The sequence below is a fragment of the Haematobia irritans genome, chromosome 2 (genome assembly GCF_050003625.1).
Source record: "Haematobia irritans isolate KBUSLIRL chromosome 2, ASM5000362v1, whole genome shotgun sequence".
Classification (NCBI taxonomy): Eukaryota; Metazoa; Arthropoda; class Insecta; order Diptera; family Muscidae; genus Haematobia; species Haematobia irritans.
Window position 1 is genome coordinate 43,165,326 of NC_134398.1, and position 72,089 is coordinate 43,237,414.

At 31.0% G+C, this 72,089-nt stretch overlaps 2 protein-coding genes across 2 annotated transcripts; both read left to right on the forward strand.

Annotated features, from left to right (window-relative positions):
* Window positions 1–13,153: 13,153 nt before the first annotated feature.
* Window positions 13,154–25,464, forward strand: LOC142227507 (protein takeout-like). Its single transcript, XM_075298054.1, has 5 exons — window positions 13,154–13,251; window positions 19,180–19,272; window positions 19,385–19,538; window positions 19,600–19,733; window positions 25,049–25,464. The coding sequence occupies exons 1-5, from the start codon at window positions 13,170–13,172 to the stop codon at window positions 25,378–25,380; spliced, it is 795 nt and encodes a 264-aa protein (XP_075154169.1). The 5' UTR covers window positions 13,154–13,169; the 3' UTR covers window positions 25,381–25,464.
* A 10,966-nt stretch (window positions 25,465–36,430) lies between these two features.
* LOC142227508 (uncharacterized) lies at window positions 36,431–58,893 on the forward strand. The gene is made up of 5 exons (XM_075298056.1): window positions 36,431–36,625; window positions 51,528–51,620; window positions 51,687–51,840; window positions 51,938–52,071; window positions 58,451–58,893. The coding sequence occupies exons 1-5, from the start codon at window positions 36,544–36,546 to the stop codon at window positions 58,741–58,743; spliced, it is 756 nt and encodes a 251-aa protein (XP_075154171.1). The 5' UTR covers window positions 36,431–36,543; the 3' UTR covers window positions 58,744–58,893.
* Window positions 58,894–72,089: the final 13,196 nt, after the last annotated feature.

Here is a 72,089-nt window from a genome sequence, read left to right on the forward strand (position 1 = left end):
AAATTTTCTGTAGCTAAGAAATTTTGACAAAATATACTATTGAAATGAAATTTAAAAATTCTTCTATCTAAGAAATTTTGATAAAAAATCCTATAGCCCAAAAATTCTGACAAAATTCACTATAGCTAAGAAATTTTGATAAAATTTTCTATACCTAAGAAATTTGTAATAAAATTGTGACAATATTTATGACAGTTAAGAAACTTACACAGAATTTCTTATTGAAATGAAATTTTGATAAAATTTCCAATGTAAATGAAATTTCGACAAAATTTCTTATAGCCAAGAAATTTTGACAAAATTTCTTATGGAAGTGATAAAATTTCTTGTACCAAAGAAATTTTGATAAAATTTCCTATAAGCCAAAAAGTTTGAGAAAATTCCCCATAGCTACGAAATTTTAATAAAATTTCCTACGGCTAAGAAATGGTGACAAAATTTCCTAAAGCTAAGAAATTTTGATAAAATATACTATTGAAATGAAATTGGGATAAAATTTCGTATATCTAAGAAATTTTGATAAAATTTCCTATGGACCAAAAATTTTGAGAAAATTCCCTATAGCTAAGAAATTTTGATAAATTTTCCTACGGCTAAGAAATTTTGACAAAATTTCCTACCGCTAAGAAATTTTGACAAAATATACTATTGAAATGAAATTTTAATAAAATTTCCTATACCTAAGAAATTTTGATAAAATTTCCTCTATCTAAGAAATTTTGATAAAATTTCCTATAGCCCAAAAATTCGGACAAAATTGCCTATAGCTAAGAAATTTGGATAAAATATATTATTGAAATGAAATTTGACAAAATTTCCAATGGAAATGAAATTTTGATACAATTTTCTATACCTAAGAAATTTGTAATAAAATTGTGTCAATGTTTATGACAGTTAAGAAAGTTGGACAGAATTTCCTATTGAAATGAAATTTTGTTAAAATTTCCAAAGTAAATGAAATTTCGACAAAATTTCTTATGGAAGTGAAGTATTGATAAAATATCTTGTACCAAAAAAATTTTGATAAAATTTCCTATAAGCCAAAAAGTTTGAGAAAATTCCCCATAGCTACGAAATTTTAATAAAATTTCCTACGACGAAGAAATTGTGACAAAATTTCCTAAAGCTAAGAAATTTTGATAAAATATACTATTGAAATGAAATTTTAACAAAATTTCCAATGGAAATTAAATTTTGATAAAATTTTCAATACCCACGAAATTTGTATAAAAATTGTGACAAAACAATTTTATTACAAATTTCAATTATTACAAATTACAGCTAAGAAACGTAGATAGAATTTCCTATTGAAATGAAAGTTTGACAAAATTTCTTATGGAAATTAAATTTTGACGACATCTCCTATTGGTAAACATTTTGGCAAAATTCCTATATCAAAGAAATTTTGTTATAATTTTCTATAGTTTATTTGTAAAAATTTCCTATAGAAATGAAATTTTGACAAAATTACCTATAGAAATGAAATTCCGAAAAATTTTCTATAGAGAAGAAATTTTATTTAAAACGCCACAAGCGACTGATTTCGACTGCCAAACCCTTCACATTCCTATCACATTAGTGGCTTAATTTAGCTTTTATTTTAACAAATATATTTTGTATATAACTGTTTAAATAAACATGTTTCTATATGTTTTTTGTTTTTTTTTAAATGGTGTGAAGATTCTCTGGTTCATATGCCATAATTAATCAACGGCGGTGGGCAAAACCGGGACAAGTTTATCACAGCGTGATATTTGCTATAGGATGTCCAATAATCTACGCTATTCAAGGTGGCGTTTTGGCTATCAATATGCATTAAAAAATTAGAACACAACAAATGCATATTAGAAGAGCTACCCTATGTCAATGAAAGGTATTTTAGATACGTCGAATTGTTTGTTAGGAATTACTTCAAAATTCTGCCAAAATTTTAAAGGAAATTTTTGTCAAAATTTCTTTGCTATAGGAAATTTTGTTAAAATTTCTCAGCTATGGGCAAGGAAAATTTCTGATCTATAAAAAATTCCTTAGGGTAAGAAATATTAAAAATTCTTAGCTATAGATATAAAAATGTTTTAGCTATAGGAAACTTTGAGAAAATTTCGGAACTATAGGAATTTCTTATATCTATAGCTATAAGAAATTCTATCAAATATTTTCGATATAGGAAATTATGTAAAAAAAATTCTTAGCTGTAGGAAATTTTGTTCAAAATTTCTTATTTATAGGAATAATTGCGAAAATTTCTGAGCTATATGTAGCTCAGAAATAGGAATAGGAAATAAAAAATTTTGTTAAAATTTCTTAGTTATAGGTAAATTTGCGAAAATTTCTGAAGTTTCGAATTTTTTTTTCAGAATTCTTATCGATAGGAAATGTTCATTGAAAATTCTTAGGAAATTTCATCAAATATAGGATTTTTTTCCAAATTTCTTAGCTATAAGAAATTTTGTTAAAAATTCTTAGCTGCTTGTCAAAATTTCTTTGCTATAGGAAAATTTGCGAAAATTTCTGATCTGTTAGAAATTTTGTCAAAATTTCTTAGCTATATGAAATTTTATCAAAATTTTGTCAAAATTTTATTTCTATAGAAAAATTTGTCAACATTTTATTTCTATAGAAAATTTTGTCAAAATTTTATTTCTATAGAAAAATTTGTCAAAATTTTATTTCTATAGAAAATCTTGTCAAAATTTTATTTATATAAAAATTTTTATCAAAATTTTATTTCTATAGAAAATTTTATCAAAATTTTATTTCTATAGAAAATTTCGTCAAAATTTTATTTCTATAGAAAATTTTGTCAAATTTTTATTTCTATAGAAAATTTTGTTAAAATTTTATTTCTATAGAAAATTTTGTCAAAATTTTATTTCTATAGAAAATTTGGTCAAAATTTTATTTCTATAAAAATTTTTATCAAAATTTTATTTCTATAGAAAATTTTGTCAAAATTTTATTTCTATAGAAAATTTTGTCAAAATTTTATTTCTATAGAAAATTTTGTCAAAATTTTATTTCTATAGAAAATTTTGTCAAAATTTTATTTCTATAGAAAATTTTGTCAAAATTTTATTTCTATAGAAAATTTTGTCAAAATTTTATTTCTATAGAAAATTTTGTCAAAATTTTATTTCTATAGAAAATTTTGTCAAAATTTTATTTCTATAGAAAATGTTGTCAAAATTTTATTTCTACAGAAAATTTTGTCAAAATTTTATTTCTACAGAAAATTTTGTCAAAATTTTATTTCTATAGAAAAATTTGTCAAAATTTTATTTCTATAGAAAATTTTGTCAAAATTTTATTTCTATAGAAAAATATGTCAAAATTTTATTTTTATAGAAAATTTTTATCAAAATTTTATTTCTATAGAAAATCTTGTCAAAATTTTATTTCTATAGAAAATCTTGTCAAAATTTTATTTCTATAGAAAATTTTCTCAAAATTTTATTTCTATAGAAAATTTTGTCAAAATTTTATTTCTATAGAAAATTTTGTCAAAATTTTATTTCTATAGAAAAATTTGTCAAAATTTTATTTTTATAGAAAATTTTTATCAAAATTTTATTTCTATAGAAAATCTTGTCAAAATTTTATTTCTATAGAAAATCTTGTCAAAATTTTATTTCTATAAAAATTTTTATCAAAATTTTATTTCTATAGAAAATTTTGTCAAAATTTTATTTCTATAGAAAATTTTGTCAACATTTTATTTCTATAGAAAAATTTGTCAAAATTTTATTTCTATAGAAAATTTTGTCAAAATTTTATTTCTATAGAAAATTTTGTCAAAATTTTATTTCTATAGAAAATTTTGTCAAAATTTTATTTCTATAGAAAATTTTGTCAAAATTTTATTTCTATAGAAAATTTTGTCAAAATTTTATTTCTATAGAAAATTTTGTCAAATTTTATTTCTATAGAAAATTTTGTCAAAATTTTATTTCTATAGAAAAATTTGTCAAAATTTTGTCAAAATTTTATTTCTATAGAAAAATTTGTCAAAATTTTATTTCTATAGAAAATTTTGTCAAAGTTTTATTTCTATAGAAAATTTTGTCAAAATTTTATTTCTATAGAAAATCTTGTCAAAATTTTATTTCTATAGAAAATCTTGTCAAAATTTTATTTCTATAGAAAATTTTGTCAAAGTTTTATTTCTATAGAAAAATTTGTCAAAATTTTATTTCTATAGAAAATCTTGTCAAAATTTTATTTCTATAAAAATTTTTATCAAAATTTTATTTCTATAGAAAATTTTGTCAAAATTTTATTTCTATAGAAAATTTTGTCAAAATTTTATTTCTATAGAAAATTTTGTCAAAATTTTATTTCTATAGAAAATTTTGTCAAACTAAATTATATACATATTTAATCGGCCTTTTTATACCCTCCACCATAGGATGGGGGTATATTAACTTTGTCATTCCGTTTGTAACACATCGAAATATTGCTCTAGGACCCCATAAAGTATATATATTCTGGGTCGTGGTGAAATTCTGAGCCGATCTGAGCATGTCCGGCTGTTGAAATCACGCTAACTTCCGAACGAAACAAGCTATCGACTTGAAACTTGGCACAAGTAGTTGTTATTGATGTAGGTCGGATTGCTTTGCAAATGGGCCATATCGGTCCACTTTTACGTATAGCCCCATATAAACAGACTCCCAAATTTGGCTTGCGATTGCTCTAAGAGAAGCAAATTTCATCCGATCCGAATGAAATTTGGTACGTGGTGTTAGTATGGTCTCTAACAACCATTCAAAAATTGGTCCATATCGGTCCACTCTTATGTATAGCCCCCATATAAACGGACCCCTAAATTTGGCTTGCGATTGCTCTAGGAGAAGCAAATTTCATCCGATCCGGCTGAAATTTGGTACACAATGTTAGTATGTGGTCTCTAACAACCATGCAAAAAATTGTCCACATCGGAGGAGCAAAATTTATCCGATCCGGCTGAAATTTGGTACACAATGTTAGTATGTGGTCTCTAACAACCATGCAAAATTTGGTCCATATTAGTCCATAATTATATATAGCCCCCATATAAACCGATAACCAGATTTGGTTTACGGAGGCTCTAAGAGGACCAAATTTCGACCTATTCGGTTGAAATTTGGTACGTGGTGTTAGTATATGGTCTCTAACAACCTTGCAGGAATTGGTCCAAATCGGTCCATAATTATATATAGCCCCATAGAAAACGTTCTCCAGATTTGAACTCCGGAGCCTCTTGGAGGAGCAAAATTCATCCGATCCGGTTCAAAATAGGAACGTGGTGTTAGAATATGGTCGCTAACAATCATACCAAAATTGGTCCAATCACACAAAAATTGGTCCATATCGGTTCATAATCATGGTTGCCACTAGAGCCAAAAATAGTCTACCAAAATTTTATTTCTATAGAAAATTTTGTCAAGATTTTATTTTTATAGAAAATCTTGTCAAAATTTTATGTCTATAGAAAATTTTGTCAAAATTTTATTTCTATAAAAAAATTTATCAAAATTGTTTTTCTATAGAAAATTTTGTCAAAATTTTATTTCTATAGAAAATTTTGTCAAAATTTTATTTCTATAGAAAATTTTGTCAAAATTTTATTTCTATAGAAAATTTTGTCAAAATTTTATTTCTATAGAAAATTTTGTCAAAATTTTATTTCTATAGAAAATTTGTAAAAATTTTATTTCTATAGAAAATTTTGTCAAAATTTTATTTCTATAGAAAATTTTGTCAAAATTTTGTTTCTATAGAAAATTTTGTCGAAATTTAATTTCTATACAAAATTTTGTCAAAATTTTATTTCTATAGAAATAAAAACTGAATTATATACGTATTTAATGGACCTTTTTTGTTTAATATAAACCCCGTATGGACTAACGTACAATTGAGAAGACGGTGTTAAGAAGTTTTAAGATACCTTACCATCGGCAAGTGTTACCGCAACCCAAGTAATTCGATTGTGGATGACAGCCTTTAATACAAGTTTCTATACAATCCATAGTGGAGGGTACATAAGATTTGGCCTGTACGAACTTACGGACGTATATACTTGTTTTTTTATTTTTATTGTATTTTAGTAACCTGCAAAAAAGCAAATTTTGTCAAAAATTTCTTAGCTATAGGAAATTTTATCAATATTTCTTATTTATAATGAATTTTGTAAAAATTCTTAGTGATAGGAAATATTATCAAAGTATTTTTGCTTCTGGAATTTCTGTCAAAATTTCTTAGCTATAGGAAGTTTTGTCAAAATTTCTTAGCTATAGGAAAATTAGAATTTTGTCAAAATTTCTTAGCTATGTAATTTTTTTCAAAAGTCCTTATATGTAGGAATTTTTGTTAAAATTTTAAATTTTATAGGAAATTTTAACAAAATTTATTAGCTACAGAACATTTTATTAAAATTTTCTAGCTATAGAAAATTTTTTGCTATGGGCAATTTTATCAAGATTTCTTTGTTATGGAATATTTCGATAGTTTTTTTTTGAAAAATTTTTCAAATTTTTATTGTCATAAGAAACTTTGTTACATTTTATTTTTTTATTTTTTTTTCATAGTGTTGGTAATCTGTACAATAAGGATTTTTTTTCAAAATTTCTTAGCTGTTGGAAATTTTGTCAAAATTTCGTAGCTATAATCGATTTTGTAAAAAAATCTTATTTAAAGAAAATGTTATCAACATTTTTTTGTTTCTGGAAATTCTGTCAACAAGACATTTTTGTCAAAATTTTTTTGGCTATAGAAAAATTTGTGAAAATTTCTTATCTACAGGGATATTTCTGAGCTATTTGGGATTTTTTAAAAATTTCGTATATGTAGGAATTGTTGTTAAAATTTGTAGATTTCGTATATTTGGGATTTTTTGTTAAAACTTTTAAATTTGGAGGCAATTTTAGCAAAATTTCTTAGATATAGTAAATTTTATCAATTTGTTTTTGCTACGGAATATTTCTATAGGAGATTTTGTCATATTATAAAGTTTGAAAATTAGGTCAAAATTTTATTCCTATCAGAAACTTTGTTCAATTTTATTTATTTTTTTTTTTCGATATATATTTTTTTTTTTGCAAATTTTGTCAACATTTTCCCATATGAAACGTGGTTAAATTTTATTTTTTTTCATTGTGTTGGTAACCTGCACAAAAAGGAAATTTCTTAGCTATAGGAAATGTTTTCAAAATTTCGTTGCTATAATGAATTTTGTAAAAAATTCTTATTCATAGAAACTGTTATCAAAATTTGTTTGCTTCGTGAAATACTGTCACAGTTTCTTAGAGACAGGAAATTTTGTCGAAATTTCTTGGCTATAGGAAAATCTGCAAACAATTTTTAGATATAATAAATTTAGTAAAAAATTCTTAGTTCTTAAGAAATGTTGTAATTTTTTTTTTTGCTTTTGGAAATTCTGTCAAAATTTCTTAAAGATAGGAAATTTTGTCAAAATATTTAGATATAGAAAATTTTATCAAAATTTTATTTCTATAGGAATTTTTGTCAAAATTATAGTTCCATACGAAAGTTTTTCAAAATAATATTTCTTTTAGAAATTTTGTCAAAACTTGCATTCCATAGGAAATTTTGTAAATTTTGTTTTTGCCCATAGGAAGTTTTGTCAATTTCTTAGCTATAGGACATTTTATCAATATTAACATACTTAGTTATTGAAAATTTTGTAAAAGCTTATACCTATAATGAATTTTGTAAAAAAATTCTTAGTTCTGAGGAAATGTTATGATTTTTTTTTTTTGCTTCTGGAAATTTTTGTTTTTCAAAATTTCTTGGAGACAGAAAATTTTGTTAACATTTTTAGCTATAGGAAATTTTTGAAAATTTCTTATCGGTAGGAAATTTTGTTAGGAAATTTTATCAAAAGTTCTTAGCTATAAGACACTTACTCAAAATTTCTTTGCTATGGAATATTTCTATAGGATTTTTTTTTTATAATATAAATATAGTTTGAAAATTTTGCTGAAATTTTATTTCCATAGGAAAATTTTTTTAAATTTGAATCTTTTTATTGCATTTTAGTAAACTGCACAAAAAGAAATTTTGTCAAAATTTCTTAGCTATAGCAAATTTTTTCAAAATTTTGTAGCTACTATGATTTTTATACCCTCCATCATAGGATGGGGGTATATTAACTTTGTCATTCCGTTTGTAACACATCGAAATATTGCTCTAAGACCCCATAAAGTATATATATTCTGGGTCGTGGTGAAATTCTGAGTCGATCTGAGCATGTCCGTCCGTCCGTCCGTCTGTTGAAATCACGCTAACTTCCGAACGAAACAAGCTATCGAATTGAAACTTGGCACAAGTAGTTGTTATCGATGTAGGTCGGATGGTATTGAAAATGGGCCATATCGGTCCACTTTTACGTATAGCCCCCATATAAAGGGACCCTCAGATTTGGCTTGTGGAGGAAATTTGGTATATGGTGTTGGTATATAGTCTCTAACAACCATGCAAAAATTGGTCCACATCGGTCCATAATTATATATAGCCCCCATATAAACCGATCCCCAGATTTGGCTTGCGGAGCCTAAAAGAGAAGCAAATTTCGACCGATCCGCCTGAAATTTGGTACATGGTGTTGGTATATAGTCTCTAACAACCGTGCAAAAATTGGTTCACATCGGTCCATAATTATATATAGCCCCCATATAAACCGATCCCCAGATTTGGCTTGCCGAGCCTCAAAGAGAAGAAAATTTCATCCGATCCGGCTGATGTTAGTATATGGTCTCTAACAACCATGCAAAAATTGTTCCATATCGGTCCTTAATTATATATAGCCCCCATATAAACCGATCCCCAGATTTGGCTTGTGGAGCCTCTAAGAGAAGCATATTTCATCCGATCCGGCTGAAATTTGGTACATGGTGTTGGTATATGGTCTCTAACAATCGTGCAAAAATTGGTCTACATCGGTCCATAATCATATATAGCCCCCATATAAACCGATCCCCAGATTTGGCTTGCGGAGCCTCAAAGAGAAGCAAATTTCATCCGATCCGGCTGAAATTTGGTATGTGATGCTGGTATATGGTCTCTAACAACCATGCAAAAATTGGTCCACATCGGTTCATAATTATATATAGCCCCCATATAAACCGATCCCCAGATTTGCGAAGTCTCCGAGAGAAGCAAACTTCATCCAATCCGGTTGTAATTTGGAACATGGTGTTAGTATATGATCTTTCCGGAGCCTCTTGGAGGAGCAAAATTCATCCGATCCGGCTCAAATTAGGAACGTGGTGTTAGTATATGGTCGCTAACAACCATACCAAAATTGGTCCAATCACACAAAAGTTGGTCCATATCGGTTCATAATTATGGTTGCCACTAGAGCCAAAAATAATCTACCAAGATTTTATTTCTATAGAAAATGTTGTCAAAAGTTTATTTCTATAGAAAATTTTGTTCAAATTTTATTCGGTTCATAATCATGGTTGCCACTCGAGCCAAAAAAAATCTACCAAGATTTTATTTCTATAGAAAATTTTGTCAAAAGTTTATTTCTATAGAAAATTTTGTTAAAATTTTATTTCTGTAGAAATATTTGTCAAAATTTTCTTTCTATAGAAAATTTTGTCAAAAATTTTATTTCTATAGAAAATCTTGTGAAAATTTTATTTCTATAGAAAATTTTGTTAAAATTTTATTTCTGCAGAAAATTTTGTAAAAATTTTATGTCTACTTTGTCAAACTGAATTATATACGTATTGGATCGATCTTTTTTATTTTAATATATACCACGTATAGACTTACATACAATTTAGAAGATGGTGTTAGGAGGTTTTAAGATTACTTAAGTTGCGGTAACGCAACTGGATGGCAGTGTTTAGAAGAAGTTTCTACGCAATCCATTATGGAGGGTACATAAGCTTCGGCCTGGCCGAACTTACGGCCGTATATACTTGTTTTTTTTTTTTAAATTCTTGGTTATAGGAAATGTTTGCTTTGGATGTTTTGCTTCTGGAAAGTCTCTCAAAATTTTGTGACGACAGGAAATTTGACAAAATTTCCTATACAAATTTTGTAGCTATGTTACAATAATTTTTGTATAAAATTCTTAATTATATGAAATGTTTACTTCTGGAAAGTCTGACAAAATTCGCAGTTATTGGAAATTTTGTTAATTTTTCTTGTTACATGAAATTTTGTCAAATTTTTTTAGCTATAGAAAATTTTATGAAAGTTTCATTTCTATAAGAATTTTCGTCAAAATTTTAGTTCCCAACGAAATTTTGTCAAAATATTATTTCTTATAGAAATTTTGTCCAAATTTTGTCCAAAAATTACATGCGAAATTTTTGATAAAATGTTATGCCCATAAGAAATTTTGTCAATATTTCCTAGATATAGTGAATTTTGTAAAACATTCGTAGTTATGAGAAATTTTGTTAAGTTTTCTTGTTACGGGAAATTTTGTCAATATTTTTAGCTATAGAAAATTTTATGAAAGTTTCATTTCTATAGGAATTTTCTTCAAAATTTTAGTTCCAAACGAAATTTTGTCAAAATATTATTTCTTTTTGAAATTTTTTTCCAAATTTTTGTTCCATAGGAAATTTTGTTAAATTTTTTGATGTCGTTAGGAAATTTTGACAATATTTCCTAGATATAGTGAATTTTGTAAAGAATTCCTAGTTATTGAAAATTTTGCCAATTTTTCTTGTTACGGGAAATTATATCAAATTTTTTTAGCTATAGAAAATTTTATGAAAGTGTCATTTCTATAGGAATTTTCGTCAAAATGTTAGTTCCAAGCGAAATTTTGTCCAAATTTTTGTTACATGCGAAATTTTTGTTAAAATTTTTTGTGTCGTTAGGAAATTTTGTCAATATTTCCTAGATATAGTGAATTTTGTAAAAAATTCCTAGTTATTGGAAATTTTGTCAATTTTTCTTGTTACGGGAAATTTTGTCAAATTTTTTTTAGCCATAGAAAATTTTATGAAAGTTTCATTTCTATAGAATTTTCGTAAAAATTTTAGTTCCGAACGAAATTTGGTCAAAATATTATTTCTTTTAGAAATTTTGTCAAAATTTTTGTTACATAGGATATTTGTGCTAAAATTTTATATTCATAGGAAATTTAGTCAATATTTCCTAGCTATAGTGAATTTTGTAAAAAATTCGTAGTTATAAGAAAATTTGTCAATTTTTCTTGTTACGGGAAATTTTGTCAATTTTTTTTTAGCTATAGAAAATTTTATGAAAGTTTCATTTCTATAGGAATTTTCGTCAAAATTTTAGTTCCCAACGAAATTTTGTCAAAATATTATTTCTGTTAGAAATTTTGTCCAAATTTTTGTTACAAATGACATTTTTGTTAAAATGTTATGCCCATAAGAAATTTTGTCAACATTTCCTAGATATAGTGAATTTTGTAAAAAATTCGTAGTTATAAGGAATTTTGTCAATTTTTCTTCTTACGGGAAATTTTGTCAAATTTTTTTAGCTATAGAAAATTTTATGAAAGTTTCATTTCTCTATGAATTTTCGTCAAAATTTTAGTTCCCAACGAAATTTTGTCAAAATATTATTTCTTATAGAAATTTTGTCAAAATTTTTGTTACATGCGAAATTTTTGTTAAAATTTTATATCCATAAGAAATTTTGTCAATATTTCCTAGATATAGTGAATTTTGTAAAAATTCGTAGTTATAAGAAATTTTATCAATTTTTCTTTTTACGGGAAATTTTGTCAATTTTTTTTATCTGTAGAAAATTTTATGAAAGGAATTCTATAGGAATTTTCGTCAAAATTTTAGTTCCCAACGAAATTTTGTCAAAATATTATTTCTTATAGAAATTTTGTCAAAATTTTTGTTACATAGGAAATTTTGTTAATTTTTTTTATGTCGTTAGGAAATTTTGACAATATTTCCTAGCTATAGTGAATTTTGTAAAAAATTCCTAGTTATTGGAAATTTTGTCAATTTTTCTGGTTACGGGAAATTTTGTCAATTTTTTTTAGCTATAGAAAATATTATGAAAGTTTCATTTCTATAGGAATTTTCGTCAAAATTTTAGTTCCAAACGAAATTTTGTCAAAATATTATTTCTTTTTGAAATTTTGTCGAAATTTTTGTTCCATAGGAAATTTTGTTAAATTTTTTTATGTCGTTAGGAAATTTTGACAATAGTTCCTAGATATAGTGAATTTTGTAAAAAATTCCTAGTTATTGGAAATTTTGTCAATTTTTCTGGTTACGGGAAATTTTGTCAAATTTTTTTAGCTATAGAAAATTTTATGAAAGTTTCATTTCTATAGGTATTTTCGTCAAAATTTTAGTTCCCAACGAAATTTTTTTAAAATATTATTACTTTTAGAAATTTTTGTCAAAATTTTGGTTACATAGGAAATTTTGTTAATATTTTTTGTGTCGTTAGGAAATTTTGTCAATATTTCCTAGCTATAGTGAATGTTGTAAAAAATTCGTAGTTATAGGAAATTTTGTCCATTTTTTATGTTACGGGAAATTTTGTCAATTTTTTTTAGCTATAGAAAATTTTATGAAAATTTCATTTCTATAGGAGTTTTCGTCAAAATTTTAGTTCCCAACGAAATTTTGTCAAAATATTATTACTTTTAGGAATTTTTGTCAAAATTTTTGTTAAAATTTTATGTTCATAGGAAATTTTGTCAATATTTCCTAGCTATAGTGAATTTTGTAAAAAAAAAATCGTAGTTATAGGAAAATTTGCCAATTTTTCTTTTTATAGGAAATTTTATCAAAATTTCTTTGCTTATGAAAAGTAATTCTTTTTTTAATAATATAATATATTTTGTCACAATTTCTCTGAGGCTTGTAGGGTACAACTAAGTCGTTTTATTTTATTGAAATAATTTTCTGGTTTCTTCTAATGGCGCTAAAAATTTATCATAATATCTTAAATAGTAGTGTGATGAGACTGGGCAAACAAGTTTTTGTTTATCATTTTGCATATTTTGACATTCTTTTGATTGAATTTGGATTATTACAAACCTATTTTAAAATTGATAGGAGATCATCATATTTTCAACAGTTTACAAAGTTTCTTTCGCGCATTCGGTTGTTCTTCGATATTCTTCGAAGTGATATTCTAGTCATATTAATTAAACATTTTTTTATTTTATTTTGCAATTTTTTTTTCGGAATTTATATAAAATGAAATCGCAAATTATTTTATTATTGGTGACCTTGTCATGGGGTATTTTTGCTGAAGCAGAAAAAATTTTAAACGAAAAGCGTAAGTAAAGTTTCGAAGTGTGATGTTGTCATAAAAAAAAAATAAAAATAAAAATTAAATAAAACCAAATGAGAGATAACAAATATATACGGCCGTAAGTTCGGCCAGGCCGAATCTTATGTACCCTCCACCATGGATTGCGTAGGAACTTCTACTAAAGGCTGTCATCCACAATCGAATTACTTGGGTTGCGATAACACTTGCCGATGGCAAGGTATCGTAAAACTTTTTAACACTGTCTTCTAAATTGTAAGTTAGTCCATAAGGGGTATATATTAAACAAAAAAAGGCCGATTAAATACGTATATAATATAGTTTGACAAAATTTTCTATAGAAATGAAAACTTGACAAAATTTTCTATAGAAATGAAAACTTGACAAAATTTTCTATAGAAATAAAATTTTGACAAAATTTTCTATAGAAATAAAAACTTGACAAAATTTTCTATAGAAATAAAATGTTGACAAAATTTTCTATGGAAGTAAAATGTTGACAAAATTTTGTATAGAAATAAAATGTTGACAAAATTTTCTACAGAAATAATTTTTTTACAAAATTTTCTATAAAAATAAAATTTTGACAAAACTTTCTATGGAAATAAAATTTTGACAAACATTTCTATAGAAATAAACGTTTGACAAAACTTTCTATAGAAATGAAATTTAGACACAACTTTCTATAGTAATAAAATTTGACAAAATTTTCTATGGAAATAAAGTTTTGGTAGATTATTTTTGGCGATATGGACCAATTTTTGTGTAATAAGTCATCGGCTATATATAACTAAAGACCGATATTGACGAATTTTTACATGGCTGTTAGAGGCCATATATTGACAAAATGTACCAAATTTCAACCGCATCGGATGACTTTTGCTATATATAATTATGGACCGATATGGACCAATTTTTGCATGGTTGTTAGATACCATATACTAACACCTTGTACCAAATTCCAAAAGGATCGGATGAATTTCGCTCCTCCAAGAGGCTCCTGAGGTCAAATCTGGGGATCGGTTTATATGGGAGCTATATATAATTATGGACCGACATGGACCAATTTTTGCATGGTTGTTAGAGACCGTATAATAACATCATGTACCACATTTCAACCGGATCGGATGAATTTTTCCCCTCCAAGAGGCTCCGGAGGTCAAATCTGGGGATCGGTTTATATGGGGGCTATATATAATTATGGACCGACATGGACCAATTTTTGCATGAATGTTAGAGACCGTATACTAAGACCACGTACTAAATTTCAACCGGATCGGATGAATTTTGCTCCTCCAAGAGGCTCCGGAGGTCAAATCTGGGGATCGGTTTATATGGGAGCTATATATAAATATGGACCGATATGGACCAATTTTTGCATGGTTGTTAGAGGCCATATACTAAGATCAGGTACCAAATTTCAACCGGATCGGATGAATTTTGCTGCTCCGGGAGGCTCCTCAAGCCAAATTTGGGGATCGGTTTATATGGGGGCTATACGTAAACGTGGTCCGATATGGCCGATTTTCAATACCATCCGACCTACATCAATAACAACTACTTGTGCCAAGTTTCAAGTCGATAGCTTGTTTCGTTCGGAAGTTAGCGTGATTTCCACAGACGGACGGACAGCCGGACAGACGGACGGACGGACGGACATGCTTAGATCGACTCAGAATTTCACCACGACCCAGAATATATATACATTATGGGGTCTTAGAGCAATATTTCGATGTGTTACAAACGGAATACCCTCCACCATCCTATGGTGGAGGGTATAAAAATAGTGTCAAATAATAAATAGTGATATAGATTGGTTTGCTCTTTAATATAAACAACTTTCCTATTGAAATGGAACATTTGACATTTTTTTTAAATTTATTTAATTTGGCGTGAAATTTATTTATTAAATTTTAACACCTCAAGTCAATTAAGAAATATTTACACTGCCAAAACACAAAATTTCAAGGTTTTTCTTTGTGATAATTAATTGAAACATGTTTCTAATGAAAGTAAAAAATAAATAGTTAAATAAAATTTTAAGGCTTAAAGATGCATTAATAATCTATCATAATCGAATAGTTCTCTTTATCCATTTTATATGAAATTTCCAATTGTATCTGGGAATTTTTCCCTGACTGCTAGTGTCATATCGTTGGCCCATGCCTTTCATATTTTTTTCTAAGGAGATTAAAAAATTATTTATAGCAACTTCCAATGTAAAAGTTTTTATTTTTTTAAATTCCGACTTTTTAAATTTTGAATAAGCCAAGTCTTCGAGTTTTTCTAAATTTGGAAAAAGTAACCTTTCGATTTTAAGATCTTTTAAAAGTCGGCTTCTCGAGACATTTTGAAGAGACGTCTGCTCGACATTTTTATACCCTCCACCATAGGATGGGGGTATATTAACTTTGTCATTCCGTTTGCAACACATCGAAATATTGCTCTAAGACCCCATAAAGTATATATATTATGGGTCGTGGTGAAATTCTGAGTCGATCTGAGCATGTCCGTCCGTCCGTCCGTCCGTCTGTTGAAATCACGCTAACTTCCGAACGAAACAAGCTATCGACTTGAAACTTGGCACAAGTAGTTGTTATTGATGTAGGTCGGATGGTATTGCAAATGGGCCATATCGGTCCACTTTTACGTATAGCCCCCATATAAACGGACCCCCAAATATGGCTTGTGATTGCTCTAAGAGAAGCACATTTCATCCGATCCGGCTGAAATTTGGTACATGGTGTTAGTATATGGTCTCTAACAACCACGCAAAAATTGGTCCATATGGGTCCACTTTTACGTATAGCCCCCATATAAACGGACCCCCAAATTTGGCTTGCGATTGCTCTAAGAGAAGCAAATTTCATCCGATCCGGCTGAAATTTGGTACATGGTGTTAATATATGGTCTCTAACAACCATGTAAAAATTGGTCCATATCGGTCTATAGTTATATATAGCCGATCCCCGATCACACAAAAATTGGTCCATATCGGTTCATAATCATGCTTGCCACTCGAGCAAAAATAATCTAGCAAAATTTGTCGCAATTTTATTCCTATAGAAAATTTTGTCAAATTTTATTTCTATAGAAAATTTTGGAAAAATTTTATTTCTGTAGAAAATGTTGTCAAAATTTTATTTTGTCAAAAATTTATTTCTATAGAAAATTTTGTCAAACTATAGAGAATGTTGTCAAAATTTTAAATCTTTTGAAAATTTAGTAAAAATTTTATTTCTATAGAAAATTTTGTCAAAATATTATTTCTATAGAAAATTGTGTTAAAATCGTATTTCTATAGAAAATTTTGTCCAAATTTTACTTCTATAGAAAATGTTGTCAAAATTTTATTTCTTTAGAAAATTTTGTCAAACTTAATTATATACGTATTTAATCGGCCATTTTAAGTTCAATATATACCACGTTTGGACTACGTGGTATATATTACGGTGTTAGGAACTTTTAAGATACCTTGTCATCGGCAAAAGTTACCGCAACCCAAGTAAATCGATTGTGGATGACAGTCTTCAGTAGAAGTTTTTACGCAATCCATCGTGGAGGGTACATAAGCTTCGGCCTGGCCGAACTTACGGCCGTATATACTTGTTTTTTTTTTTTTTTTTTTTTTTTTATTTAGATAAGTCGAGTATTTGAAAATTCGATTTTAGCACTATTGCAAAATTGCAAAATTTAATCATTCGCCTTTTTCAAAAGTTTGAAAGATGACCTGGCAAGTTGTAGATTTTTTTGTAATAAGGAAAAATTAAATTTTTATGTTTTTTTAATTTAAAAAAATGGAAAAGTCGACTTCTCGAGTAATTTGGAGTTTCTGATTTTTCCTTTTTTAAAATTTAGAAAATTAATTTTTTTCGACCCTTTTGAAATTGAAAAATTAAATCTTTGAGTTTACAACTTTTTTTTTTTTAATTTTGGAAAATTCAATTTTTGAGAAATTTTTCAAATTTGAAAAAATCGAATATTTCGGTTTTCAAATTTTTACAAATTTTGGTTAGTCACTAGACTTTTGAAAATTTAGAAAAGTTAAAATTTTTAGACTTTTTGCACATCTGAAAAATTATAATTTTCAATTTTTTTAGGAATTATGGAAAAGTCTTCTATTTTGTTAGAATTTGTAAAAATTAAATTTTAGACGTTTTGATTATGTCGAGGTTTGGAAGGCGACTTTTGGAGTATTAATTTTTCTTTTCTTTTTTTGATTTTTGTCTTTTTTAAAATTTGGAAAATTCAAGTTTTGCGAACTTCTTCTACTTTTTACATTTTTTTAAATTTGGGAAATTCTATTTTTGCCACCTTTTTCAAATTTGGAAAAATCGAATCTTTGGGTTTTCAGCTTTTTCAAGATTTTGATTAGTGAAATTTTTAAGTATTCAAGTAGAATACTTTTTTCGACTTTTGAAAACTTAAAAGTTTTAGACTTTTTGAAAATCTGAAAAAGTTAAATTTTTGATTTTTTAGGAATTTTGGAAAAGTTTTTCCATTTTTTTAGAAATAGTAAAAAAATCGAATTTTCGACTTTGCAAAGTGGATTTTTCGAGATTTGGAGGGCGACAGTTAGAGCACTTGATTTTGTGATTTTTTGTCTTTTTTAAATTTTGGAAAATTAAATTTTTGCAACCCGTTTCAAATTTGGAAAAATCGAATCTTTGAGTTTTTAACAAAAAAACAAAAAAAAAAATTGAAAAAATTTTTTGTTTTTAATGTGGAAAATTCAAAAAGGTCGCAACTTTTTCAAATTTGAAAAAATCGAATCTTTAGGTTTCAAATTTTTCGAAATTATGACTAGGCAAATTCTTGAGTATTCGACTTATTTTTGAAAATTTGGAAAATTTTCGATTTTTTAGGAATTTTTAGGAATTTTTGGAAATTTTTTTTGTATTTTTTTTGTAGAATTTGTAAAAATCGAATTTTGACTTTTTGAAAATTGGCTAAGTGGACTATTCGAAATTTGGGTTTTTTTGACTTTTTTAAAATTTGGATAATTTAATTTTTGCGATGTCGATTTTCGATTTTTTAGGAATTTTGGAAAAGTTTTTACTTTTTGAATTTGTAAAAATCGAGTTTTCGACATTTTGAAAATGTGCTATGTGGACTTTTCGAATTTTATATCTTTTAAAAATTTGGATCGAAGTCGAATTTTTAAGAGTTTGATTTTTTTACTTTGACAAAATAGTCGAATCTTTTCGAAAATTTGTTTAAATCGATATTTAGGGTTTTCACTTTTTTTGTTTTGAAAATATGGAAAAGTCGATTGGGCGATCTATCGACTTTTTTATTCACTCAGATTTCAAGTTCGATGTTTACAAAATTTGGAAAAGTTGATTTCAAGATTTCAACTTTTCCAAGTTTTAGCCTGTTTAAAGACTTTTTCTAAATCGATAATTGGGTTTTTCACTTATGTTTTTTTTTTTTTTTTGAAAATTTTATTGCTCGATCTATTGACTTTTTCATACACTCAGAGTTACCACGGTAATAGGTTCATGATTTTTCTTTAAAATTAATTTAGCCGATTTGAAAAATACCAAAAGTCTATAATCGGGTTTGAAGATTACAAAAAGTCGATTTTGATTCTACGTTTTTTTTTTGACAAAAATCTCTTCTCTACTTAGAGGAAGTTCTTGGCCGACCTTACAAAACAATATATGGAAAATAAATATTGCTTCGATCTTTTGACTCGATCTTTCTGGTAGGCCCTTTATCCACTCAAATGAAAATTATTATTCTCTGAACATGTTCTGGTCTAGAGTCTAGGTAAACCAACATTTTATATTAATCAAAAAATTCCATTAAAATATTTTCAATTTAAAAATATCACATTTGGAGATGGCTAATACACATAGTACATATATGTATTTAAATGACTTAATAAAAATTCTAATTTCTTTGTTTTCTTTCTTTATTTTTATATTCCAGCAAATTTCTTAAACCCCTGCAGTGTAAAAGAATCAAGTTTTAAAAATTGCTTTATTAAAAATATGGACAATATTCTAAAAGAATGGAAGACAGGTAAATCATCAAGACAATGGAATGGAATGCATTTATTACTCACAAAAGCTGAGAATAATTAGTAGAAGAATTTTTATTATCAAAATAAAAAAAATTGTTTTTAAATTTTCAGGAATACCTGGTTTAGATTCCATTAAATCATTAGATCCCCTAGATATCAAGCATATTGAAATTGATGGTGATCCTCAAAGTCCCATGGGTATTAATCTAAAACTGGATGATGTGGTTCTCAGTGGTATTAGTGCAGCGAAATGTAGTGAAGCCAGGTGGGTAGATACTATTTTATATTATTGAAAATTTCTAATATTTCCCGGATTTGCTTTGTAGTTTTAGCATTAGTCCCTTGGGTATGAGTGCTGTTTTCGATTTGTCCAAAATTAATATGAAAGGTGAATATAACATAAGTGGTCACATTTTGGATATGCCTTTGGATGGACAGGGCCAGGTTTTGATTACAGTTGGTAAGTGCAATAGATAATAATATTTTAAGATACGATGGTCTGGTAAATGTTTGATTTTACCGAGTGATGCAATTGTATCACTAATGGAAATTTCATATTCCTGTGAATTTCAGCAAAATCTGACTTTGCTAGATTTTGACAAAAATTCTTCTATAACTAAGAGGTACGAGGTACAGGGAGCCACCGTGGTGCAATGGTTAGCATGTCCGCCTTGCATACACAAGGTCGTGGGTTCGATTCCTGCTTTGACCGAACACCAAAAAGTTTTTCAGCGGCGGATTATCCCACCTCAGTAATGCTGGTGACATTTCTGAGGGTTTCAAAGCTTCTCTAAGTGGTTTCACTGCAATGTGGAACGCCGTTCGGACTCGTCTATAAAAAGGAAGTCCCTTGTCATTGAGCTTAACATGGAATCGGGCAGCACTCAGTGATAAGATAGAAGTTCACCAATGTGGTATCACAATGGACTGAATAGTCTAAGTGAGCCTGATACAACGGGCTGCCACCTAACCTAACCTAACCTAAGAGGTACTATAAAATATACAATTTTTACACAATTTTGTATAAAAACTAATATTTTGACACAATTTTTTATAGAAATAAAAATTTGACTAAATTTTCCATAGGAATAAAATTTGGGCAAAATTTTCTATACAAATAAAATTTTGACAAAATTTTATATACAAATAAAATGTTAACAAAACTTTCTACAGATATAAAATTTTGACAAAACTTTCTAGAGAAAAAAAATTTGCAACCATTTTCTTGGAAATAAAATTATGAAAAAATTTTCTGTAGAAATAAAATTTTGACAACATTTTGGCCAAATTTCCTATAGAAATAAAAGTTTGACAAATTTTTCGATTGAAATAAAATTTTGAGAAAATTTTCGATTGAAATAAAATTTTGAGAAAATTTTCTTTGGAAATAAAATTTTCACAAAAATTTCCTGCAGATATACAATTTAGAAGAAATTTTCTAAAGAACTAAAATTTTTGACAACATTTTCTATTGAAAGAAAATTTTCTATAGAAATAAAATGTTGACAAAATTTCCTATAGAAATAAAATTTTGACAAAATAATATTTGGACAAAATTTTCGGTAGAAACAACATTTTACACAATTTTCCATAAAAATAAGATTTTGGCAAAATTTTCCATAGAAATAAAATTTTGGCAAGATGTTCCATAGAAATAAAATGTTGACACTTTTTATGAAAATTAAAAATTTGGACAAAATTTTCTATAGAAATAAAATTTTGACAAAATTTTCCATAGAAATAAAATTTTACCAAATTTGGCAATCGAAATATAATGTTGACAACATTTTCAGTAGAAACAACATTTTACAAATTTTTAGCAAAATTTTCAATAGAACTAAAATTTTGACAAAATTTTCAACAGAAATAAAACTTTGACAAATTTTTCCATACAAATAAAATTTGTGCAACATTTTCTATAGAAATGAAATTTTGACAAAATTTTCAATAGAAATAAAACAAAATTTTATACAATTTTCCATAAAAATAAAAGTTTGTCCAATTTTTATATAGAAATAAAATTTTGGCAAAATTTTCCATAGAAAAAAAAATTTGACAAAATTTTCCGTAGGAATAAAACTTGGGCAAAATTTTGAGAAAATTTTCTATAGAAATAAAATGTTGACAAAACTTTCTACAAAAAAAATGTTACCAACATTTTTAATAAAAATTAAAAATATGGACAAAATATTTCATAGAAATAAAATTTTGGGCAAGATTTCCTATAGAAATAAAATTTGACAAAATTTTCTTAGAAACAAAATTTTCCATAGAAATAAAATTTTGGCAAAATTTTCTATAGAACTAAAATTTTGACAAAATTTTTCTATAGAAATAAAACATTGACAAAATTTTCCATAGAAATAAAATATCGACAAAATTTTCCGTAGAAATAATATTTGGACAACATTTTCTATAGAAATTAAATTTTGAAAAAATTTTCTATAGAAACAAAATGTTGACAAAACTTTCTACAAAAAAAAAATGTTGACAACATTTTTAACAAAAATTAAAAATAAAATTTTAACAAAATTGTCAATCGAAATGTTATGTTGACAAAATTTTCTGTAGACACAAAATTTTACACAATTTTCCATAAAAATAAAATTTTGGCAAAATTTTCCATAGAAATCAAATTTTGACAAAATTTTCCATAGAAATAAAATTTGGGCAAAATTTTCTATAGAAATGAAATTCTGACAAAATTTTCTATAGAAATGAAACAAAATTTTACACAATTTTCCATAAAAATAAAATTTTGTCAAGCTTTTCATAGAAATAAAATTTTCACTAAATTTTCCACAGAAATAAAACTTTAACAAAATTTTCCATAGAAATAAAATTTTGACAAAATTTTCTATAGATAGAACATTTTGATAAAATTTTCTATAGAAGTAAAATGTTGACAAAACTTTCTACAAAAAAAAATGTTGACAACATTTTTAATGAAAATTAAAAATTTGGACAAAATATTCCATAGAAAAAAATTTTGGGCAAGATTTCCTATTGAAATAAAATTTGGCAAAATTTCCTATAGAAGTAAAATTTTGACAAAACTTTCTATAGAAATAAAATTTTGCAAAAATTTTCTTAGAAATAAAATTTTGACAAAATTTTCAGTAGAAACAACATTTTACACAATTTTCCATAAAAATAAAATTTTGGCAAAATTTTCCATAGAACTAAAATTTTGACAAAATTTTCTATAGAAATAAAATGTTGACAAAACTTTCTGGCAAAATAAAATTTTGACAAAACTTTCTAGGGAAAAAAATTTGCGACCATTTTCTTGAATTTTAACAAAATTTTGGCAAAATTTCCTATAGAAATAAAAGTTTGACAAAATTTTCGATAGAGATAAAATTTTGAGAAAATTTTCTATAGAACTAAAATTTTCACAAAAATTTTCTGCAGATATACAAGAGGAAATTTTCTAAAGAACTAAATTTTTTGACATTTGCTATTGAAAGAAAATTTTCGATAGAAATAAAAGTTTGATAAAATTTTCTATAGAAATAAAATTTTGAGAAAATTTCCTATAAAAATACAATTTTGACAACAGCTTCTATAAAAATACTATTTTGACAAAATTTTCTGTAGAAACAAAATTTTACACAATTTTCCATAAAAAAAAAATTTTAGCAAAATTTTCCATAGAAATCAAATTTTGCCAGATGTTCCATAGAAATAAAATTTTGACAAAATTTTCTATAGAAATAAAATTTTAACAAATTTGGCAATCGAAATATAATGTTGACAAATTTTTCTGTAAAAACAAAATTTTACACAATTTTCCATAAAAATAAAATGTTGGCAAAATTTTCGATAGTAATAAAATTTTGACAAAATTTTCCATAGAAATAAAATTTTGACAAAATTTGCCGTAGAAATAAAATTTCGGCAAAATTTTCTATAGATAGGACATTTTGACAAAATTTTCTATAGAAATAAAATGTTGACAAAACTTTCTACAAAAAACAAAAAAAAATGTTGACAACATTTTTAATAAAAATTAAAAATATGGACAAAATATTCCATAGAAATGAAATTTTGACAAAATTTGCCGTAGAAATAAAATTTGGGCAAAATTTTCTATAGAAATAAAATGTTGACAAAATTTCCTTTACAAAAAAATTTTGACAAAACTTTCTATAGAAATAAAATTTTGCAAAAATTTTCTTAGAAATAAAATTTTGACCAAATTTTCAGTAGAAACAAAATTTTACACAATTTTCCATAAAAATAAAATTTTGGCAAAATTTTCCATAGAACTAAAATTTTGACAAAATTTTCTATAGAAATAAAACTCTGACAAAATTTTCTAAAGAAATTTTGACAAATTTTCTATAGAAATAAAACAAAATTTTACACAATTTTCCATAAAAAAAATTTTGTCAAAATTTTATATAGAAATATAATTTTGATAAAATTTTCTATAGAAATAAAATTTTGACAAAATTTTCCGTAGAAATAAAATTTGGGCAAAATTTTCTAAATATTTTTGACAAAATTTTATATAGAAATAAAATTTTGACAAAATTTTCTACAGAAATACAATTTTGCCAAAATTTTATTTCTATAGAGAATTTTGTAAAAATTTTATATCTATAGAAAATTTTGGCAAAATTCTATTTCTGTAGAAAATTTTGTCAATTTTTTTTTTCTAGTAAAATTTTGTTAAAATGTTATATAGAAATATAATCTTGACAAAATTTTCCATAGAAATAAAACTTTGAGAAAATTTTCTATAGATATAAAATTTTGACAAAATTTTCTATAGAAATAAAATTTTGACAAAACTTTCTATAGAAATAAAATTTTGACAAAATTTTCTATAGTAATAAAATTTTTACAAAATTTTCTACAAACATACAATTTTGCCAAAATTTTCTATAGATATAAAATTTTGACAAAATTTTCTATAGAAATAAAATTTTGACAAAATTTTCTATAGAAATAAAATTTTGACAAAATTTTGCATTGTGACAAAAATTACTATTGAAATAAAATTTTGCCAAAATTTTCTATAAAAGTAATTTTTAGAAAAATAATTTTTTTTTGTTTTGTAGTTTTTTTTTTTTTTTTGGTAAAATTTTTTCCCAATTTTAGTAGGTTATTTTTGGTTCGGTTACATCCCAGCAAAAAAATTTGGAAGTTCTTCCAAAGGCACAACTTCAAAAGCACTTACAGAAGATGGACTCCCAATGATGTTCTTTATTTTAACTACCCAGGAAATTCTTTCAATTCAATTTTTTATAACTTGGTTTTTTCATATTTTTAATAGTTTTTTTTTAACTTTTTTGTTTCAAATGGGTTAAAAACAGTGTAAGAATTCATGAAATGGTACAAATCATTTAAATTTTGTCGAAAAAAAAATGCTAAATCCAATCTGCAAAAATTGTGAATTTTTAAAAATATTTGAGATCAAGCGTTTCCAACAAGCGTTAGAATCCATTAAAAATTATAAAAAATTATAAAAATTATGTATTTGACAAAATATCACAGAATTTTTTTAAGTCATTGCAACGACTGTTGAAATAGAGGACTTCCGTCCTATGACAAGCCCATGTTAAATTCATCGCTTCTGCGTCAATTTTGCACCACTTTCGGATCCAAAAAGAACATTCTCATTACTTTTTTTGGCGACGCTTTTTTTGCTGGGATGTTATTCAGTCCATTGTGATACCTTAGCAAGCATGTCAACCAGTGTACTAGGTTGACCTATGTTCAAAAGAATTTTCCTTTTTAATTTTTTTCGTGTTTTTATATTTCCAGATAAACTTGTTGCTGAATTGAAAATTCGTTTTCTCAAACGCCAGGACAAAGGCCATCTATTCACAGATGTTGAACGTCTACGCATGAACCTACATGAGGTTACCGGACTCCAAATGAAATTCGATAATCTCTTCAATGGAAATACAACAGCCTCCAATGCAGCCCATAAAGTGTTAAATGAAAAATCTTCGAGTATTTTCCAAGTTTTTCGTCCTAGTATCAATGCAGCCATGGGTAGACTAATGAAAGATTATTGGGGAAAGATGTTTACAGTGGTCCCTGCCACATACTTTTTTGCTGATTTACCAAATGTAAAAACGAGAAGTGGATAATGGATACCAATGTAGGGATTATTTTTTTAATTATAGGAAATATGGTATTAATTTAGGTATTTTTAGAAAATAATGTTTTTTGTTTTGTTATTAAAGGAAAAATGATTAAACATTAGGATGTTTTTAAATGGAATAAAACGAGATGTGATATCAGAAAACCAGTAAGTTACGTGGTAAATCTCATACTTTTTCTGTCCGCAATATTTGAGCCTGACGTCACACATTGCTTTTTATTATGAGGAAAAGTCACCAACATATAATTAAAATCTGTCGATATAATTTAAACGGATCAACTAATAATCTCCAAGCTACCTTCCCTAGCCATTGCCATTTATCTTTTTATTTCACATCCCATCCCAATTATCAGCGAAATATCAAAAAACTACCCAGAAACCATCCCAAATCCTGAGGCGATGGCACATCGCCATAGTGGTATACCATTGATGGTGACACTGTGTTTTTGTTTATGTTTTTATAAATTAATCGCATTGATCTCATAAAATTAAATTAATGTGGCAGATTCGTATTCAAATTAACACTCCATAATTTAATAATCAAAATATGAGATCTCTGTTTAGCACAGTTTAGGCTTGGTCATCTTGTTTGACTGCCTTTTGTGGTGTACATAAATCAGACCATAAACTAGGCAATATCGATTTCCTTATCTGTCTATTTTCGTAGTTTTGTTTTATTAGAATATTAAAAAATTCAATGGTTAAGTTAAAGACTGATTTTGTTTACTTCCGAAAAAAATAAAAATAGCGTGAGTTTTTGTGGCTACAGGTGTTGAAGATTGTTAACGTCGATGCCTGCCATTATCGCTAAATCCTACAGAAATAAATAAAATTGTTGACAAAAGTTTTTATAGAAATAAAATTTTGACAAACATTTTCTAAAAAAAATAAAATTTTGAAAAAATTTTCTACAGAAATAAAATTTTTGACAAAATTTTCTACAGAAATAAAATTTTTGATAAAGTTTTCTATAGAAAAAACATTTTTAAAAAATTGTCTATAGAAATAAAATTTTGACAAAATTTTCTATTGAAATAAAATTTTGACAAAATTTTCTACATAAATAAAATGTTGACAAAATTTTGTATAGAAATTAAATTTTGATAAAATTTTGCGATACAAATAAAATTCTGACAAAATTTTTTATAGAAATAAATTTTGGTAAAATTATCTATAGAAATAAACTGTTGACAAAAATTGTGACAATATTTTCTATAGATATGAAATTTTTACAAAATTTTCTATAGACATAAAATACTTAAAAAAATTTCTAAACAAATAAAATTCTGACAAAATTTTCTATATAAATAAAATTTTGATAAAATTATCTAATGAAATAAAATTTTCCTAAAATTATCTCCAAAAATAGAATCCTGATCAAATTTTCTATAGAAATTTTGACAAAATTTTTTATAGAAATAAATATTTGATTAAATTTTCTACAGACATAAAATTTTGACAAAATTTTCTATAGAAATTAAATTTTGATAAAATCTTTTACAGAAATAAAATTTTGACAAAATTTTCTATAGAAAGTAAATTTTGATAAAATTTTCGATACAAACAAAATTCTGAAAAAAAGTTTTATAGAAATAAACTTTTGGTAAAATTATCTATAGAAATAAACTGTTGACAAAAATTGTGACAAAATTTTCTGTATACATAAAATGTTGACAAAATTTTCTATACAAATAAAATTCTGACAAAATTTTCTATATAAATAAAATTTTGATAAAATTATCTAATGAAATAAAGTTTTCGTAGAATTATTTTGATAAAATTTTCGATACAAATAAAATTCTGACAAAATTTTTTATAGAAATACATTTTCGTAAAATTATCTATAGGAATAAACTATTGACAAAAATTGTGACAATATTTTCTATAGAAATTAAATTTTCACAAAATAATCTATAGACATAAAATTCTTAAAAAATTTTCTAAACAAATCAAATTCTTACAAAATTTTTATATAAATAAAAAAAAAAATTTTTCTACCGAAATAAAATTTTTCTAAAATTATCTCCAGAGATAAAATTCAGATAAAATTGTCTACAGGAATAAATATTTGATAAAATTTTCTATAGAAAAACAAGTAAAGAAAGTCTAAAGTCGGGCGGGGCCGACTATATTATACCCTGCACCACTTTGTAGATACCATATCACATCCGTCAAACGTGTTGGGTGCTATATATAAAGGTTTGTCCCAAATACATACATTTAAATATCACTCGATTTGGACAGAATTTGATAGACTTTTACAAAATCTATAGACTCAAAATTTAAGTTGGCTAATGCACTAGGGTTGAACACAATTTTAGTAAAAACAAGTAAGGAAAGTCTAAAGTCGGGCGGGGCCGACTATATTATACCCTGCATTACTTTGTAGATCTAAATTTTCGATACCATATCACATCCGTCAAATGTGTTGGGTGATATATATAAAAGTTTGTCCCAAATACATACACTTAAATATCACTCGATTTGGACAGAATTTTATGGACTTTTACAAAATCTATAGACTCAAAATTTAAGTTGGCTAATGCACTAGGGTGGAACACAATTTTAGTAAAAAACATGGGAAACATTTAAATCTGAAACAATTTTAAGGAAACTTCGCAAAAGTTTATTTATGATTTATCGCTCGATATATATGTATTAGAAGTTTAGGACAATTAGAGCCATTTTTACAACTTTTCGACTCAGCAGTGGCGATTTTACAAGGAAAATGTTGGTATTTTTACAATTTTTGTCGAAATCAGAGAAACATATATATGGGAGCTATATCTAAATCTGAACCGATTTCAACCAAATTTGGCACGCATAGCTACAATGCTAATTCTACTCCCTGTGCAAAATTTCAAATAAATCAGAGTAAAAGATTGGCCACTGTGGCCATATGAGTGTAAATCGGGCGAACGATATATATATGGGAGCTATATCTAAATCTGAACCGATTTCAATAAAATGTGGCACACTTGACTCCTAGTGCAAAATTTCAACAAAATTCGACCAAAAATCTGGCTTCTGGGGCCATATAATTCCATATAGGGCGAAATATATATGAGAGCTATGTCTAAATCTGAACCGATTTCAATCAAATTGTGCACACTTGACTATACGACTAAGTGTTATTTTTGTACAAAATTTCAAGCAAATCGGTATAAAACTCTGGCTGCTGGGTCCATATTAGTGCATATCGGGCGAAAGATATATATGGGAGCTATATCTAAATCTGAACCGATTTCTTGCAAAATCAAAAGGGTTCTATTCTGACCCAAATTAGGAACATGTGCCAAATTTGAAGGCGATTGGACTTAAATTGCGACCTAGACTTTGATCACAAAAATGTGTTCACAGACAGACGGACGGACGGACAGACGGACATGGTTATATCGACTCAGGGACCCACCCTGAGCATTATTGCCAAAGACACCATGTGTCTATCTCGTCTCCTTCTGGGTGTACAAACATATGCACATTTAAATCTGAAGCAATTTTAAGGAAACTTCGCAAAAGTTTATTTATGATTTATCGCTCGATATATATGTATTAGAAGTTTAGGAAAATTAGAGTCATTTTTACAACTTTTCGACTAAGCAGTGGCGATTTTACAAGGAAAATGTTGGTATTTTGACCATTTTTGTCGAAATCAGAAAAACATATATATGGGAGCTATATCTAAATCTGAACCGATTTCAACCAAATTTGGCACGCATAGCTACAATGCTAATTCTACTCCCTGTGCAAAATTTCAATTAAATCGTAGCAAAAAATTGGCCTCTGTGGTCATATGAGTGTAAATCGGGCGAAAGCTATATATGGGAGCTATATCTAAATCTGAACCGATTGCAATAAAATGTGGCACACTTGACTCCTAGTGCAAAATTTCAACCAAATTCGGCCAAAAATCTGGCTTCTGGGGCCATATAATTCCATATAGGGCGAAATATATATATGAGAGCTATGTCTAAATCTGAACCGATTTCAATCAAATTGTGCACACTTGACTATACGACTAAGTGTTATGTTTGTACAAAATTTCAAGAAAATCGGTATAAAACTCTGGCTGCTGGGTCCATATTAGTGCATATCGGGCGAAAGATATATATGGGAGCTATATCTAAATCTGAACCGATTTCTTCCAAAATCAATAGGGTTCTATTCTGACCCATATTAGAAACATGTGCCAAATTTGAAGGCGATTGGACTTAATTGCGACCTAGACTTTGATCACAAAAATGTGTTCACAGACAGACGGACGGACGGACAGACGGGCATGGTTATATCGACTCAGGGACCCACCCTGAGCATTATTGCCAAAGACACCATGTGTCTATCTCGTCTCCTTCTGGGTGTTACAAACATATGCACTAACTTATAATACGCTGTTCCACAGTGTGGCGCAGGGTATAAATGTGGGACATATGAAGCGAGAGAAATTTTAATGCAATTGTACAAAAGAGCATTTATGATTTATCAGGCGATACATATGTATTCGAGATATAGGACAATTTTAGTAATATTTACAATTTTTGCTACTCATCAGTGGCGATGTTACAAGGATATTGGCTAGTTCTCGCCAAGATATGTTGTCAAGTGTGGGTTGTGATATATTATGTGGTCAAGTCGGGCGACTTGGAGCCTTATTTAAAACTCAACCGTTCTGTGGAAATTCTGGCATGACAGTGTATAGGATATGACTAAGATATGCGGAAATCATCACAGAATTTTGTGTAAAGTGTGGAAATTTTGGTCATATTTGTATAAACCGGAAAAACGAATATATGGATTCTTTATCTAAATCTGAACCAAATTAGATCAAACTTGACACACTTAAATATCATATTAAATACTTTCTCTGTGGAAAATATCCAGTCAATTGGAGGAAATACCCATTGGAAATGGATCTAAAATATGAAATAGTCTACACCCAGAGAAGGAATATGATCACCTCAAACATGTTTTAGGAGCAAAATGTTATTTTTGGGTGGTGACCATGTAACATGGTTTTCGCAACTATGTTATTTTCTCGGAAATCAGGTATCTGATCTCGGCAAGCAGGTTATATTTGACGAGAAAATAACATTTTAGTGACAAACATGTTACATGGCCACCATACAAAAATAATATTTCGCTCTTGAAACATGTTTGAGGTGATCATATTCCTTCTCTGCGTGTACCATATTTTCCCAATTCTGGTGTACATATATATGGGAGCTATATATAATCTGACATGCATAGTTAGAATAATAATTCTGCTATCTCTGCAAAATTTCACGTAAATTTGAGTATAACTCTGGCCCCCGTGGTCATTTGAGTGTAAATCAGGCGAATGATACATATGTGAGCTATATCTAAATCTGAACCGATTTCAATCAAATTTGGCACACTTACCGATAATATTAAACGTATTCCTTGTGTAAAATTTGATCCAAATCACGGCAAAACTCTGGCTGCTGAGGCTATATAAGTGCAAATCGGACGAAAGATATATATGGGAGCTATATCTAAATCTGAACCGATTTCCATGAAATTTACCAAGCATTGGTAGAATGTCAATTCTACTCTCTATGCAAAATTTCACGAAAATCGGTAGTAAACTTTGGCCTCTGTGGTAATATTAGTCTAAATCGGACGAAAGATATACATGGGATGTATATCTAAATCTGAACCGATTTGGCTGATATTTTGCAAGTTTTTCGAGACTCATAAAATATTTGGATGTACTGAATTTGAAGAACAATGGTTGATAAACACGCAAATTATGACCAGATCGGGGATAAATAAATATGGCAGCTATATCTAAATCTGAACCGATTTTTGCCAAAATCAATAGCGATTGTCTTTGTCCCAAAAAACGACCCTATGCCAAATTTGAGGACGATCGGACTTAAACTGCGACCTGTACTTTGCGCACAAAAATACATGAACAGACAGACAGACGGACATCGTTAAATCGACTCAGAATTTAATTCTAAGACGATCGGTATACTAAACGATGGGTCTCAGACTTTTCCTTCTTGGCGTTACATACAAATGCACAAACTTAATATACCCTGTACCACAGTAGTGGTGAAGGGTATAACAAGTATATACGGCCGTAACTTCGGCCAGGCCGAATCTTATGTACCCTCCACCATGGATTGCGTAGAAACTTCTACGAAAGACTGTCATCCACAATCGAATTACTTGGGTTGTGGTTTCTTAAAACTTCTTAACATCGTTTTCTAAATCGTGACTTAGTCCATACGTGGTAGAGAGCCAGAATTGAAATATGGGGGTAGCTTATATGGGGGCTATATACAATTATGAACTTGATATGGACCAATTTTTGTGTGATTGGGGATCGATTTATCTGATTTAACGGCCATATAATAGCACAATGTATCAAATTTCAACTGACTCGGATGAAATTTGCTCCTCCAAGAGGCTCCAAAACCAAATATCGGGATCTGTTTACATGGGGGCTATATATGAATATGGACTGATATGGACCACTTTTTGCAAGGCTGTCAAATATCATACACTACCACCACCACGTACCAAATTTCAACCAGATCGGATGAATTTTGCTCCTTCTCAAGGCACCGGAGGTCAAATCTGGGGTCGGTTTATATGGGGGCTATATATAATTGTGGACTGATATGAACCAATTCCTGCATGGATGTTGGATACCATATACTAACATCACGTACCAAATTTCAACCGATTCGGATGAATTTTGCTCTTCCAAGGGGCTCCGGAGTTCAAATCTGGGGATCGGTTTATATGGGGGCTATATATAATTATCGACTGATGTGGACCATTTTTTGCATAGCTTTTAGAGACCATATAATTACACCATGTACCAAATTTCATCCGGGTCGGATAAATTTGCTTCTCTTAGAGGCTCCGCAAGCCAAATCTGGGGATCGGTTTATATGGGGGCTATATATAATTATTGACCGATGTAGACCAATTTTCGCATAGTTTTTGGAGACCATATACTTACACCATGTACCAAATTTCATCCGGGTCGGATGAAATTTGCTTCTCTTAAGCCAATCGGTTCGGTCGGTTTATATAGGGGCTATATATAATTGTGGACCGATGTGGACCAATTTTTGCATGGTTGTTAGAGATCATATGCTCACACCATGCGCCAAATTGCAGCCGGATCGGATAAAATTTGCTTCTGTTAGAGTCCCCTCAAGCCAAATTTGGGGGTCCGTTTATATGGGGACTATACGTAAAAGTGGACCGATATGGCCCATTTGCAATACCATCCGACCTACATCAATAACAACTACTTGTGCCAAGTTTCAAGTCGATAGCTTGTTTCATTCGGAGGTTAGCGTGATTTCAACAGACGGACGGACGGACATGCTTAGATCGACTCAGAATTTCACCACGACCCAGAATATATATACTTTATGGGGTCTTAGAGCAATATTTCGATGTGTTACAAACGGAATGACAAAGTTAATATACCCCCATCCTATGATGGAGGGTATGAAAAGATCGATCCAATACGTATGTATATAATTCAGTTTGACAAAGTAGACATAAAATTTTGACAAATTTTTCTACAGAAATAAATTTTAACAAAATTTTCTATAGAAATAAAATTTTCACAAGATTTTCTATAGAAATAAAAATTTTGACAAAAATTTCTACAGAAATAAAATTTTAACAAAATTTTCTATAGAAATAAACTTTTGACAAAATTTTCTATAAAGGGTGATACGGTCGAAATTTGGTCAAGGGAAAACTCGTGTAAATCGGTGAAATCGTTTATTTAAAAAATCAAATTAAATTTCTTTTTCGAGTTCAATTAGTATAAAATTCAGGAAAAATATTCAGTTAGGCTTTCGCTTTTCCAATTCCGAATTGCCGGGCCTCACGCTTGACACCTGCCATCAGATTTTGTACAGCCACCTTGTCCACCTTCTTCGCCGCAGAAAGCCAGTTTGCCTTGAACTGCTGCTCGTCCTTAGCAGTTTTTTCGGTCTTCTTTAGGTTCCGCTTGACAATAGCCCAGTATTTCTCAATTGGGTGGAGCTCTGGCGTGTTGGGAGGGTTCTTGTTCTTGGGAACCACCTGCACATTGTTGGCGGCGTACCACTCCATGGCCTTTTTACCGTAATGGCAAGATGCCAAATCCGGCCAAAACAGTACGGAACAACCGTGTTTCTTCAGGAAAGGCAGCAGACACTCTTTTACGTAAATTTCTTTGTTGAGAGTCCCGGAAGCTATAAAAATGCTGCTTTTCAAGCCACAGGTACAGATGGCTTGCCAAACCAGATATTTCTTTGCGAACTTTGACAGTTTTATGTGCTTGAAAATATCTGCTACCTTTCCCCTTCCTTTTGTCGTATAAAACTCCTGTCCCGGAAGCTGCTTGTAGTCGGCTTTGACGTAGGTTTCGTCGTCCATTACCACACAGTCAAACTTCGTCAGCATCGTCGTGTACAGCCTCCGGGATCGCGCTTTGGCCGTCGTAATTTGTTTATCATCGCGATTTGGAGTCACTACCTTCTTGTAAGTCGATAGTCCGGCTCGTTTTTTGGCTCGATGCATGGTTGTAGACGATACACCAAGCTTATTTGCGGCATCTCGGAGAGAGAGGTTAGGGTTTCGCTTGAAACTACCGGCAACTCTCTTTGTCGTCTCAGCGGCTTCCGGTTTTCGATTTCCCCCCGATCCAGATTTCCTGGCTGTCGACAAACGTTCCCCAAACACTTTAATTACATTTGTAACGGTTGATTTGGCAACTTTTAGCGATTTTGTCAGCTTTGCGTGCGAGTAGCTCGGATTTTGATACGCGGCTCTTCTTGCTTGGACGTCATTTTGACAACTGAAGAGTGAATTCCAAAATCAAAATAGGAGCAATATTCTACACACACACACCTTCAAAATGAGGGGTGTTCAGGTTTTTTAAATGCAAAATTAAAAGAAATACGTCAAGTCTATATTGACCAAATTTTGACCGTATCACCCTTTAGAAATAAAATCTTGGTAGATTAATTTGGACAAAATTTTCTATAGAAATAAAATTTTGACAAAATTTTCTATAGAAATAAAATTTTGACAATGATGAAAATTTTATTATGAACCGAATAAAATTTTAACAAAATTTTCTCTAGAAATAAAATTTTGACAAAATTTTCTATAGAAATAAAATTTTGGTAGATTATATTTGGCTCTAGTGGCAACCATGATTATGAACCGATGGACCAATTTTTGTCTGATTGGACCAATTATGATATGGTTGTTAGCGACCATATACTAACACCACGTTCCTAATTTGAACCGGAGCGGATGAATTTTGCTCCTCCAAGAGGCTCCGGAGTTCAAATCTGGAGAATGTTTTATATGGGGGCTATATATAATTATGGACCGATATGGACCAATTCTGGCACGGTTGTTAAAGATCATATGCTGACACCATGTTCCAAATTACAACCGGATTGGATGAAATTTGCTTCTCTTGGAGACTTCGCAAGCCAAATCTGGGGATCGGTTTATATGGGGGCTATATATAATTATGAACCGATGTGGACCAATTTTTGCATGGTTGTTAGAGACCATATACCAACACAATATACCAAATTTCAGCCGGATCGGATGAAATATGCTTCTGTTAGAAGCTCCACAAGCCAAATCTGAGGGTCCCTTTATATGGGGGCTATACGTAAATGTGGACCGATATGGCCCATTTTCAATACCATCCGACCTACATCGATAACAACTACTTGTGCCATGTTTCAAGTCGATAGCTTGTTTCGTTCGGAAGTTAGCGTGATTTCAACAGACGGACGGACATGCTTAGATCGACTCAGAATTTCACCACGACCCAGAATATATATACTTTATGGGGTCTTAGAGCAATATTTCGATGTGTTACAAACGGAATGACAAAGTTAATATACCCCCATCCTATGATGGAGGGTATAAAAAATAAAAATTATAGAAATACATTTTTGAGAAAATTTTCTATACAAATAAAATTCTGATAAAAATTTTTATGAAAATAAAATTTTGATAAAATTATCTACAGGAATAAAATTTTGAGACAATTTGCTATACAAATAAAATTTTGAGAAAATTTTCAATATAAATAAAATGTTGACAAAATTTTCTATAGAGATAAAATTTTTGGTAAAATTTCCTATAGAAATAAAATTTTGACAAAAATTTCTATAAAAATAAAATTTTGACAAAATTTTCTATAGAAATAAAATTTTTGACAAAATTTCACCACGACCCAGAATAGATATACTTTATGGGATCTTAGTACAATATTTCGATGTATTACAAACGGAATGACAAAGCTAATATACCCCCATCCTATGGTGGAGGGTAAAAAACACTGTAGCAGAAGCGGTGAATAGCTTCCAGAGTAATTCTGTCCATCCAAAAGCAAAAGCAGCGGATGACCACTGGACTGAGGAAGTTTTATCCCAACCAAGATCAGGTAAGCGTAGCTGTCTTTTCTCCTGATCTTATACTTCCAGATCCACCATCAACCATAGTAGGAACATCGGGTATAAAAAATTTTGAGAAAAATCTTCTATAGAAATAAAATTGTGACAAAATTTTCTATAGAAAAAAAATTTCAGAAGTTTTTCTATAGAAGTAAAATATTGAGAAAATTTTCTAAAGAAATGATAGTTTGTTGTCGTTGTTTTCGATTTCAAATTTGTTTTGGCCTTAGTGCAAAGACATACGACTTTAACGGGCTCCGCCCCACTTTAAACATTCTTTACTTGTTTTTAATTTAATAATATTTAATTTAATTTGAATTAAATAAATTTTTCTATGCCCCAATAAGGAAGGGTGCTCTCTACAACACCGAGCTCTTACTAACTAAGCTCTTACCAACTTACCGCTGTTATTGTTTACTATTCATGCTTCTTTTAGTTTTGTACTTTGGGCTTACGACTATACTACCAACAATGATGGCCTATGCCAAACAAAACCAGTTTAGAGCTTTTATGTGTTGCATTCAGCCGGTGAAGTGAAACGCATTTTGTGGTCAAAAGCTCATTTAGTATTTTGATATTGGCCATTGGAGAAGGTTGTTTACGTGAGAAGACGTCGACAATATCAGAAATCGGTTTAAAAGGTGCAACAAGAGAATTTCATCCCCCCCCCCCCAAAAAAAATGCAGAAAATATGGAATTTAATAGTAACCCTAACAGCAATGATCTCTGCAGCCGCAAGTCGAAAGATACTCATGGAGAAACGTATGTAAAAAAAAAAACAAAAAAACAAAATTTCTTTTCAAAAAATTGTTCGTGTTAATAATGGCAAGAAAAAAACCTACGATCGTTTAAGTGGTATCAGAGGTCGTATAAGAGAAAGAGAAAGTCTTTGTAAGATATTCTCCAATTATTACTGTTGTTATTGCAATGTGGCCTAAGCATTTGTCGTATATGAGTCACATTCCATGGGCTCAATATTGTCTCTCTTGCATAACCGGCACATTATTATTTGGCAATGTTGTTTGAGTGCATTATGGTGTATATGTATAATAGACTGGGTCGAAATTTGTTAAATGAATGTTAAACAATAGCCAATGTTATAGCTACCCAGGAAAAATTAGGTAACCACAACTCATTACAATATGCATTACTAGAAGTAAAATTCTCATTACACGTTGCATTACATAGCGATGGGTCATAGTCAAGGCCGTAGCCAGGATTTTAATTCGGGGGGGGTTCAAATTAAAAAAAAATATATTCATATAATCTCATGTGTAGAAAATTTTATTTATGCATAGGTATGTATACAATATTTATACCCTTCACCACTACTGTGGTACAGGGTATAATAAGTTTTTGCATTTGTATGTAACGCCAAGAAGGAAATGTCTGAGACCCATCGTTTAGTATACCGATCGTCTTAGAATTAAATTCTGAGTCGATTTAGAGATTTCCGTCTGTCTGGCTGTCTGTCTATCTGTCCGTCCGTCTGTCTGTCTGTTCATGTATTTTTGTGCGCAAAGTACAGGTCGCAGTTTAAGTCCGATCGTCCTCAAATTTGGCATAGGGTCGTTTTTTGGGACAAAGACAACGCTATTTATTTTGGAAAAAATCGGTTCAGATTTAGATATAGCTGCCATATATATTTATCCCCGATCTGGTCATAATTGGCGTGTTTATCAACCGATGTTCTTCAAATTCAGTACATCCGAATATTTTATGAGTCTCGAAAAACTTGCAAAATATCAGCTAAATCGGTTCAGATTTAGATATAGCTCCCATATATATCTTTCGTCCGATTTAGACTCATATGACCACAGAGGCCAAAGGTTACTACCGATTTTCGTGAAATTTTGCATAAAGAGTAGAATTGGCATTCTACCAATGCTTGGTAAATTTGATTGAAATCGGTTCAAATTTAGATATAGCTCCCATATATATCTTTCGTCCGATTTGAACTTATATGGTCTCAAAAGCCAGAGTTTTTCCGTGATTTGGTTCAAATTTTGCACAATGAGTACGTTGACAGTAACGGTAAGTGTGCCAAATTTGGTTGAAATCGGTTCAGATTTAGATATAGCTCCCATATATATCTTTCGCCCGATTTATACTCAAATGACCACGGGGGCCAAAGTTAAACTCCCACTTACGTGAAATTTTGCAGAGATAACAGAATTATTATTCTAACTATGCATGTCAAATTTAGTCGAAATCGGTTCAGATTATATATAGCTCCCGTTATATGTACACCAGAGTTGGGAGAATATGGTAGACTATTTCATATTTTAGACCCATTTTCAATGGGATTTTCCTCCAATTGACTGCATAGTTTCCACGGAGAATATATTAATTATGATATTTAAGTGTGTCAAGTTTGATCTAATTTGGTTCAGAATTAGATAAAGCCTCCATATATTCGTTTTTCCGGTTTATACAAATATGGCCAAAATTCCCACACTTTACACAAAATTCTGTGATAATTTCCCCATATCTTTATCATATCTACACACTGTAATGCCAGACTTTCCACAGAACGGTTGAGTTTTAAATAAGGCTCCAAGTCGCCCGACTTGACCAAATAATATACCACACTTGATCGCATATCTTGGCAAGATCTAACCAATATCCTTGTAAAATCATCACTGCTGAATAACAAAAATTGTAAATGTTACTCAAATTGTCCTATATCTCGAATACATAAGTATCGCCTGATAAATCATAAATGTTCTTTGTATAATTACATTAAAATTTCTCTCGCTTCATATTTCGTATATGTGTTTACTAACATTGTGTTTCATTCCAGGGCGTTAGCCGATTTCAATTTTAATTCTAGAGATTTTGTAGAAGTACAAAAAATTGTCTCCATTATAAGTATTTGTATCTGGAAATACAAACCTTTATATAGCTCCCAGCAAATTTGAAGTAGTTGTAACAAAATGTTGGTCTACATGGTGGTGAAGGGTATAATATAGTCGGCCCCGCCCGACTTTAGACTTTACTTACTTGTTTTATAATATAAAATTGAGCCGACGGGCTTTTTGGGCAGCAAATAAATCAATGACTTCTTCAGTCGGCACATTTATTCGGCGATGAACCGACATTAATGCCAATCCATTGAGTCTACTCTCGCTAGTCGAATTTCTAAGATACGTCTTTAATCTCTTCATTGTTGAAAATGAACGTTCGGATGAGCACGTAGTAACTGCCGGTCCGGTCAGTATCGTAGTACCCCCGCGAATGATTTAGTACCTTTTGTGTAGACATTTTTGAGTCGATATCAGATTTATGGTACAATAGCTTTGAAAAAATATTTTAATATTTTAAGAAAGTCGTTATCAACCTTTTTTGCTAATAGTTTTTTACAAATATGGCAAAACAGACATGTTCATGTGTGAAGAAAATCTCGATTTTGTAAAAGACATAGTCAAAAACAGGATTTTATGGAACTTCAAGAAAGTTTTAGTCGAAAAAAGAATGCGATTCTATATTATCGATTTTTATTTCGGTAGAAAATGTTATCAAAATTTTATTTATATATAGAATTTTTGCAAAATTTTGTTTTTATAGAAAATTTTGTCAAAATTTTATTTCAATTGAAAATTTTGTAAAAATTTTATTTCTATAGGAAATTTTTGCAAAAATTTATTTCTATAGAAAATTTCGTCAAAATTTTATTTTCTTTAAAATTCAGTGTCTTGACAATAATCTTCCAATGAAATTTTTGTTGAAATTTAGTAAAAAGTACCTTTCCGCTCACAAAATACCTTTTTTGTACTTTCTTAAAAATTGTATTTTCCATCCCTGGCAAAGTGACCAAAATTTTTGGAAATATCCCTTTATTGCACTCGCTGAATTAGGCAGGTTCTTTTCGCAGTTTTGCGCCATTTCATTTACACATGTGTGTTTGGCTGTTTCGTTGTTGTTGCTATGGCCAAACAAAGCGAGTCATGTTCACAAAAAGAACAACAAACACACATAAAAAGCAGAAAGACATTTTCCAAAAATGAAATTTGTGGTGTGAGAACAAAAACAATTTGTTTCTTTCGACCGTCGTTTGACGGGCTTTTCAACTAGTATTCTATGATTTGTGCAAGTTTTATAGGTAAGCGTTTTTCAAAATAAAACCTTCAGCTTTTCTTCAACATCTTCAATAAGATTTTTCTATCAGCTAAGAATATATATTTATTTATATAAAAACATTCATTCATTTCGGGGGGGGTTTGATCCCCCTCATCCCCCCCCCTGAATACGGCCTTGGTCATAGTGACTAACTTATAGTGACAATAGTAAATACTTCTCAGCAGTTTGCGATGATTATTCTCAAAATTTTATTTTGGATGACCGACAAAGACTCATTCCCTTTGAGTCATTGTCAAATGATAGCATAATTAATTATATGTTAAATATCAATTTAAGCATTTACTTATAAAAACATTGTATATAAAACACAGAGTGTTTTATATACAAAAATCGAAGCAACAAATCACTTATTCCTGTCGAAAGTAATCGATGAAAGAGAAAAGTAATTTATGAATTTTGCTAGATTGGTTTCAGATTTTGTTTCAATCGAAAATTTTGTCAAAATTTTATACCTAAAGAAAATTTTGTCAAAATTTTGTTTCTATAGAAAATTTTGTAAAAATTTTATTTCTATAGAAAATTTTGTCAAAAATTTATTTCTATAAAAAATTTTGTCAAAATTTTATTTCTATAGAAAATTTTGTCAAAATTTTATTTCTATAGAAAATTTTGTCAAAATTTTATTTTTATAGAAAATTTTGTAAGAATTTTATTTCTATAGAAAATTTTCTTAAAATTTTATTTCCAAAGAAAATTCTAACAAATATTTTATTTATATAAAAAAATGTGTCAACATTTTATTTCTATAGAAATTGATGTCATAGTATTAACTCTATAGAAAATTTTCTCAACTTTTTTATATCTGTAGAACATTTTGTCAAATTTTTATTTCTGCAGAAAATTTTGTCAAAATTTTATTTCTGCAGAAAATTTTGTCAAAATTTTATTTCTATCGAAAATTTTGTCAAAATTTTATTTCTATAGAAAATTTGGTCAAAATTTTATTTCTATAGAAAATTTTGTCAAAATTTTATTTCTATAGAAAATTTGGTCAAAATTTTATTTCTATAGAAAATTTTGTCAAAATTTTATTTCTATAGAAAATTTTGTCAAAATTTTATTTCTATAGAAAATTTTGTTATACCCTAAACCACATAGTGGTCAGGGTATAATAAGTTTGATGGGCCAAAAAATGTGCCTACCAGAAATATTGATTTTAGACCCCATAAAATATTTACCGATCAATTCAGAATCACCTCTTGGTGTCCGTCCGTCGGTCTGTCCATGTATTTGTTGTTCACAGGATTCCGGTCGCAATTATTAACCGATTTTGAAGAAATTTGGTACAGGGACGAACGCTATTGAATTTGGAAGAAATCGGATCAAATTTAGATAAAGCTCCCATATATATGTATCGCCCGATTTCGACAAATGGGGTCACGTTGCGCTTTTTTTCAAATGGAGCGTCACCAAATTAGAAAAAAAGTAATATTTTTCATCGCCTTTCAAGTTTGCAAAATTTCTTCCAAATCGGTTCAGATTTAGATATAGCTTTCACATATATGTATCGCCCGATTTTAACAAATTTGGCCATACAACCCTTATTTATCAACCGATCTTACTCAAAGTTGGCTAAATGTAATATTCTATAGCACTAGCTATATGTGCAAAAAATCATCGAAATCGGTTCAAATTTAGATATATCTCCCATATATATGAATAGCCCGATTTTCCAAAATTTGGCCATAGAACCCTTATTTATTAACCGATCTTACTAAAAGTTAGCTAGATCCAGTCCTCTATAGTACTAACGGTATGAGCAAAATTTCATCGAAATCGCTTCAGATTTAGATATAGCTCCCATATATGTATCGACCGATTTTGAAAATTTTGCCCCTAATAACCTTATGTTTGGCCATAGAGGCCTCATTTCTTAACTGATCTTACTCAAATCTTGCACAAGGTAACCTTTTGTGGTATTAATCAAACCCCCAAAATATTATGCAAATTGGTTCAGATTTAGATACAGCTTCCATATATATGCATCGCTCGATTTTCCCAAATTTGGCCTAGGTTGGTACTCTTATTTATTAACCAATGTTACTCAAATTTCAAATTTTGATGTACTAGCCGATCGTATTTATACGTACTTGTAGCTCTTACATAAGAATATTGCTCGATTTTTACAAATTTGGATTTATTACCCACACTAATTGAGCGATTTTCTCTTTTTTATTAATGGGCTCAATATTAGTGGCATACTAACTCCATAGGTGCAATATCAACACAGCCAGTGTTGCTAGAAGTAGGGGAAATTCCCTATATGTAGGGTTTTTCCAATATTTAGCGTCTTGTAGGGACGTAGAGCCACAATTTAGGGACATTTTCACTCAACACAATTTGTAATAATTTTTACATTTTGGTGGCTCTAGAGGAGGAAATTAGAAGCCAGCAAGGCTTGATCTTTAACAATGTGTGGTAACACTCGTGCCAAAAAAAATCTGACAAAATTTGAAGATTACCACAAATTACCACAAATATACCGAACAAATATTTCTATAGAAATTTTTATCAAAACTTTATTCCTGTAGAAAATGTTGTCAACATTTTATTTCTATAGAAAATTTTGTCAAAATTGTATTTCTATAGATTTTTTTTTCAAAATATTATTTCTATAAAAAAAAAATTTCTCAAATTTTATTTCTATGGAATTTTTTCTCAAAATTTTACTTTTATAGAAAAATTTTTCACAAAAATTTGTTTATAGAAACTTTTTCCAAAATTTTATTTCTATAGAGATTTAACAAAAACAAAAAAAAAATACTATTTTTGGTAGAATTCTACCAACTATGGCAACCGTGGTGGTAATACAAATTTATATTCTAAGTTATATGCGTTGCATATTCATGTTTTAAGATAATAGAGTACTTAGAACCATTTTTATACCCTACGCCACACTGTGGAGCAGGGTATTATAAGTTAGTGCATATGTTTGCAACACCCAGAAGGAGACGAGATAGACATATGGTGTCTTTGGCAAAAATGCTCAGGGTGGGCTCCTGAGTCGATAAAGCCATGTCCGTCTGTCCGTGAACACATTTTTGTAATCAAAGTCTAGGTCGCAGTTTTAGTCCAATCGACTTCAAATTTGGCACAAGTATGTGTTTTGGCACAGAATAGAACCCTATTGATTTTGGAAGAAATCGGTTCAGATTTAGATATAGCTCCCATATATATATTTCGCCCGATATGGACTTATATGGCTCCAGAAGCCAGTGTTTTACCTTAATTTGCTTAAAATTTTGCTCAAGAAGAACAATTAGAACTATAGTCAGTGTGCTGAATTTTATTGTAATCGGTTCAGATTTAAATATAGCTCCCATATATATCTTTCGTCCGATATGGACTAATACGGTCACAGAAGCCAGAGTTTTACCCCAATTTGGTTGAAATTTTGCACTAGGAGTACAAATAGTAGTGTAGTCATGTGTGCCAAATTTTATTGTAATCGGTTCAGATTTAAATATAGCTCCCATATATATCTTTCGTCCGATATGGACTAATACGGTCACAGAAGCCAGAGTTTTACCCCAATTTGGTTGAAATTTTGCACTAGGAGTACAAATAGTAGTGTAGTCATGTGTGCCAAATTTTATTGAAATCGGTTCAGATTTAGATATAGCTCCCATATATATCGTTCGCCCGATTTACACTCATATGACCACAGTGGCCAATCTTTTACTTCGAATTAATTGAAATTTTGCACAGGGTGTAGAATTAGCATTGTAGCTATGTGTGCCAAATTTGGTTGAAATCGGTTCATATTTAGATATAGCTCCCATATATATTTTTTTCTGATTTCGACAAAAATGGTCAAAATACCAACATTTTCCTTGTAAAATCGCCACTGCTTAGTCGGAAAATTGTAAAAATGACTCTAATTTTCCTAAAATTCTAATACATATATATCGAGCGAAAAATCATAAATAAACTTTTGGGAAGATTCCTTAAAATTGCTTCAGATTTAAATGTTTCCCATATTTTTTACTAACATTGTGTTCCACCCTAGTGCATGGGTGGTTTAGGGTATGATATAGTCGGCTCCGCCCGACTTTCTACTTTACTTACTTGCTTCTATAGAAAATTGTGGAAAAATTTTATTCCTATTGAAAATTTTTTTTAAATTTTATTTCTATAGAATATTTTGTCAAAATTTTATTTCTATAGAAAATTTTGTCAAAATTTTATTTCTATAGAAAATTTTTATCAAAATTTAGTTTCTATAGAAAATTTTGTCAAAATTTTATTTCTATACAAAAATTTTTGTCAAAATTTTGTTTCTATAGAAAATTTTGTCAAAATTTTATACCTATAAAAAATTTTGCCAAAATTTAATTTCTATACAAAATTTGGTTTCTATAGAACATTTTGTCAAAATTTTTGTTTCTATAGGAAATGTTGTCAAAATTTTATTTCTATAGAAAATTTTGTTTAAATCGAAAATTTTGTCAAAATTTAATTTCTATACAAAATTTTATCAATATTTAGTTTTTATAGAAAATTTTGTCAAAATTTTATTTCTATACAAAAAATTTTGTCAAAATTTTACTTCTATAGAAAATTTTGTCAAAATTTAAATTTTATAGAAAATTTTGTCAAAATTTTATATCTATAAAACATTTCGTCAAAATTTAATTCCTATACAAAATTTGGTTTGTATAGAAAATTTTATTAAAATTTTATTTCTATAGAACATTTTATCAAAATTTTATTTCTATAGAAGATTTTGTCAACATTTTATTTCTGCAGAAAATTTTGTCAAAATTTTATTTCTATAGAAAATTTTGTCAAAATTTTATTTCTATAGAAAATTGTGTCAAAATTCAATTTCTATAGAAATTTTTGTCAAAATTTCATTTCTGTAGAAAATTGTGTCAACATTTTAGTTCTACAGAAGATTTTTTCAACATTTTATTTCTGCAGAAAATTTTGTCAAAATTGTATATCTATAAAAAATTTTGTCAAAATTTAATTTCTATACAAAATTTGGTTTCTATAGAAAATTTTGTCAAAATTTTTGTTTCTATAGAAAATGTTGTCAAAATTTTATTTCTATAGAAAATTTTGTCACGATTTTGTTTAAATCGAAAATTTTGTCAAAATTTTATTTCTATACAAAAAATTTTGTCAAAATTTTATTTCTATAGAAAATTTTGTCAAAATTTTAATTTTATAGAAAATTTTGTCAAAATTTTATATCTATAAAAAATTTCGTCAAAATTTAATTCCTATACAAAATTTGGTTTGTATAGAAAATTTTGTCAAAATTTTATTTCTATGGAAAAATTTGTCAAGATTTTGTTTAAATCGAACATTTTGTCAAAATTTAATTTCTACACAAAATTTTATCAAAATTTAGTTTCTATAGAAAATTTTGTCAAAATTTTATTTCTATGCAAAAAAAATTTTCAAAATTTTATTTCTATTGAAAATATTGTCAAAATTTTATATCTATAAAAAATTTTGTCATAATTTAATTTCTATACAAAATTTGGTTTCTATAGAAAATTTGATCAAAATTTTATTTCTATAGAAAATGTTGTCAAAATTTTATTTTTATAGAAAATGTTGTCAAAATTTTATTATATAGAAAATTTTCTCAAAATTTTGTTTCTATAGAAATTTTTGTCAAAACTGTACTTCTATTGCAAATTGTGCCAACATTTTATTTCTGCAAAAAATATTGACAAAATTTTATTCCTATAGAAAATTTTGTCAGAATTTTATTTCTAAAGAAAATTCTAACAAACATTTTATTTATATAAAAAAATTTGTAAAAGTTTCAATAGAAAATTTTGTCAAATTTCTATACAAAATTTTATCAAAATTTAATTTCTATAGAAAATTTTATCAAAATTTTATTTCTATAGAAAATGTTGTCAACATAGAAAATTTTGTTTAAATATTATTTCTATAGATTTTGTTTTCTTTTGCCATAAAATTTTATTCAGAATCTTATTTCTATTGAAAATTGCCTTAAAATTTTATTTCTATAGGAAATTTTGTTAACATTTTATTTCTGTAGAACATTTTGTCAATATTTAATTATTGAAACTGAAGTAACATATCGCTTAGTTGAAGAGGAATATTTTGCAAAATCTACCAAAACATGAAGAATTCTACTACCAATCTACCAAACAGTAAAAAATCTACCATTTTTGGTAGAATTCTGCCAACTGTGGCAACCGTGGTTTGGTTGGTTTGGCAAAGTTTACGCTGAGCCTGTTCAGTATTTCTCGCGGCTATGTCGTCAGCGTAGTCAACAAGGAATGTATCGTCGGGCATGTATATCTTCAATATTTCGGGTATGGTAGAGGGTGTAAAAGGTAAATGGGTTTTTTTCTGATTTTGAAGAAAATAGTCGCTAAATAATTTGCAAGATGTAAGCCCAATCATATCGACCCACGTTAGTGTATGACAATGGTCAACACAATAACCATTAATTTTGAGTTTTTTTTTACAAACTAAGCTTGTCTGATGTGAATAGCAATTTCGATGTATGTAAACTTTTGTTTTCAAGATCGCTAATGAATTTTTCATTATTTTTGTTATGGTTGAATAAGATTTTGCTAAACATTACCATACAGTTGGAATTATAACAACGATTTGTGTTTCTTTCGATTATATCATATTCACCATCATTATACTGAAAATGATATGCCATTATTTAGTACGAAATAGGAAACACTCTTTATGTCCTATGTAATAGGATGAAGCATGTATTTTATTTGTAAAACTTTGAAATATTGACTTGAGAGCCATGTTAATTTTTCAAAATATATATTACTTTGATATTTTTGCAGATATTCTTCTGTTAACCTTATTAAAGTCGAACTGATATTACTACACTGAATATTAAATTTGACTGTCTTCGTAATATGTACCTATTACAAATTTCCATTATGATATAATTCTATAACAAGTAATCATGGAAAGAAATACAATGTAATCCATGGGGATGACTGGTTTTGTTTAATAATCGAAATATTTTTCATTGTAATACGTACCTATTAGCCTGAAATATCAGGGTGCCACTATACCTAACCTATAACTCTAGACCAAGGACAATATCTACTTTGGAAGCTTGATAGATCATCTAACTGAAGCCCAACAGAGTGAGTCCAAGTGTCAGGATTAAAGGTCTCCAAACATTGTGAGCTGGGTCCATACGAAACCGAAGCTAGAGTAAGTTTGTGGTCTCATTATTTTGTGATTTACCTGTGGACCAATGATAAAAACTATATGCGAAGCTTGGTAGAAATTCTGGTCAGTTAACTTATGCCCGACATAGTTGGACTCATTGGAAACCGACTCCAGAGTACCTTTGTAATATACATCTGGACCAAGGACAATACCTTTATGCGGAGCTTGATAGAAATTCGGGTCAGCTATATGATCCCTAATAGCAGAATTCAGACTAAAATCCGACTCCGAAGGAGCAGCAATGTGCGTCGAATGAACAATACGTGCCGACACACCTAACCCTTACAATGGGTCCAGCTGCTACGGATAGGTTAGGTTAGGTTAGGTGGTAGCCCGATGTATCAGGCTCACTTAGACTATTCAGTCCATTGTGATACCACATTGGTGAACTTCTCTCTTATCACTGAGTGCTGCCCGATTCCATGTTAAGCTTAATGACAGCCGAGTCCGAACGGCGTTCCACATTGCAGTGAAACCACTTAGAGAAGCTTTGAAACCCTCAGAAATGTCACCAGCATTACTGAGGTGGGATAATCCACCGCTGGAAAACTTTTTTGGTGTTCCGTCGAAGCAGGAATCGAACCCACGACCTTGTGTATGCAAGGCGGGCATGCTAACCATTGCACCACGGCGACGGATAACTGGCAAAATCTTTCCGAGGCCACCGTTATATGGCTTTAATCAAGCTCGTCGGTTACAGATCGATTCAGAACTATTAAAACAGGAATGTAATTCTAGCTGAATGACCATTTTGGCCCATGCGTGGCAACGGCCTGAAGCGATTGCGGAGGATTCCCTGAAATTTGTCTAGGATGGGAGCCATCGTGGTGCAATTGCTGGCATGTCCGTCTGGCATATAAAGGTCATGGGTTCAATCACAGTCTGGCATATAGAGGTCATGGGTTCAATCACAGTTTCGACCGAATAACAAAAAGTTTTCACCGACCAAGTCAGAGATCTACAAATAAGACTAAGACCTGCACAAGGATCCAAAAAAACACGAACAGGAAACCACCGAACCTTCCGTTCTCGCTGAATAACCATTGTCGACCCAAGAGTGGCAACGGTGTGATTTGCCTTTGCCGTCCGGGATGCTACATAGTTTGGACAGATGAACCAAACGAAAAATACGGACCAATTGACGATCCACCAATTTGTGGAGTAACCAAGGATTTTTGTCTGGGATGAGAGCCACTGTGGGACAATTGTTAACATGACCGCCTTTTATACAAAGGGTTTGGGTGTAATCCCCGTTCTCTAAGTGATTTCACTGCAATGTGGAACGCCGTTCGGACTCGTCTATACAAATTAGGTCTTTTGCCATTGAGCTTAACATAGAATCGGGCAGCACTCAGTGATAAGCGAGAAGTTCACCACAAAGGAGGTCCCTTGTCATTGAGCTTAACATAGAATCGGACAGCACTCAGTGATAAGCAAGAAGTTCACCACTGTGGTATCAAAATGGACTGAATAGTCTAAGTTAGCATGGAATATCGGGCTGCCACTATACCTAACCAAACCTTGGGTGTAATCCCAGTTTCGGCCGAACACTAAAAGTTGTTTCAGTGAGTCTAAAATAACGGGGTGTCACTGTACCTAAACTAATGACCGAATTAACGGACTTCGAAGGAGCAGTGATGTGTGTCAACACGAACCGACACTATAAATCGCTGCCATGGGTCATGGGTCGACATACTAGACTAAGACCGGCGCAAGGATCCAGAAACGTACGAACAAGACACTAGCGATCATTCAGCTCTAACCGAACAGCGATTGTCGGCTCAAGCGTGGCAATGGATTGACTCCCCATTACGGGTCGTGGTGCTGGTGAGATGGACCAGATGAAGCACTGTCCGTCAGATAACTGGTAGAGGCTTTCTTAGCCCATTATGGCAGGGCTTAAGCGAAGTTCGTCGTTCAAAGACCGACCGAAGTAGACTAAGGCACCTGCTAGGATCCACAAGGGCTCGGACAGGAATCAGTCTTTCATTCAGCTCTAGATGAATGCCCATTTAGGGCACAAGTTTGGCAATGGGTGAATCGCCATTCCCTGTCGGACAGATAGACTAGTCATAAGATGCGGACCAATAGAGGATATACCAGGCTGCAGAGGAACCCGGATATGACGAATACCGGTAGTACCTTTCTGTACCCACCATTACAGGGCATACGTGAATTTCGTCGTTCAAAGACCGACAAACTAAACTAAGACCCCTGCTAGGACCCTCAAGGGCTCGGACAGGAATCAGTCTTTCATTCAGCTCTAGATGAATGCCCATTTAGGGCTCAAGTTTGGCAATAGCTGAATCGCCATTCCCTGTCGGACAGATGGACTAGTCGTAAGATGCGGACGAATAGAGGAAATATCAGGCTGCAGAGGAACCCCGGTGCGACGAATGCCTGGTAGTACCTTTCTGCACCCACCATTACAGGGCGTAAGTGAATTTCGTCGTTCAAAGACCGAAAACTAAACTAAGACCCGTGCTAGGATCCACAAGGGCTCGGACAGGAATCGGTTTTCATTCAGCTGTAGATGAATGACCATATAGGGCTCAAGTTTGGCAATGGCTGAATCACCATTACTTGTCGGACAGATGGACTAGTCGTAAGATGCGGACGAATTGAGAATATATCAGGCTGCAGAGGAACCCCGTTGCGACGAATGCCTGGTAGTACCTTTCTGCACCCACCATTACAGGGCGTAAACGAAGTTCGTCGTTCAAAGACCGACAAACTAGACTAAGACCCGTGCTAATATCGACAAGGTCACGGAGAGGAATCACCATTACAGGGCGTAAACGAAGTTCATCGTTCAAAAACCGACAAACTAGACTAAGACACGTGCTAGTATCCACAAGGTCACGGAGAGGAATTAGTCTTTCATTCAGCTCTACACGAATAACTATTGTGGGCCCAAGTATGGCAACAAGCTGAAACGCCATTCCCTATCGGGGTGCTGGTGTGGTGAATGACTGAAAAGATCGGACAGATGGACCAGTAGAAAGATGCGGCCGAATAGAGGATATACCAGGATGCAGATGAACCCCGGTGCGACGTATAACTGTTAGATCTGACAGATGGACCAGACGAACCCACTTTTACAGGGCGTAAGCGAAGTTCGTCCTTCAAAGACCGACAAACTAGACTTAGACAGTCTTTCATTCAGCTCTAGATGAATGACCAATGTGGGGCCATATGTGGCAACGGGCTGAATCGCCATTCCCTATCGGGGTGCTGATGAGGTGAATGACTGATAAGATCAGACAGATGGACCTGTCGAAAGATGCGCCCGAATAGAGGATATACCAGGATGCAAATGAACCCCGGTGCGACGGACAACTGTTAGAACTTTTCTGAGACCACTGTTACAGGGTTTAGACGAAATTCGTCGTTCAAAGACCGGTAAACTAGACTAAGACCTGTACAAGGATCCTGAAGCTATGGACGGGAATTCGCAATCATTCAGATCTACGAGTAACTGAATGACCATTGTCGGCCCTGATAAGCTGGTGAGATCGACGACTGATTAGATCGGACAGAAGGATCAGGCGAAAAATGCGAACGAATAGACAACAGGTTGCGGAGGAATCACGGAGTTTTGTGAAGGTTAGATCTGTGTGTGTGGTGTAAAGTCAAGCAGCCTTTGTTTAATGTGCACCGCGCTGAATTCTTTACAACACACAAAAATTTTTTTCTGATTCAATGACGAAATAAATTGATCCAATTAATTTTTTTTTATTGAAATGTCTTCAATCAAATGATAGTATCAACAACAGTTTCAATTGGACATAAAAAATATATTTGATTAAAAAATTAATTGATTTGATTTGAAAATTTCAATTAATTTTTTAATTGGTTCAATTAAAAATTTAATTGATGCTGATTGCGAAACTCAATTAATTTCTTGAATTAAAAACGTGGCCATTTTCAATTACTTTCTTATATGACTTTGTGTTTTAAGTTTGATAAAAAAATTGATTGTTTGAAATAAATTTTTATTCAAAAATTTAAAAAAAATCCATCACTATTTTAAGTGACTTAGTCTTCCGAGTTTGACTACAAATTTAATTGTATCAATTAATTTTTTAATTGAACATTTTTTCAACTTCAATCAACTTTTTAATTGGAAATATATTTTTGATATCTTTTCCTGTGAATCACGTCAAATATGTTTTGCCTTTTATACGACACATACTTCAGTAGAACTTTGTAAGCAATCCAGAGCGGAGGGAATATAAGATTCGGCCTGGCCTAGAGTTTCCGGCCTTTTATCCTTGTTCAACATAATCTACAACGAAATTTATTCTTTTTTTATTTTTAGCTGATTTTCTTAATCCTTGTAGCGTAAATGATCCGAATTTCAGTAGCTGCTTCTCAAAGACTGTGGAAAGCATTCACACTGAATGGAGAAATGGTAAATGCACTTTTTAAGTTAATCCTCTTCTCCATATACCAATCACATAAATGGTTTTCTTTCAAGGTGTTCCTGGCCTAAAATCAATTAGTCCTTTTGATCCTTTGCATGTTAAACGCATTGGTATCAATCAAGATGTCAATAATCCAATATCCATTAATTTGAGTTTGATGAATATATCCATAACTGGGTTGAGTGGATCACAGGTTACTGAATCTAGGTATAGTTGGAAAATTAAATACAATTTTCTTTAATTCAAAAAAAAAAAAAACATTGGAAATTAACAACAACAAATTTAATTTTTATATTTTTTCCAGATTCGTAAAATCACCTCTGGGCCTTATGATCAAATTGGCTCTACCAAAGTTACTTGTAGAAGGAGGATATGACATTAGTGGTCATATTTTGACCTATAAAGTAGGAGGAAATGGAAAGGCCTCAATATCTGTTGGTAAGATAATATGCATGTGATGCAAAAATTAAATTAAAAAAATATTTTAAATTAAAAACATTTTTTAATTAAAAAAACATAATACTAAAATTTTCCAATCAAAACAAACATCAATATTAGAAATCAGTTGAATAAATTCAACTTCAATTAAAACTTTAATTAAATTTAAAATATCTATATATATAAAATTCAATTTATGTTTGTTTGTTTGTATGTTCCGAGTTGGCTCCGAAACGGCTGAACCGATTTACTTGAAACTTTCAGAGATCGTAGGGGGCGTTCATGTGGTGAAAAAAGGGCACCTTGGCGCGGAGGCGGACCTTCCCTTCGTCGGACTTTTTGAAAATTGGACCAAAGTTGACCGATTTGCTTGAAATTTTCATTGAAGATTGGGGTTGGCATCTAGTCAACGATCCGCTACTTTTTATTTCGATATTTGGTGGCGGAGGGGGGCCTACCCTTTGTTCGACTTTTTTTAAAGTATAGTGAAAAAACTAAAATTCTCTAAATTATCTGAGATTTACAGAGAACATGTGGTGAGGTTATGGAATTAATATGGGGTACCCGATGATTTCATATGTGGATGGGGAGGGGGACCTCCCCCTTGCCCTACTTTTTGAAACTTGGAACAAAATTATGCGATTTGCTTGAAATTTTCATTGAATGTTGGGGTTGGCATCTAGACAAAAATCCGCTACATTAGGCATAGGGCATAGGGAGACATCCGCTTCTCTTAAGTACATACAGAGAAACAATTAAACTTTTACCTATTTACTTGAAATTTACAGGGGACTGGGGAGAGGTTACGATATTAATAGTTGATACCTGATTTGGTGATATTTGGACGGAAGAGAGGCCTCCCCTTTAGGCTTATAAAGGGTGATACGGTCAAAATTTGGTCAATATAAACTTGACGTATTTCTTTCAATTTTGCATTTAAAAAACCTGAACACCCATCATTTTGAAGGTGTGTATGTGTAGAATATTGCTCCTATTTTGATTTTGGAAATCACTCTTCAGTTGTCAAAATGCCGTCCAAGCAAGAATAGCAGCGTATCAAAATTTTGCTCGCGCATCGCGAAAATCCGAGCTACTCGCACGTAAAGCTGGCAAAATCGCTAAAAGTTGCCAAATCAACCGTTAAAAATGTAATTAAAGTGTTTGGGGAACGTTTGTCGACAGCCAGGAAGTCTGGATCGGGGGGAAATTGAAAACCGGAAGCCGCTGAGACGACAAAGAGAGTTGCCGGTAGTTTCAAGCGAAACCCTAACTTCTCTCTCCAAGATGCCGCAAATAAGCTGGGTGTATCGTCTACAACCGTGCATCGAGCCAAAAAACGAGCCGGACTGTCGACTTACAAGAAGGTAGTGACTCCAAATCGCGATGATACACAAAATACGACGGCCAAAGCGCGATCCCGGAGGCTGTACACAACGATGCTGACGAAGTTTGACTGCGTGGTAATGGACGACGAAACCTACGTCAAAGCCGACTACAAGCAGCTTCCGGGACAGGCGTTTTATACGGCAAAAGGAAGGGGAAAGGTAGCATATATTTTCAAGCACATAAAACTGTCAAAGTTCGCAAAGAAATATCTGGTTTGGCAAGCCATCTGTACCTGTGGCTTGAAAAGCAGCATTTTCATAGCTTCCGGGACTGTCAACCAAGAAATTTACGTGAAAGAGTGTTTGAATAAACGCCTGCTGCCTTTCCTGAAGAAACACGGTTGTTCCGTACTGTTTTGGCCGGATTTGGCATCTTGCCATTACGGTAAAAAGGCCATGGAGTGGTACGCCGCCAACAACGTGCAGGTGGTTCCCAAGGACAAGAACTCTCCCAACACGCCAGAGCTCCGCCCAATTGAGAAACACTGGGCTATTGTTAAGCGGAACCTAAAGAAGACCACAAAAACTGCTAAGGTCGAGCAGCAGTTCAAGGCAAACTGGCTTTCTGCGGCGAAGAAGGTGGACAAGGTGGCTGTACAAAATCTGATGGAAGGTGTCAAGCGTGAGGCCCGGCAATTCGGATTTGGAAAAGCGAAAGCCTAACTGAATATTTTTCCTGAATTTTATACTAATTGAACTTGAAAAAGAAATTTAATTTGATTTTTTAAATAAACCATTTGACCGATTTACACGCGTTTTCCCTTGACCAAATTTTGACCGCATCACCCTTTAATTTGCTTGACATTTTCTGGGACGTTTACAAAAGATACGCTACATCACTTTTCGATATTTAGTCGGGGAGGAGGTCCTCCTCTAAAACTGCAAAAAAAAAAAAACAATTCTTAAGTTTTCTTGAAATTTACATAGGCAGTGGGGAAGGTTATGAACGAAGAGGCAACCTTCCTTGCCCCACACTTGAAGGAAAGTTTCAAGAATTTTCAGGGAAGGTTAGGGGTGCTATTCACTACGGTGTTTGTCAATATTGTATCGGGGAAAGTGACGTCCCTTTAAAACAATAGAGCAAAATTTAAACATCGCCGATCTACTTGAAATTTACAGGGAACGTGGGAGGAGGTGATTAAATTTATACATGATTTTTAAATTAGTATAAGATTTTTCGATATCTGGTTGGGGAAGGGGAAAATTGAAATAAACTTTGTCGATTTACTTCGATAGAATTTATAGGGACCATTGATTAGTTGTGAAATTAATATAGGGTACGTGATAGTCTGATATCAGGTGGGAGTGTAGTGAAGGTGGGGGGAGGGTTCCCTTTTGTGCGTTTTTTGTTTTCTTTAATTGAAAGTGGAGGGTTGTCTGTAAATGGGAACTCGGTACATAATTTTATGATTTTTGCAGAGAGGGTGCATCATTTTCCAACATTTTAGCAGATGTTAATGTGGTAAAAATTTTTACTACTTTTGCTTTTTCCGATTTATTGGATGGGAAACAGTAATTCTTTGTATGTTATTATAATATAGTGCTTAATTTTCAGATATGTTGAGGAGAAGGATACCTTTCCTTGACAAACCACACTTAAAATCACAAGAGATATAGAAGATTGTCCAACTACTTGAATACAGAACATTATTTAAAAAATTTGGAGGAAAGGGTACACCCTCTCCCTCCGTATTTGTACCTATAAACGAAAAATCAAGTAGTCCGATTTGTTTAAAAGAATTCAAATCTTTTCGCATTTGTTTTCAGCACGAAGGATATAGTTGACTAAGTTAACGCAAAATATTCCTCCAAATACGCTTCGGAAGGCGCAGCGAAGCGGGCCGGGTTAAGCTAGTATTCAATAAAAAACAAGTATATACGGCCGTAAGTTCGGCCAGGCCGAATCTTATGTACCCTTCACCATGGATTGCGTAGAAACTTCTACGAAAGACTGTCATCCACAAATTTCAACTCACATGGTTGTTAAATATCATATGCTACCACCACGTACCAAATTTCAACCAGATCGAATGAATTTTGCTTCTCCAAAAGGCACCGGAGGTCAAATCTGGGGATCGGTTTATAAGGGGGCTATTTATAATTATGGACTGATATGAACCAATTCCTGCATGGTTGTTGGATACCATATACTAACATCACGTACCAAATTTCAACTGAATCAGATGAATTTTGGTCTTCCAAGAGGTTCCGGAATTCAAATCTGGTGATCGGTTTATATGGGTGCTATATATAATTATGGACCGATGTGGACCATTTTTTGGATGGTCATTAGAGAACATATACTAACACCACGTTCCAAATTTCAACCGGATCGGATGAATTTTGCTCTTCCAAGGTGCTCCGGAGGTAAAATCTGGGGATCGGTTTATATGGGGGCTATATATAATTATGGGTCGATGTGGAACAATTTTTGCATGGTCATTAGAGAACATATACCAACATCATGTACCAAATTTCAGCCGGATCGGATGAAATTTGCTTCTCTTAGAGGCTCCGCAAGCCAAATCGGGGGATCGGTTTATATGGGGGCTATATATAATTATGGACCATTTTCTGCATGGTTGTTAAAGACCATATACTAACACCATGTACCAAATTTCAGCCGGATCGGATGCAATTTGCTTCTCTTAGAGCAATCGCAAGCCAAATTTGGGGGTCCGTTTATATGGGAGCTATACGTTAAAGTGGACCGATATGGACCAGTTTTTGCATGGTTGTTAGAGACCATATACTAACACCATGTACCAAATTTCAGCCTGATCGGATGAAATTTGCTTCTTTTAGAGCAATCGCAAGCCAAATTTGGGGGTCCGTTTATATGGGGGCTATACGTAAAAGTGGAGCGATATGGACCAAGTTTTGCATGGTTATTAGAGACCATATACTAACACCATGTACCAAATTTCAGCCGGATCGTATGAAATTTGCTTCTCTTGTAGCAATCGCAAGCCAAATTTGGGGGTCCGTTTATATGGGGGCTATACGTAAAAGTGGACCGATATAGCCCATTGGCAATACCATCCGAAATACATGAATAGCAAATACGTGTGCTAAGTTTCAAGTCGATAGCTTGTTTCGTTCGGAAGTTAGCGTGATTTCAATAGACGGACGGACGGATGGACATGCTCAGATCGACTTAGAATTTCACCACGACCCAGAATATATATACTTTATGGGTTCTTAGCGCAATATTTCGATGTGTTACAAACGGAATGACAAATTTAAAATACCCCCATCCTATGGTGGAGGGTATAAAAAACAATCACAGAAAGTGGAATAAATTATTTTTTTATATCTATCGATTAAGTTTTTTATTGGCCGTGATGATTGATATTCAAGTACACTGGAAAAATATCACCACTATATTTTCATTTAAACATTTAATTCAATTAAAAATATTAAAAAAAATTAATTTTTTTAATCAAAACAAAAATTAATCACAGATTTAATTATAAATTGGATCAACTAATTTTTTAACTGAAATCGAAGATTAATATTCAAATACACAGCAATAAATATCTTAGTATATTTTCAATAAAAATTTTGATTTAAATAAAAAAATATTGAATTAAAAAATATTTTTTTTTTAACAAAACGAAATCAGTCACAGATCTAAGTTAAATTATTAATTAGATCAATTAAGTTTTTAATTGGTGTTGCTTAAAATATCTCCCATATATTTTCCATAAAAATTGTAATTCAAATAAAAATTATTGAATTCAAAAATATTAAAATATTTTAATCAAAACAAAAATTAATCACATATCTAATTTGGATCAATTAAATTATTATTTAGATTCATTAAATGTTTAATGGGAGTTGAAGTTTGCTATTCATATATACCACAATAAATATATTAATATATTTTTAATAAAAATTTTAATTCAAATTTAAAAAAATTGAATTAAAAAAATATTAAACTTTTTTAATAGCAGAAAATCAATTAAAGATATTAGTTGTATTAATTAAATTATTGATTCGATCAATAAATTTTGTAATTGGCTTTGATGAGTGCTATTCAAATACACAGCAAAAATATCTCAAAAATATTTTAATTACAAATTTAATTCAATTTTTGGTTGGTGCTAGATATTCAAGCACACAGAAAACATAACACCAATATATTTTCTATTAAAATTTTCATTTAAATAAAAAAATGAAATAAAAAAAAATAAATTAATTTTTTTAATTTTTTAATCAAAAAATAAATAAATCATAGAAAAGAGGTGGACCAATTAAATTATTATTTAGATCAATAATATTTTTAATAGACGTTGTTGATAGATATTTAAAGTGTACAGAAAAAAATATCACCCATATAATTTCAATTAAAATTTTAGTTCAAATAAAAAAATATTAAATTAGAAAATTAGGACATTTTTTTAATCAAAACAAAATAATCACAGACATAAGATGGATCAACTAAATTATTAATTAGATCAATTGAATTTTTAATTGGAATTTAATACACATACTGTCCTTAAAATATTTTCAATAACAATTTTAATAAAAAAAAATTAAAAAATTATAAAATATTCAATTAAAAAATTATACAATTTTAGTAACAAAACAAAATCAATCACAGACATTAGTTGTATTAATTAAATTATTGATAGGATCAATAAATTTTGTAAAAGGCGTCTCCAATATATATTTACTCTTAATTCAATTAAAAAATTATTACATTTTTTATTCAACACAAAAATCTATCACATAAGTCAATGGGATCAATTCATTTTTTGATTGTATAAATTAAAATTAATTTTAATTTTTTTATTTTTCTAGTCATCACAGAAATCAGTGGGACCAAAACAAATTTCGAATTGGATCAATTAATTCTTTAATTTACGTTTGTGACTGATACTATATCATTTTCGAGTTTCAATAAAAAATTAATTGTTTTAATTAAATTCGATTGACATTAAAAAGTATTTTTTTCCTATAAAAAATCCTATCCACTTTTTTATTTCCAGAAAAATCGGTTGCCAATGTTGCCATGCTTCTACAGAAACGTCAAGATCGCAGTTTCACTTTCACCACCATAGATGATCTTCGCTTGGATCTTCAACAAGTCTCTGGAGTCCATTTGAATCTGGAAGATAGTGATGCCTCCATGGAAAATGCTATTCTTAATACTTATGGTGATGCTATTTTTGAAATTTTAAGACCTAGTCTTAATGCTGCCCTTAGTAAACTTTTCAAAGATCGTTGGACCAAAATATTTGCTTATGTTCCTGCCGATTATCTGTTTTCGGATTTACCCTAATCTAATGTGCTATGACAGGGCATTGTGGCCGATATTGATATTATTTGCTTTACAACTTGTTGCAATTAGTTACTAAGTTTATTCATTCTTTTTATACAAATTATATTAATTCTTCACAATAAATAAGACATCACAATAAAACAGTAAAAAGTTGTAAACTTTATTTTGTAGATTCGACATGAATTTAGTTTATAAACATGTTTATACGGCCGTAAGTTCGGCCAGGCCGAATCTTATGTACCCTCCACCATGGATTGCATAGAAACGTCTACTAAAGACTGTCATCCACAATCGAATTACTTGGGTTGCGGTAACACTTACCGATAGCAAGGTATCTTGAAACTTCTTAACACCGTGTTCTCAATTGTAAGTTAGTCCATACGGGGTATATATATATATATATATATATATATATATATATATATATATATATATATATATATATATATATATATATATATATATATATATATATATATATATATATATATATATATATATATATATATATATATATATATATAACAAAGAAGTAAGTAAAGTAGAAAGTCGGGCGGGGCCGACTATATCATACCCTAAACCACCATTACAGAATTAGTAATCATAAGCATTTGTGGGGTAACACATATGTCTGGGAGATAAACCGCAGTTGCATATTTAAGATAATTAAGGGGTACATGTCTATGGGTGCTTTGTGTCAATCTGACTATAGCTCATAGTCAATGTTGCCACGGAAAATGTTCGGTTTACCCTACAAGGGCAAAAAATTTTCCTACTTTCCCATACATTCCCAATTTCCCTACTTTCCCATACATTACAATTTTCCCTACTATATTTTTCGTTAAATTTAAAAAATTTTACACAACAAAAATGGTTCTAAGTACTATATTGTCTTAAAACATGAATATGCAACGTATATAACTTAGAATATAAATTTGTATTACCACCACGGTTGCCACAGTTGGTAGAATTCTACCCAAATTAGTAATCTTTTTTGTTAAATCTCTATAAAAATAAAATTTTGGAAAAAGTTTCTATAAACAAATTTTTGTGAGAAATTTTTCTACAGAAATAAAATTTTGAGAAAAAATTCCACAGAAATGAAATTTTGAGAATATTTTTTATAGAAATAATATTTTGTAAAATAATTCTATAGAAATACAATATTGACAAAATGTTCTATAGAAATAAAATGTTGACAAAATTGTCTACAGGAATAAAGTTTACCACACATTGTTGAAGATCAAGCCTTGCCGGCTTCTAATTTCCTCCTCTAGAGCCACCAAAATGTAAAAATTATTACAAATTGTGTTGAGTGAAAATGTCCCTACATTGTGGTCCAACATGCGTACAAGACGCTAAATATTAGAAAAACCCTATATATAGGGAATTTCCCCTACTTCTAGCAACACTGGCTGTAGTTGATATTGCACCTACGGTGTTAGTATGCCACCAATATTGAGCCCATTATTAAAAAATCGTTCAATTAGTGTGGGAAATAAATCCAAATTTGTAAAAATCGAGTAATATTCTTATGTAAGAGCTACAAGTACGTATAAGTACGATCGGCTAGTACATCAAAATTTGAAATTTGAGTAACATTGGATAATAAATAAGACTTCTATGGCCAAATTTGGGAAAATCGAGCGATGCATATATATGGAAGCTATATCTAAATCTGAACCAATTAGCATTATATTTTGTGGGTTTGATTAATACCACAAAAGGTTACCTTGTGCAAGATTTGAGTAAGGTCAGTTAAGAAATGAGGCCTGTATGGTCAAACATAAGGTTATTAGGGGCGAATTTTTCAAAATCGGGTGATACATATATGGGAGCTATATCTACATCTGAACCGATTTCGATGAAATTTTGCACATATAATTAGTACTATAGAGGACTGGATCTAGCCAACTTTGAGTAAGATCGGTTAATAAATAAGGGTTTTATGGCCAAATTTAGAAAAATCGGGCTTTACATATATATGGGAGCTATAGCTAAATCTGGACCGATTTCGATGATTTTTTGCACATATAGTTAGTGATATAGAAGATTATATTTAGCCAACTTTGAATAAGATCGGTTGATAAATAAAGGTTTTGTGGCCAAATTTGGGAAAAATCGGGCGATACATATATATGAGAGCTATATCTAAATCTGAACCGATTTGGATGAAATTTTGCAGACTTGAAGGGTGATGGAAAAGATTACCTTTTGCCAAATTTGATGACGATCCGTTTGAAAAAACGCGCAACGTGACCCCATTTGTCGAAATCGGGCGATACATATATATGGGAGCTATATCTAAATTTGATCCGATTTCTTCCAAATTCAATAGCGTTCGTCCTCGTGCCCAAAAAACTCCCTGTACCAAATTTCATCAAAATCGGTTAATAATTGCGACCGGAATCCTGTGAACAACAAATACATGGACAGACGGACGGACGGACGGACGGACACCAAGCGCTAGATCGACTCAGGAGGTGATTCTGAGTCGATCGGTATATATTTTATGGGGTCTAAAATCAATATTTCTGGTAGGCACATTTTTTGGCCGATCAAACTTATTATACCCTGACCACTATGTGGTTTAGGGTATAAAAAGGCCGATTAAATAATTCAAAGGCCGAATAAATAATTCAGTTTGACAAAATTTTCTATAGAAATAAAATTTTGACAAAATTTTCTATAGAAATAAAATTTTGACAAAATTTTCTATAGAAATAAAATTTTGACAAAATTTTCTATAGAAATAAAATTTTGACAAAATTTTCTATAGCAATAAATTTTCACAAAAATTTTTATAGAAATAAAATTTTGACAAAATTTTGTATAGTAATAAAATTTTGGCAAAATTTTCTATAGTAATAAAATTTTGACAAAATTTTCTATAGAAATAAAATCTTGACAAAATTTTCTATAGAAATAAAATTTTGACAAAATTTTCTATAGCAAAAAAATTTCATAAAATTTTCTATAGAAAACAAATTTTGACAAAATTTTCTATAGTAATAGGTTAGGTTAGGTGGCAGCCCGATGTATGAGGCTCACTTAGACTATTCAGTCCATTGTGATACCCTTATCACTGAGTGCTGCCCGATTCCATGTTAAGCTCTATGACAAGGGACCTCCTTTTTATAGCCGAGTCCGAACGGCGCACAGTGGGTTAGAGTAGCATGTTTTCTTGGATCAATCAGGGAAGCTATGTTAGGATAATTTTTCTTTATTTTTCAGTTAATACCATTAAAATAAGTTTAAAAAAATGTTTTCTAAGTATATTTGAGTATAATTTTATTAAGTAATCCCAAATATCAGTGTAGGTATATAGTGCAAGGAGTACAGTATGAGAACTTAAACATTGCATTTTATACATCTTAAAGTTAATCATCCACATCCACATCATCATTATAATCATAATTATCGTTATCATCATTATCATCATCCGCAGCATCAGCAACTTCAACATCACTGAAATAGTTCTTGTTCGGAGCTGCAGGTACAATTAAATCAATTGCCTCCTCTGACAATCACTATTTGTCAAAACAAAGATTATTATTAAAATAAACAAAAACAAAATATTATTGTAACAAAGAATATTATTAAAAGAAACAAAAATAACTACATTAATATACGGAAAAGAAGAGCACAAATAAATAGAAAAAGTAGCATGAAAAACAACAAAACACAACAACAGCACCAGTCGCGTTATCAATGTGACTTTTAGCTAATTTGACTGCTGCAATACTTGTATTAAACAATGCATGGCTTCTAAAAAGCACAAAAGGGCAGCGTAAAATTTTGCAATATAACACAGATTTATGTCCTCTTTAATATAAACTACAAATTATGACACGAATGTGGACGAATAATAACTATATATCCATTTTAAATATAAAAATATTATTTTTTTTTTGCATTTTCAATATAAATAACTACATCTAAATCACTTCACACATAATTTGAGATACAAATGTTAACGACGTATTTGCAAAATAACCTGAACTTGATGGTTCTATTGAAAAATGTTTAACTTTTACAATACTTTTTAAAATAAATAAAAATTTCAACGGGAACGTTTTCACTTTTTTTCAGCCTTTTTTGCAACAAAAATTTCTATGAAGTTTGACTTTGAAGTTTCACTACAAAAACACCAGACCACTTGTGACATTTATTTTAACGACAAGTGATGTAGAATTTTATATACTGTAACCGTGTGCAAAAAATTTTAACGACACTTAATTTTTGTTTTTGTAATTAATCCAAGAAAACAGGCTATTCTAACCCTGTGTGAGGCGTTCCACATTGCAGTGAAACCACTTAGAGAAGCTTTGTTAGTAATAATATTTTGAAAAAAATTTATGGCGATCGGCTATATATAACTATAGACCGATATGGACCAATTTTGGCATGGTTGTTGGCGGGCATATACTAGCGCCATGTACCAAATTTCACCACGTACCACATTTCAACCGGGTCGTATGAATTTTGCTCCTCCAATAGCTCTGGAGATCAAATGTGGGGATCGGTTTATATGGGAGCCATATATAATTATGGACCGATGTGGACCAATTTTTGCATGGTTGTTAGAGACCATATACTAACACCATGTACGAAATTTCAGTAGAGGCTCCGCAAGCCAAATCCGGAGATCGGTTTATATGGGGACTATATATAATTATGGACCGATGTGTACCAATTTTTGCATAGTTGTTAGATACCATATACTTACACCATGTACCACATTTTAGCCGTATCACATGAAATTTGCTTCCCTTAGAGGCTCCGCAAGCCAAATCTGGGGATCGGTTTATATGGGGGCTATATATGATTATTGACCGATGTGGACCAATTTTTGCATAGTTGTGAGAAACCATATACTAACATTATGTACCAAATTTCAACCGGATCGGATGAATTTTTCTCCTCCAAGAGGCTCCCAAATATGGGCGTCGGTTTATATGGGGGGCTATACGTAAAAGTGGTCCGATATGGCCCATTTGCAATACCATCTGACCCACGTCAATAATAACTACTTGTGCCAAGTTTCAAGGCGATAGCTGGTTTCGTTCGGAAGTTAGCATGATTTCAACAGACGGACGGACGGACATGCTTAGATCGACTCAGAATTTCACCACGAGCTAGAATATATATACATTATGGGGTCTTTCGATGTGTTACAAATGGAATGACAAAGTTAATATACCCCCATCCTACACTGAAAAAACAGTGAACCCACCAGAAATAAAACTTTCGGTTAATTTTAGAAAATTTTGAATATTTGTAGAAAATTTTAACTAAACGGTATTACAAACGTTGGCATCACGCCGATGTCGTAAAAATAAGTAAATATTTTTCTACAAATTCAAGAAAATTTATTAGACATAACAAAGTTTTTTTCACTTGTTAAAGAAAATTTTGTAGTTGTTCAAAATTGCAAGAATGTCTTTAGTGACATACGAAGTTCATGATGGACGCATTTTTGGTAAAATTTACAAATTTAAAGAAATTCTGAACTATTTTGTTGAAGACACGAATTTAGTTAATCTTTATGCTTCATTTGAGTATATTGTTTTCCTCGGTTTTAGTTAATTTAACTAACGTACACAAAACATTATTAGAGTAAAGGAAACTTTCTCCAAACATAATAATTCCATGAACTAAAATAAAGTTAAATTGGCTTTAGTGAAATAGAGAGTTCACTTTTTTTTGAGTGTATGGTGGAGGATATAAAAAATCACGAACTGTATGAGATACTGGCACATGCAATTGTAGGGTTTTACAAGTTCTATCCAGTAAAGAAAAAATCACCGAAATCGGTTCATAATTGTGGATTTGACATATAAAACAAAATTTCATACACCCGCACCCAGAAAAAAGTGCCTTCGAAACTAAAGGAAAAATTTTTCATCAATATAGTTTATCCATTTTATTTCCATTAAGGTAAATTTTTGTGAGAAATAATAAAATTTACACGTTTCAGTAAAAAAATCCTATACTGTAAGCAGTTAGGAATAGTTCATTAACTAGAATAAGGCATGGAATTTTACTCATACTATTTTCTTCGCTGGGTATAAGAATTTACTACTGAACAAGAAAATTTTATTCACCGATAACAAAGCATTCGTAAAAATAAACAAAACCCGAACTAAAACCAAGTTTCCTCAAAATTAGTAAAATTTCTTATAAAATGATAATTGCGACTTCCTTTATAATAGAAAGTTTTTCATACATACGAACAACACTTGGCATAGAAAAATATTTTAGTTCATTCGTACTAAGAAGTATGCAATCCAATCAAAACTTAAGGAAACACACTTGTTAGAATATAGGAAATTTTCCTATATTTCTATTGTCTACCTGTAATCGATACCTGTCATCGCAATCGATGTGTTTGCGCGTGGGTGTAATCGATATGTTTGCGCGTGGGTTGTTTTTTTAGTTGGAATCGCGTTGTTGTGGTATACGGAAAGATGGTTAAAAAATAATATTGTAAAATAATATAATAAATAACAAATAAAATATATAAAATATTTATTATTTTAAATTAGTGAGAAAAATTTTCGTTTTTTGAAAATAAATCTATCAATGTTCGTGATAGTGTATAAAGAAAGAAAACACCAGCAGAATAACAACCCTTTCATTTGTCTTCATTTTGGAATCTTCAATTATCAGGTAATATTCAGTGACGCTAACCTTTTGTAACACAAATGGTTTATGATTTTTTTTATTTGTAGGTATTGAAATTGTAAAAGGAGGACAAAATCGTTAGGTAGCAACTTATTAAAAGTGAAAAGTACAAGAAGAAGAAAAAGTGCGTTTTACAGTTGATAATATCACATGGAAATTGGAAACAGCGGAATAATAAACTAATATTTCATGGAGATTCGATGCTGTTGATTCTTAATAAATATATTCAATATATTAATAAAAAAGTGTCTTTTATTGAAGATAAAATTGCTCATATAAATAAATAAAATTGTATTTAAAAACGAAGGTAAGCAGTTCTAATTATGAAGTAAAAGTTTTACCACAAATGTGTAAGATTTGTCCAAATGAATGAAAAAATTTCAATAAAATCATTCCATATATGAATTCAAATCAGTTAAATTTTTTCATTCTGTAGTATAGTGGTACATAAATATAGGAAAATGTTAACTAATATATGGAATGCATTATACCTAATTTCTACGAAAATCACATCGTTCAAACAAATAAAAATGTCTTTGGCGCTATACGAAGTTCAACTTTCTTCACAATGAGTTCATTTTAACTTAAAGAAGGGGTCACTTTTTTCTGGGTGCGAGGGGACCAAATTTCAACGCCTACAGGTCAGATCGTGGACCTACTATGAATCCTTAAACTTGAATACTTAGAGAAAACCACATCAGCTATCACACAAACAAAAAATATGTTGATATCTTTATCCTTTAAAAAGTTGCAGAATGGTTTCCAAAAAAAACATCAAAAGATTTGGAACTACTGTGCGTTGTACGATTCAAATTTATAGTTGAGTTGGTATGAGTTTCCGAGTCATTATAACTTATAGCTCTCTTCTTTTTTATCTCTTCGAGTTCCATTTATTAATAAATCCTTCCATTCATCTATTTAAGACAAGTCTTAAGGAACTTTTAACAAGCAACCAAAGTTAACTTTTGCATCATTTGTATCTTTCCTTTGTTATCTGTGTATCAAAGGCATTTGGAGAGATTCTTTTATAGCGACTTTTTCTCTCACTCACTCTCTCTCTCTCTCTTTCTTCCCCATAGAGCCGGATAGTTAATAAATTACTAGATTTACGATTGTCTGTGTAAAGTTCTTCATAAATATGATAGACATAATGACTGATGAGGCAGCCATGAAGAGACAAATGAAGAGTACGTGCCATCCATACAATGTTGCCTAAGCACACTTGGTCAATTTAGCTCTTTCGACAAATTTACAGAGTAGAAATAAAGTCACCTTCCAGCCCCCCTCTCCACTAACCTTTCTGAAGAACTACAACAGAATAATTTTTATGTAAATTTACTGAAGTCTTTTGAAATTCATCATCTCTTTGGCGCTTTTTTATGGTAGTTGTAATGGCATCCAAATGACTCAAACTGCATATGAGTCCAAGAACCCCAGACACAGTCATGTGTTAGGGGATTTGAAAGACAAATATTTGCATATGAGGCGATTTATGTGCAGACCCTACCAATGGTTGTCTCAGTTCTCAGTTCTTTCCCCTGAAAGAGGTTTCATATGCTCTATGACATCGGGTTTTTTTTTTTGAGTTTTTCACTGTTGTCGGTAGTCATCAGTGTTATTTTTGTTATTTGTTTACACTACTACTGCTGCTGCTGCTGCCTTGTGTTTATGTTTTCCATTGTTGTTGTTTGCCTTTAACACGTTCCTATTTTCTTAGAGCATGGGCGCGAAAGTGATTTAGAATTCTAATGAATTTCAATGTGTACTTGAAGATTTTATTCCCCTGCCTACGCAAATGCAGGAACCCACTCACGCATTGCCTTCACTGCACTGGTCGCCTAGTGGTGGTGGCACACTTGTGAAGTGTCTATCTAGGCTAACATTTGTGGCCCGATTGTATTTTTTGGTTTTGAAGCAACGTGGAATCTAAGTTCTAATTGTTTCTCGTTTAAAACTTCACTTGAGAGTTTTGAGTGACAGTATTTTATCCAAAAAAATCTGGATTTGTTCTTTTTTTTAGGGGAAGGGCGTTTAAAATTCTAATTTACTGTTTATATTTTTATACCCTCCATCAAAGGATGGGGGTATATTAACTTTGTCATTCCGTTTGTAACACATCGAAATATTGCTCTAAGACCCCATAAAGTATATATATTCTGGGTCGTGGTGAAATTCTGAGTCGATCTAAGCATGTCCGTCCGTCCGCCCGTCTGTTGAAATCACGCTAACTTCCGAACGAAAAAAGCTATCGACTTGAAACAAGTAGTTGTTATCGATGTAGGTCGGATGGTATTGAAAATGGGCCATATCGGTCCACTTTTACGTATAGCCCCCATATAAAGGGACCCTCAGATTTGGCTTGTGGAGCCCCTAACAGAAGCATATTTCATCCGATCCGGCTGAAATTTGGTATATGGTGTTGGTATATTGTCTCTACCAACCATGCAAAAATTGGTCCACATCGGTCCATAATTATATATAGCCCCCATATAAACCGATCCCCAGATTTGGCTTGCGGAGCCTAAAAGAGAAGCAAATTTCATCCGATCTGGCTGAAATTTGGTACATGGTGTTGGTATATGGTCTATAACAACCATGCAAAAATTGGTCCACATCGGTCCATAATTATATAGCCCCCATATAAACCGATCCCCAGATTTGGCTTGCGGAGCCTCAAAGAGAAGAAAATTTCATCCGATCCGGCTGAAATTTGGTTCATGATGTTGGTATGTGGTCTCTAACAACCATGCAAAAATTGGTCCATATCGGTCCTTAATTATATATAGCTCCCATATATATTGCATATATATTGCATCCGATCCGGCTGAAATTTGGTACATGGTGTTAGTATATGACCTTTAACAACCGTGCCAGAATTGGTCCATATCGGTCCATAATTATATATATCCCCCATATAAAACATTCTCCAGATTTGACCTCCGGAGCCTCTTGGAGGAGCAAAATTCATCCGATCCGGTTCAAATTAGGAACGTTTTGTTAGTATATGGTCGCTAACAACCATACCAAAATTGGTCCAATCACACAAAAATTGGTCCATATCGGTTCATAATCATAGTTGCCACTAGAGCCAAAAATAATCTACCAAAATTTTATTTCTTTAGAAAATTTTGTCAAAATTTTATTTCTATAGAAAATTTTGTTCAAATTTTATTCGGTTCATAATCATGGTTGCCACTCGAGCCAAAAATAATCTACCAAGATTTTATTTCTATAGAAAATTTTGTCAAAAGTTTATTTCTATAGAAAATTTTGTTAAAGTTTTATTTCTGTAGAAATTTTTGTCAAAATTTTCTTTCTATAGAAAATTTTGTCAAAATTTTTATTTCTATAGAAAATTTTGTGAAAATTTTATTTCTATAGAAAATTTTGTGAAAATTTTATTTCTATAGAAAATTTTGTTAAAATTTTATTTCTATAGAAAAATTTGTTAAAATGTTATTTCTGTAGAAAATATTGTCAAAATTTTATGTCTACTTTGTCAAACTGAATTATATACGTATTTGATCGATCTTTTTTGATTTAATATATACCACGTATGGACTTACATACAATTTAGAGGATGGTGTTAGGAGGTTTTAAGATACCTTGCCATCGGCAAGTGTTACCGCAACTTAAGTAATTCGATTGTGGATGGCAGTGTTTAGAAGAAGTTTCTACGCAATCCATGATGGAGGGTACATAAGCTTCGGCCTGGCCGAATTTACGGCCGTATATACTTGTTTTATATTCCTGGACTTAATCTATATATATAAAATTCAATTTATGTTTGTTTATTTGTTTGTTTGTTTGTATGTTCCGAGTTGGCTCCGAAACGGCTGAACCGATTTACTTGAAACTTTCAGAGATCGTAGGGGGCGTTCATGTCGTGAAAATAGGGTACCTCTTTTTTGACACCTGGTCGCGGAGGGGGATCTCCCCTTTGTCGGACTTTTTGAAAATTGGACCAAATTTGACCGATTTGCTTGAAATTTTCATTGAAGGTTGGGTTTGGTATCTAGACAAAGATTCGCTACTTTATATTTCGATATTTGGCGGCGGAGGGGGACCTCCCCTTTGTTCAACTTTTTTTAAAGTACAGTGAAAAAACTAAAATTCTCTAAATTATCTGAGATTTACAGAGAACATGCGGTGAGGTTATGGAATTAATATGGGGTACCTGATGGTTTCATATGTGGACGGGGAGGGGGACCTCCCCCTTGCCCTACTTTTTTAAACTTGGAACAAAATTATGCGATTTGCTTGAAATTTTCATTGAATGTTGGGGTTCGCATCTAGACAAAAATCCGCTACATTATTTTTCGATATTTGGTCGGGGAGGGGGACAACCCCTTTGACCGATTTTTTTTTTTTTTTTTTGAAACTAAACTCCCCCGAATGAAATTTTACGGAAAAAATGGGTTATGAAATTTGTATCAGGTTCTTAATTTTTTAATGAAAATAAAAGGGCATATGGAGACATCCGCTTCTCTTAAGTACATACAGAGAAAAAAATAAACTTTTACCGAGTTACTTGAAATTTACAGAGGACTGGGGAGAGGTTACGATATTAATAGTTGATACCTGATTTTGTGATATTTGGACGGAGGAGAGGCCGCCCTTTTAGGCTTATAATTTGCTTGACATTTTCTGGGACGTTTACAAAAGATACGCTACATCACTTTTCGATATTTAGTCGGGGAGGAGGTCCTCCTCTAAAACTGCAAAAAAAAAAACAACAATTCTTAAGTTTTCTTGAAATTTACATAGGCAGTGGGGGAAGTTTATGAACGAAGAGGCAACCTTCCTTGCCCCACACTTGAAGGAAAGTTTCAAGAATTTTCAGGGAAGGTTAGGGGTGCTATTCACTACGGTGTTTGTCGATATTGTATCGGGGAAAGTGACGTCCCTTTAAAACAATAGAGCAAAACGTAAACATCGCCGATCTACTTGAAATTTACAGGGAACGTGGGAGGAGGTGATTAAATGTATACATGATTTTTAAATTAGTATATGATTTTTCGATATCTGGTTGGGGATTGAAATAAACTTTGTCGATTTACTTCGATAGAATTTATAGGGACCATTGAGACGTTGCGAAATTAATATAGGGTACGTGATAGTCCGATATCAGGTCGGAGTGGAGCGAAGGTGGGGAGAGGGTTCCCTTTTGTCCGTTTTTTTCTTCTTAAATAGAAAGTAGAGGGTTGTCCGTAAATGGGAACTCGGTACATAATTTGATGATTTTTGCACAGGCTTCTGCCAGACTTCTTTTTAGTAAAGAACTTAAATTTACATGAAATTGGCAGCCAACGTAGAGGGTGCATCATTTTCCAACATTTTAGCAAATGTTAATGTGGTAAAATTTTTTACAACTTTTGCTTTTTCCGATTTATTGGATGGGAAAACAGTAATTCTTTGTATGTTATAATAGTGCTTAATTTTCAGATATGTTGAGGAGAAGGATACCTTTCCTTGACAAAACACACTTAAAATTCACAAGAAATATAGAAGATTGTCCAACTACTTGAATACAGAACATTATTAAACAAATTTGGAGGAAAGGGTACACCCACTCCCGCCGTATTTGTACCTATAAACGAAAAATCAAGTAGTCCGATTTGTTTAAAAGAATTCAAATCTTTTCGAATTTGTTTTCAGCACGAAGGATATAGTTGACTAAGTTAACGCAAAATGTTCCTCCAAATACGCTTCGGAAGGCGAAGCGAAGCGGGCCGGGTTACGCTAGTATCATATAAAAAGTACGGTTTCTAGAAACCCAAGGAGTTAAATCGGGAGATTGTGCTTATGGGGGCTATACTAAAATAAGGAGCGATACTCACCGTTTTCGGCACACCTCTTTATGGTCCTAAAATACCTCTAGATTTCCAATTTCACACCAATTGGATAAAAAACTACGGTTTCTATAAGCCCAAGACCCCAAATCGGGAGGTCGTTTAAATGGGGACCATTCCAAAACATGGACCGATACTCACAATTTTTGGCACACGTATTTGTGGTCCTACAATACCTCTAGATTTCCAATTTCAGGTAAATTGAATAAAAACTGCGGTTTCTATAAGCCCAAGAAGTAAAATCGGGAGATCGGCCTATATGGGGGCTATACCAAAACATGGACCGATACACACCATTTTCGGCACACCTCTTTATGGTCATAAAATACGTCTAGATTTCAAATTTCAGGCAAATTGGATAAAAACTACGATTTCTATAAGCCCAAGACCCCAAATCGGGAGGTCGGTTTATATGGGGACTATTCAAAACCTGGACCGATATAACCCATCTTCGAACTTGACCTGCCGGCAGACAAAAGACGAGTTTGTGTAAAATTCCAGCACGATTGCTTCATTATTGAAGACTGTAGCGTGATTACAACAGACAAACAGACAGACGGACAGACAGACATCGTTATATCGTCTTAGAATTTCTCCCTGATCAAGAATATATATACTTTATATAGTCGGAAATCGATATTTCGATGTGTTACAAACAGAATGACAAACTTATTATACCCCCGTCACCATTCTAAAATTTGTTAGACTTCTGTAGACTAAAAATTCAAGTGGGCTAATGCCCTGGGATTAAAAAATCGAGTGTTGAATTGGTTGCCTTTTTGTCACAAAACAGTCGTAAACTCTTCA

Bases quoted from the DNA above. Each gene is read 5' to 3' on its own strand.
- LOC142227507 (XM_075298054.1), top strand. From the start codon at position 13,170: ATGAAATCGCAAATTATTTTATTATTGGTGACCTTGTCATGGGGTATT. The intron at 13,252-19,179 runs GTAAGTAAAGTT...TTTATATTCCAG, and splicing joins AAAAATTTTAAACGAAAAGC to CAAATTTCTTAAACCCCTGC. The intron at 19,273-19,384 runs GTAAATCATCAA...TTAAATTTTCAG, and splicing joins TCTAAAAGAATGGAAGACAG to GAATACCTGGTTTAGATTCC.
- LOC142227508 (XM_075298056.1), top strand. From the start codon at position 36,544: ATGCAGAAAATATGGAATTTAATAGTAACCCTAACAGCAATGATCTCT. The intron at 51,621-51,686 runs GTAAATGCACTT...TTTTCTTTCAAG, and splicing joins TCACACTGAATGGAGAAATG to GTGTTCCTGGCCTAAAATCA. The intron at 51,841-51,937 runs GTATAGTTGGAA...TATTTTTTCCAG, and splicing joins TCACAGGTTACTGAATCTAG to ATTCGTAAAATCACCTCTGG.